Source organism: Numenius arquata, chromosome 5, assembly GCF_964106895.1.
Source record: "Numenius arquata chromosome 5, bNumArq3.hap1.1, whole genome shotgun sequence".
NCBI classification, from domain to species: Eukaryota; Metazoa; Chordata; class Aves; order Charadriiformes; family Scolopacidae; genus Numenius; species Numenius arquata.
In genome coordinates, this window is record NC_133580.1 from 45,356,820 (window position 1) to 45,424,269 (window position 67,450).

Sequence of the window (67,450 nt, forward strand, 5' to 3'; positions counted from 1 at the left end):
GGCACTGCCCCAGCCCACCGCCCCACCACGGCTCAGCGTCGCCTTGGCCGTCAACACGCTGCGGGTCAGCATCCACCCCGTGCTGCTGGAAGACGAGGGCGAGTACGTGTGCTTTGCCAGCAACGCCTACGGGAACAGCAGCACCATGGCGAACTTCACGGCAGGCAGTGAGTGCGGGGCTGGCGCTGCCTCCGGGGACAGGTCGGGTGCAGGCAGGGGATGGGGGTGGGATGGAGCTGTGAGAGCAGTGGGGGGAGTGATGGAAGCAGGGGGTTATGGTGAAGAGGTGAAGGCAAGCACTGCTGGAGGATGCTTGTGGGGAAAGGAGGGGAGAGAAGCTGGAGTAGGATGGACAGCACAGAAACAGAGAAGAAACAGAGGAAGATGCATGTTTATGGGAACGGAGGGCTATGCCAGAGGTGTTCCCAGAGAGCTGCATGAATCACCCCCACACATGGTGAAGGAACTGCAGCTCCTCTCGGAGGAGATGCAAAGGGCTGGCTTTGCCATATTAATCCATGACACCGTCCTGGCTGTGCTCGCAGAGTGGGCATCACCCTGGGCTGTCCTACAGCAGCCACAGGGGCAGCGAGGGGTTGGCAGGGAGGGGGATGTGGTATCTTCATCACTTCTTGTCTGGAATGATGGGAAAAGAGGCACAAGATAAAGTCCCGGATGGGACCAGCTCTCCCACCTAACGTCCCACTAGCCTCCTGCCCAGGCGACCCTCCATCCCCTCCTGTCCAACTTGCTCTCCCCAAACATCACCGCCTTCCTCTTCCACTGCAGCTGCCAGGGTCTGGGTCTCCCCCTCCCCAGACGTCCAGGAAGGCGACGCCGTCAACCTGACCTGTGCAGTTGAGAGCAGCAGCGGGGAAGTGCTGAGCTACGCCTGGTACAAGAACAAGGTCTGGTTCAGCAGCAGCTCAGCTCCAGCCCTCACCTTCCCCAGTGTCGCTGCCACCGATGCCGCCTCCTACCACTGCGCGGTGCAGACCCCGGCACGGACCCGCAGCTCTGCCCCCACCACCCTCAACGTCCTCTGTGAGTCCCTGCAGGCAGGGGGCTTCACGCTGTGGGGGGGAGGTCCCTGGCACCCCCCAGGGCAGGGACCTGGCCACGCTGTAGGGAGGTCCTTGGGGTGTCACTTGTACCTTGGCTGGTCCTCTTGACTGGGAACCTTCCTGGGGTCATTAATGGGGCCTGCCTTGGTTTTGGAGAGCTCAATAAAAATAAGCCTTTGTCCCAGGTGATACTTAAGCCAAGCTTTATACCCCAGTCCTGTGTCGGACCCCCACAAGCAGACCTGGCCAAACAGCCCCAGTTCATCTGCAGAAGACTTCAGTGAAGCTTCTCCAAGCGCCCCAAGTTTGTCCTTATGCTTTGCACCAAACTGAAACAGAAAAATCTTTGGCTTTCAGGAAAGATTGTGGGATTTTATTTTTTCTTTCCTGATTTGGAAAATGAAAACCAGACTTTGTTTAAAAAAAGACGCGCAAAAAAATGTAGTTGCAAGTCAGAATGTAAATTTTTTTTTTCCCTTTTTATTAGAAAAAGACGGCTTTAACTTATAAATCTGCTGTGAGAAGTGAGTGTTGAGGAGCACTCCTGGAAACTTCCTCCAGAGAGCCTTAGACCCCAGCAACCCCAGACCCCGTTGCTTCTCTCCCTCCTCCTGATCTGGGATGGGGAATGCTGGACAGATGCTGCTAAAAATATCTTGGCATTATGGGCATGAGCTATACCCCCAGTTGCCCTGCCTTTGCTCAAGCCTCGCTGTTGGGGTTTTCCACACACCGATGGGCAAAGGGTACTTTTTATTGAGGCTGGGGAGGGAGTGGAGCACCCAGCTGGGATGGGCCATGCGCTGTGCAGTGCTCCCACACCTGGTTGGCATGGCTGGAGCTGCAGGATAGAAATAAGCTCAGCAAATGACCCTGAGCCCTGTTTTGAGTGCCCACTTGGTTCAAGGGGATGGTGGATGCTGAGGAAAGAGGCAGCGCCTGCCCGAGCAGGTCCTGTGTTGCAGGCAGCGGAGCCTGGCAGCTGAGCATCACCGCCCCAGCTCACAGCACAGACGAGACCGTGAGAGCAGCCATCCCAACTTGAGCATCGCAGGCTGGGGGTGCTCTGACTCACCGAGATGCTGCTGGTCCTACAGTCTACCTCTTCCCTGCTCCCCTGCCTTTCCTTCCCACAGACCCCCCCAGGAACCTACAGATGAAGGCCTTCGTGGAGAGCGGAGAGGGGATGGCGGTCATCCTCCTCTGCACCGTGGAGAGCAACCCCCTGTCTGAGATCACCCTGCTCAAGGATGGGCAGCCAGTGGCCTCCAGCCCCACCACGGGAGGTGACCACCCCAGGCAGAGCAGCCGCATCTCCCCTGCTCCCAACACACTGAGGCTGGAGCTCCGGGAGGCCTCCGAGGAGAATGAGGGCGAGTATGAGTGCCGGGCACGCAGCCTCCTTGGCAGCACCCATGCGTTCCTGCCCCTCCATGTGCAGGGTGAGTCCAGCTTTGCTGTGGGATGGGGGCATGAGGGGCTTCTGACTGGGGACCCCCAGGCAGGTTGGTGTGGGCATCGAGGGGTATGGCCCAAAGAAGTGTTGCTGTCCGGAAGCAGAGTAACCAGGGGGGTCAGGAATGTTGTGGGGCTGGTGGAAGGGCAGGGAGCTGCTGCTGCCCGCTTGGGGGGGGGAGGGGGGGATGCCCACTCCACCCACGCCCCCCACTGAAGGGGGACGGGGGCTTTGAAGCCGGGAAAAGCTTTTCCCAGCCACAGCCGAGGAGGGCAAACCTTGTGCCAGTGAGGGCCAGCTCCGCTTCGCTCTCCCCAGCCGTCCGGGTGGTGGTGCGACCCTCTGCCGAGGTGCCCGAGGGGACCGACGTGACGCTGACCTGCCGGGACGCGGGTGCCCGCCCGGGCACCGTCTACACCTGGTACAAGAACGGTCGGTGGTTGGCGGAGGGGGTCGGCGCCTCCCTCCTCCTCCCCGCTGCCCGGCGCACGGATGCGGGAGCCTACGCCTGCCGGGCGGGGAGGGGGCTGCGCGGCCGCCGGGCCCCTCCCGCCGCCCTGCGGGTGCTCTGTGAGTGAGGGGTGGCTGCATTTTTTGGGGGGGCGGGAGGGAAGGGCGGGCATCGGGTCCTGCCGGCAAAGGGGTGCCCAGGGTACCCCGGGAGGGATGTCGCTGTCGCGGCGTCGCGGCTGGGAGGACGGTCTATGTCGCCACCTGGTGATATCCAGCGCCTGGCCCGGGGAGGGGGGCTGGTCCCAGGTGCTCCTTGACCTCACATCGCGCGCCCCTTTTCTCCCCCCAAGCCTACAGCCAGCAGCAAACCTGTCACCCCCCAAGCCCCACTGGCTGGTTCCCTGCCACCAGAGCTGTTTTGGGAGGCAGGCCGGGGGGGAAACGCTGTCCTTATCGTTGTAGATGCACCCCAGGAGCCTTCCTTCATCTCCCTGGTGGAGCCCCGGGGTGGACAGCAGGCGGTCCTACTCTGCATCGTTGACAGCTTCCCACCCTCCGATATAGCCCTGCACCGGGGTCCCGGCCACACGCCCCTGGCCTCCACATGGGGCCTGGCCGACCCACGCTTCACCATCCAGGTGGCCCCCAACTCCCTGCGGGTGGAGATGGGGGAGCTGGAGCTGCGGGACACAGGGCTCTACATCTGCTCGGCCAACAACAGCTACGGCACCGTGTCCTCGTCCCTGCGCCTGGACGTGGGAGGTGAGGGCAGCCCCGAGCCGTGGTCATGGTGAGACCCATGTCAGGGTCCCAGGTTCCTCTCCTGTGGGAGCGTGGGTTTCAGGAGACTTTCAGGGGGTTTGAGGATGGTGCCCTGTGCAAACCCAAGCCCTGGGCACCTCCTGACTCTTTGGCCCCCCTCCGCCTCCTCAGGGGTCACAATCATGGTTGAGCCCTCGCCAGAAGTCCCCGAAGGCACCACAGCCACCATGACCTGCTCAGCCATCCCTTGGGTGGGGGAAGAGGCCAACTACACCTGGTACAAGAACAGCCGGTGGTTGCAGGAGGGACCAGCCAGCTCCCTTGTCCTCACCCATGTCTCCAGTGCCGACACCGGCTCCTACCACTGCCGGGCGAGTGGGACAAGGGGCAGCACTGCCTCGGCCATGCTCAGCTTCAGTGTGCTCTGTGAGTGTCCCCCAGCCCCTCGTGGACAGGACACTGGGCAGGATGGGGTGCAGAGCCCCTGACATGTGGGGTGCATCCAGCTCAGCATCACATGTGTCCCATTCGCTTGGCCCTGCTGTGGCAAGGGGGCCTTCCTCCTCTTCTTCCTCCTCTCCCTGCCCTGCTCCTCTACCTTTGGACCTGGGAAAGATGTCAGGGTTTTGTCTAGCAGTGGCTGCACATACCCCTTGAAAGTCAGATGAGGAGCCAACATACTCCAGACTGGAGGGGGGCGTGTCTCCAGCTGGTGGGGGGAAGCAAAGAGCAGGAGAGGGTATGAAACCACCAGCCCCAGGCTGGATGGGCTGGAGCTGATCCAGACTGGAGGAGGGATGCGGTAGGCAGCCCTTGGTGAGGGTTTGGGCCAGCGTTGGGGGGGTCCCACGACATGGCCCTCCTCCAGCCCCATCTCTTCCATGCAGACTCCCCCCGGGATGTGTCCATCAGCACCTTCCTGGAGAACCGCAACGGGCGGGTGGGCATCGTGCTGTGCACAGCTGATAGCCACCCAGCTTCCACCATTGCCCTGTACCACCATGGCCGGCTCCTGGCCTCCAGCCTGGCCCCAGCCACCATGAAGGGGGTCCGTGCCTCCCTCTCCCACAACACCCTCCGGGTGGAGCTCGGGGCCTTGGGGCAGGAGGATTCCGGGGAGTACACCTGCGTGGCCAGCAACCCCCTGGGTAACGCCACGGCCGGCGCCTACTTTGACGTGCACAGTGAGTGGGGCTGTCCCCCCCTTGGGGTGCTGTGATGGGGGCAGGGGGGGCTCTGAGCGGAACGGGGAATTGTGCCAGAAAGATGATTTCAGAGCAGTGGGGATGACCAGCAGAAGTGGGTTGAATAAACCATGAGTCTTTAGGTGGACAGGAAAAGAGAGAGGGTTTTACTGCAAGAATTGGGTATTTGCTTTCAGGGAGATTTTTCTCCCAAAACATCCCAGGTTGGGTTTTATGAAAGGACTAGAAAAGCCCACAGAAACAGAAAATTGAGTTGAATGCTGCAGAGTGATCAAAAAGGTGAGAAGGAATTGGCTTGGGTTTGACAAATGTCAAAACACAATGCTGCTGCTTGTCATTGTGCTGGGTGACTGCCCCCGCACTGCCCATCCCTGGGTGCTGGCAGGGGACAGGACACCATCCAGCCTGGGGTGACACACAGAAACATGCCAGCTCGTCCTCCCCCTTGGTACAGGGGACAGTGACGTAGGCAGGGGCAGCCAGGAGCAGCGAGTGTCCCTGCCTGGTCCCAGTGGGGTCACATTATAGTGCCATGCCACCCTGTGACCCCCTGCAGTGTGTCCTGGACTCACTGACTGGCTGTCCCCAGCTCCGGGGTCCTGGCAGTGGTGCTGAGGGGTGTCCCCCGCCTGCAGCTGGCTGTCACAACCACCTCCCTAGGGTCCTTTTCACCTTTCACAGAGAATCCCAAGGCCTGGGAGGGTCCCATGTACACTGACCCCACACCAGGGCCATGCTGAGGCTGTGGCCACAGGGAAAAGGACCAGGGGGAGCCCACATCCCTGCAGGGCTCCCTGACCCAGCTCTGGTCTTGCCGAGCCGGCAGCCCTGGTGCCAGCAGGGATCTGCCCTGTCTCCCCTCTGCCCACAGCTCTCACCTACCTCCTGGCCTTCACTGTCCTGGCTGGGCTGCTGATGGCGGTGCTCTGCGTGGCTGCCCTAGCCCTTCTGGCTGTGAAGCTGTGGCCCAGGTAATGTCCTCAGCTGGGATGAAGAGAGGAGGGATAGGGACCCTGGGCTGAGCCGAACCCTATCGGGAAGCATGGGTGGCAACTCCCTATCCTCCCATCCAGGATGAGGAAGTTTTGGAACTGGTCTGGTGCTGAGGACACTTTTGAGCTGAGAAGCAAACAGGAGCAAGTGCAGGTAGGGACCTTGGTGAGGCCAGCTTTGAGGACACCCCCCCACCCCACCCCCCGAGCTCCTGGGGGATCCCCATGGTGGGGTCTGTGGGGTGCACTCTGCTCCAGAGCATTTCAGCAATGCCTCAGCATGGGGCTGGGAGATGTGGGTCCGGTCTCACACACGGCCAGGATCTGGCCCAGCCAGGCTGCTATGTGCTGCCACCACAGCTTTTGCTTGTTATTGCTGGAGCTGGGGAAAGGACAGGAAGGGCAGAGCCTCATGAAGACCAGAATTAGCCCTTGCAGGCTCATCCCAGAGGGGCTTCACTTTGTACATGAGTGCTGACCTCTTGGGATGATGCACTGGCTGCACCCCTGGCCTCATGGGCTCCACCATGGCCAGAGTTTCCCCAACTAGCCCCTAACCTTTTCCAGGTGGATGGAGCTTCTTAAGCCAATGGCTTCTTTGGCCCAGGAGCAACTGTAGCATGTGGTGCTGGAAGCGCACAGCCTCTTCCTGGCTGGATCCAGGCAGGCCACACCATCACTCCCCATCTCCAGGGTGGCAGAGCCATGGCTGAGCTGGCAGCCACCACCCTGGGAACAATCCAACCCTGTCTCCATCCCCTCACAGCTCCTCCTGCCCCTCTCCTGCCCTGCCATGCCCCTCATCGATTCCCACCGTGGATGTTGTTCTCACGCCGGGCATGGCCTGTGCTCACCACCGCACATGGTGCACCACATGTGCCAGGCACCAGCAAGCTGTGATGGCTCAGGGCTGCTCTACAGCAGTGAAATCCCAGAAAAAAATAATCTCCTGATGGCAGTGCAAGCCTGGGGGAAGCCTCTTCATTTCCACTGTCCTTCTGTCCCCCCATCAAAGCCACCGCCCCAGAGTGCTGCCCACTGGGGTGCTATGCAGCCCCTGTACCCTGTGCGCTATTCCTCTGTCTGGAAATAAAACCCAAAGCAACATGCAGCCAGTGTCTGTTGGGATGAGCTGGGAAGGATTTTATTGCCCTGGTTTGGGAAGTGTGGAGAGCTGGGAAGAACCAGGCAGCTGTGGGGCTGGGCAGGGCTGATTCACCCAGAGACTTGTGATGCCTTCCATGTTCTCTCCTCTGTGTTATGCCCCAAAGCGAGTCTGCAGCCAGTGCGGAGCAATGGCTTGCTCTGAGGATGGGGCTGTGGGGCAGATGAGAGATCAAGGATGTGATGCTCGGAGACAGCCCATGGTCATGGAGCCCCATTTTCCTGGCATCTGTCTTGTGAGCCTGTTCAACAGAGGGCAGAGGTGTCCCGTCAGTGCCTGGGAAGAGGTAGGGGACAAGGAGGAACCCTGTCCTTGTCAGCTCTGTGCTGCCAGAGGGGAGCTGGGGCTGGGGGCCACAGGAGGGCTTCACTTGCAGAAGTTGCAGCCCCCAGTGAGGAAGGTGGCTGCTGGGTCATGTCCCCTCCCGGCCCACTGCCATTAGATGTCACTCTGCGGCCACCTCGCCGCTGGATGCCGCCAGACAGGGATTCGGCTGGGGATGTGCAGCTGGCTGGTGCTTCGGAGGATGGAGCTGGAGCTTTCCGAGCGTGGCTTGGGGGCTCAGGGGTGATGCTCCATTCACGTGGGAGCTTAATCCCCCCTTATCCACCTGTTCTGCTGCTCCTGTTCATCCCTCTAAGCAGTGTGCTCCCATGGGCCGTGGGTGAGACAGCCACCCCCCACACCCGCCAGCCACCCCCCATCTCTCCAGTTCTCCACACTCAAATTTACTGAGCTACCAGCCATATTTCTAGCCAATCTCCCTCTCGCTCAGCTCTTAGGGTCGCACAGACCCTCATCCTCCTCAGGTGCATCCTCCTGGTGCTCCCAGTGCCACATCTCACCACTGGTGCAGCCTCTTCTCGGGCATGAGCGGGACCAGCCAGGCAGGACAGTCCCCTGGGTGCGGGGCTGGTGGAACAGCAGCACTCCAGAGAAGGAGTCTCACCAGCAGACATGCAATAACCCCCAGTGCCCAGAGTGAGACTAAGGGTCCACTTAGCTGGCAGGATGGCTGTGTGTGGAGAGGCTGTCTGTCCCCATCCCCATCCCTGTCCCCATCCCTATCCCTCCTGCAGTCCCCAGGGCAGGGCATCAGGACCAGGGCTGGTAACAGCCAGACATGGTAGAGCAGGGAGGGTGTCAGGGAACCCCCTCCAGCAGCCCACCCCTGTGTGTGCTCTCTGGGGTCTTTCAGGGAGGAAGGACAAGGCTGGGACATGGTGCCCCATGCGAGTGCAGGGCAGTGATACCTCCCCCTGCCCAGCACTGGGGCAAGCCCCACGGCTCCCTTCCCACCAGGGGCTCCCAGCCCCAGAAAAATGCCCACAAAGGAACACAAGACAGTGGAGGGGTTGGGAGAGGGGGGCTGAGCAGCCATGGGGACATCTTGGGACCTCTCTGCCACCCACAGCTCAGGGAAGGTGGGTTAGGGAGGAGACAGGGCCAAATCCTTCCCTGGGGAGCACAGTGACTGGACCAGGGGCCAAAGGACACAAGCTGCAGAAATCAAAAGGCTGATTCGATATTAGGAAAAATAACCCTTCACTGTGAGCATTGTTGATGTGAGAACTGGGGTCTGAAAAGTCTGTGCTACCTCCATCCCTGGGGTATCCGAAACCTGGCAGGATAAGGACCTGAGCAAGCTGATCTGAACGGTTTGCCCTTGGAGCAGAGGGTGGGAGCTGAGACCTCAGGAGATCCCCAGCCCTGTTACAACCTGGGACTCAGGACACAATGCTGCAGAACTCTCCTGCACTGCGAGAGGCTCAAGAGCCCATGTCCAGGTGGCCAAAACCTCCCCAGAGCTGGGCCTGTGGTGAGGGGCAATGCCAATGGTATGGGGAGCAGAACTCGGGGGGGAGCTTGGCCCTGGCACTGGGAAGGAATAACCCCAACAGAGCTGCTCCTGCTCAAAACACTGGGATGGGGAGCTGAGGGACTGGCACTGGCTGGGGACTCAGTCATGGCTGCGGGGGACGATACTGGGGACCCAGTCGGTGAGCAGGTTCCCTGGCTTTGGAACAGCCATTTGTAAGCATTTGGCACAAGCTTTCCAAAAACAATTCCTGCCAGCAGGTAACTGTTCCACCACAGGCATGTAACACCATTTTACACCAGCCAGGGGCCCATGCAGCCTATTTCCTGCACTGCGAGATGGACACACCAGTTGGCGGGGGTGGTTGTCCCATACATGTGACCCCCAGGTGCACTCCCCCAAGCACTCTGCAAGGCCCTAGGCTCTCAGAGAGAGGGGCTGGCTTTGCTCCCATGGCCTCAGCTTGTGTCTGTGCATGCTCTGGGGACAGGGATGGGATGGGATGGGATGGGATGGGATGGGATGGGATGGGATGGGATGGGTCCACAGGTGGCAGGAAGGGTGGCAGGAAGGGTGGCAGGCAGGAGGCATCCCCCTCCCCAGCCCATTGCAGCAGCTGCTGCCTCCTCACTAAGATCCCTCCAAGCATCTGGCGACAGTGAGGTTAAACCTCTGTCGTCTGCTAAACTGCAAGCCCAGACAGATGAGTTTGGATGGAGTCGGGGTGACCTGGGCAGGTCCATCCCTCCGGCTGGAAATCACCTTTTCAAGGTACCTCCATGGCAGAGCCCTACAACTCCACCGCCAATGAACCCGTGTCCTCCTCCACCACCTGCGCCCATGCTGCTCGCTGCCTCCTGACTGAGCCCCAAGGCTTTGCAAAGGGTCCCTGCGCACATCTATTCCCTCCCTCCCACATCTCCCCAGCCTGAAGTTAATTAATTCTTGCCCAGCCCCCTGAGGGTGGCTGAGCTGCTCCAGCTGGCCCCTCCTGCCCACCATGCCCAGTCACTTGCCGGGGGGGGCCAGGGCAGATGTTGCTGGCTAGCACACACACATTGGGCCCTGTGAGCTGCTGCTGGATGGCCGTGCCAGATGCCAGCTCTTCCTGGCAGTGCAACTGGTGCAGCCTGGTCCTGGGGGCACGGCAAAGAGGATGCAGGGAGGGTCCCACCAGTTTCAGGACCTACATCCAACCTGGAGCAAGGGCAGCACAGAGGCAGGATGGGGCAGGCACTGGGCAGCACCAAGAGAGAGCTGAGGGATTGCTCCTGTAATGCTAAACCTCTGCAAACCACCTGCCCTGATCAGCACAGAGGAGCTTGGAGACATGGGGAGCAGCAAGCAGCAGGGCTTGGGAGAGGACCGGGGTGTGTGCCCGCCTTAATCCAGCCCCATGGCTGCAGGAATGCCCCTGTGCTGCGGGCAGGGAGCCAGCGATTACCTCCGGGCCCTCTGAGCTCCTTCTCCTCCTTTCCTTCTGGAGCAACACACGTTAAGCCAAATCCTCCTGTCACATGGTTTAAAGGCAGAGCAAGGGAATAAGGGCAGGTCAGAAGGTGAACTGGAGGCCACGGATTTGCCATCGGGCAGAGGACCTTGCAGAAATGTGCTAGGCATTTCTCCTTGGATAAATTAGTGTGTGCTTTGATTTGCTGTTTGCAGTAATCCTGGGGAGGGCTGAAATGCACCCGGTGCTGGTGGCGAGGGTGATCCTGGGGCAAGCACGGGGCTGGGCTCGCTGCCCTCGCTTTGTGCTGGCAGAGCCGTCCACAGGCGTGAGCCTGGCCTCAGCGCGACTGCGATGCTGATGGCTCTTGCGATGATTATTGCTGGCCTGCTGGGCTCAGAGGCGGGGAAGGAGCCCACCCACTCCATGTGAACAGTGGTGTGATGTCCCTGTGTAGATGTGGCTCTCACCCATGCCCTGGACCCCGGTCCCTGCCAGCTCTGTGGCAGGATCGGCTCTGAACATGCCAGCCCAGTGGGTTGGTCTCAGTAGCATGGGATGAGGGGGTGTCACCACTGTGCCAGGACAAGAGGTGTGGGGCAACTCTTCACTGCTCAGCTTGTGATGCCTCTGCACTTCCCAGGATTTACCTCTAAACCCAAATCATTGGCAGCTAAACCCCCCCACTCTGAGCAGACATTCTCCCCAGCCCTCCCCAAGGGTGTCTGCCGTTAGGGCCACCTCTTCTCCATCCCAATTCTGATGCTTCTCACGTCCTTCCTCCTCAAGGTTTAGCACTCTCTGTAACATCTGTTAAGTCCATCCTGCTTCTTCCTTCCCATTATCATCGATTATCTGTAGGTCACTGCTACCAGTGGGGTGGGTGGCAGCAAGGCTTGGTGGCTGCGTTGGGAAAACACGCAGGGCCACCCCTGCCTGACGGTCATGTCTGGGCCCGAGTCAGCAGTGATGGACGCAAGCAGAGGTGGCTGGACACCCCCCCCTCCTCCTCCTGTCCCAGTGCCACACACACTGCCTGGTTCCCAGCACATGGCTGCACCTCATGGCTGCAGTCATGTTGGGGGACTGGGCTGGTACTGGTGGGGTGTAGGGCACAGGGCTCACTTGCTCCAGCCTCACTGAGCCCCACAGATGCTCTGCAAATCCCCTTAACCCACACCAAACACCCACGTGCTGTGGGAACAAGGAGGAAGGCTGGTGTCTGCCTTCCTGTGGCTGTAAGGGTCAGCCAGGTGATGCCCATCTCACCAGGGACCACCTTCCTTCTCTGCCCAGGGTCACATCACCCCATAAACCCATGGCAGTCTGGGAGTGTCTGTCCCACGGAGGCTGCCGGAGCACGCCCAGCCCCAGCACGGAGCCCTAGCACTGCCTGCATGCCATCAGCCCCCTGCTGCTCCTTCTGACAGCAGCGGATGTGTATCACGGTCCCTTGGGTTCCCCCTTGCCTGCTGGGATTGTCAGCTTAGCTGGGGCTGCTGTGGGAACCTGCACCCCCAGAAGCATGCCAGAGCTCCATGGAGGAGGTGTGACAAAGCCCCCAACTATGTTAATTTGATGCTCATTAACTGCAATTGCCTGCATGTGGGGATAATGGGTGCTTGGGGGATGAAACGTGGTTTGGACCCGATTCCCCCTTCCTGCAAAGCAGCTGGTCCAGGGGGGGAAACAGTGGCTGTGGAGCCCCAAGGCAAGTGTCCTGGGTGACCCACAGTGAGTGTCCTGGGGCAGTCTGGGGGGAGGGAGGTTTCCTGCAGAGCAGGAGCTGGGGAAACCGGAAAGGTCAAGATTATAAAAACATGCTAGCAGCTCCCCAGGGCTGTGATCACACCCTCCTCCACGCACCTGGCGCTCATGTTGTGCCAACAGCACTGACACCTTGTCACCTGCGTGTCCCTGCAGCCCTGCTTGCCCTCGCTGTGTGCCCGCTTTGGCCAGGCAGGCAAGATCCTGGGGCTGGGAGCAGCCGAAGGGCAGGGAATGATGTGCGGGGCTACACATGAATCAGAAACTACAGCCTGCAAATGCTGAGCAGCATCTCATGGTGCAGAATAACCTGTGACTGCACTTCGGAGAAGCTGAGCCCTGAGGTCTGTTCGTCCTCCTTCTCCTTGCCTCCCCTTTCAGGTGCCATCCCAGTGCCTGGCTGGCTCTTCACAGCTTGTGGTTCCATGTTCCTTGTTGGTCTGGGCTCTGCTGTGGGCATTTCCAGTGAAGACAGCGGTCTGTGGACACCTGTGTGCTTCCAGACTTCATGGTGGGGATGGCACCAGATGTGCTAGGGTGCCCAACAGCACCTAACAGGACCTAGCCAGAGCTGGGGGCAGAAGGGGCCTGCAGCTGTGCCACCTTCCCCACGGGTCCTGTGCATGCCTGGAGAGGGTAAACTGAGGCACTAATAACACAGCTTCTGCATGTGGTGGAGCTGGGGATGATAGGGGTGCTGGGGGACACAGCCAAGCCATCACACCCCTCTCCCCAAGCCATCATCTGGGGGTCTATCCTGCCCCGTGGGGACCTGGGGACCATGGGGACCGGTGACAGTGGGGAGGGAGACAGGGTGCTAGCAACTACTTCTTTCAGCTCTGTACTCTGCCCCATGTCCCTCTGAGCTCTTCACACACACACACACTGGCCCTGCCCTGATTTTTTAAAATTATTTAGAACTGGAACTGGAAGGATGCTTAGAGCTGAGGCTGGGCCAGCGCTGGGCTGTGGGGTGCTCCGGGGCCAGGCCTCTGCTGGGGCCACCATGCTGCCATGCCAAGAGCGGGACTCCCCCGAGCAGGGATGCCAAGAGCAGGGATCCTGGGGCAGAGATCCCAGGAGCAGGAATCCCTGAAGTGGAGACCCCAGCAGCCGGGATTACAGAGAAGGGGTGGAAGCGCGTATCCAAGATGCCAGGGCAGAGGATGCTGGGAGACAGGTTCTAGGAGTGGGGATGCCAGAAAAGGAGACCCCAGGAGCGGGGTCCCAGGAGTGAGGAAGGCTCTGGGGTCCCCGGACCCCGCCGCTCCCCGTGTCAACGTGGCCCCGCCGCCTTGGAATCGTTTGGAGTGAGGAGCCTCGGGGAACGAGGTGTTGCTTGGAGGTTCAGGGCGCTGGACGAGGACCCCCGGTGCTAGCTGGGTCGGTCACTGGTGTAGTGTCGGAGCAGCCGTGCCGGGGGGGGGGGGAAGTTCCTACGGTCCGCCCGGATTTCGTTTGATTTCATTTGATTTCGTTTAATTTCGTTTTATCCGAGAGGGCGCGGCGGGGCCGGGCGAGCCGGGACGAGGGGAGCTCATCCACCCGCCGGGGAGCGCGGCGGGGCGTGGGGAGGGGTGTCCCTCACCAGGGAAGAGGTGACCCCCGCCCGGGTAAGGGAGTCCCCCGCCCGCCCGCTCCTGAGGCCGCCGTGGGCTCCCCGGGACAGCCGGCTCCGCTAACGAAATCAGCGCCGCCCGGGGCTCGGGAGGGGCCACATCGGGACTGGGCAACCCCGGGAGGGCTCTGGGACGACGGGGTCCCCCCGGGACCCCCAGCGCTCCCCCCGTCATCCTCTGCACTCGGCGGGACCCTCGAAGCAGCCGCCGGAGCCCGGGTCGGGCGGAGCCGCCGAGGCCGCTCGGTCCCCGCCTGTCCCGGCGAGCAGCCCCGGGGCCCGGCCCGGGTCGGCGGAGGTGGCCCTGGGGGTGGCCGTGGGGCAGTCACCCACGCCTGGCCGTGGAAAAACGCACCGCAGCGCTGCAGAGGGGTGCACCCTCAGCTGCAGCCCCGCGGGGACCCTGCGGTCTGTGGACTCTGACAGGGGCACACCACCATCTGCTGGCGTTTACACCGTGTCCGTGCGCACCCACCCGTGTCCGTGCACGGCTACACTGTGTCCGTGCACACCCACCCGTGTCCGTGCACTGTTACACCGTGTCCGTGCAAAGCCGCCTGCGTCCGTGCACGGCTACACTGTGTCCGTGCACACCCACCCGTGTCCGTGCCAAGCCGCCTGTGTCCGTGCACGGCTACACTGTGTCCGTTCACACCCACCCGTGTCCGTGCATGATTGCGTTGCAGCCCTGCCCACGGCTGTGAAGGCCAGCACTGTACCTGTGTGCACATGCACCAGCAACAGGCACGGTGTATCCCCCTGCACACTCACACCGTGACATGTACGCGGCTACAACGAGCCCGTGCACTCCCACTCGTGTCTGTGTACCGTGACGGTGTGTCCACGCACACTCACCGTTGTCTCTGCACAGTTGCGACGTGTCCACGCACAGTCACCCGTGTCTGTGCGCGACTATATCGGATAATTGGATACGCCGTATCGGATGCAGCCACCCTGATTGCTTTAAAAACAAACAAACAAACAAACAAACAAAACCCAAGCCAACCACCCCACGGGAAGGGAGCGATGCACGGTTACACTTTGCCCACGGGCGGCTGCCCCGTGTCCATGTGTCCGTTCACAGCCACACTTGCAGCCCCCCGAGCCCGTGCAGTCCCCACGAGTCCCTGTAAAGCCGGGAACGTTCACGCCGTGTCCGTGGACGCTTAACACTCTCTGTGCACAATTACACCCTGTCCGTGCACATTTAGGGTGTGTCCGTGCACACTCACGTCGTGTCTGTGCACACTTACACTGTATCCACGCTCATTTGCAGTGTCCGTACATGTATCCGTGCACATTTCCCCCGTGTCCATGCACGTTTCCCGTGTCCATGCACGGTTCCTCCCTGTCCGTGCACGTTCACGCCGTGTCCGCACATTTACGCCACGTCCACGCATAGGTACCCCGTTTCCGTGCACATCTGCCCCGTGTCCATGCGTGTTTACCCCGTGTCCGTGCACGTTTAGTCGTGTCCGTGCACACGCCCACCATGGCCGTACACGCTTACCCCTGTCAGTGCGCGTTTACTCGTGTCCGTACACGCTTGCCCATGTCCATGCCCGTTCTCTCCCGTGTCCATCCACGTTTACCCGTGTCCTTGCACGGTTGCCCGCGCCCATACACGTTTACCCATGTCCGTGCACAGCTTCCTCGTGTCCATACGTGCTTACCCGTGCCCGTGCACAGTCCCTCCGTGTCCGTGCACGTTTACCCATGTCCGTGCACACCTCTCTCGTGTCCATTCACGTTTGCTCGTGTCCTTGCACGGTTTACCCATGTTCGTACACACTTACCCGTGTCCGTGCACGTTTACCCGTCTCCGTGCGTATCTCCCCCGTGTCCGTCCACGTTTTCCCGTTTCCATGAATATCTCCCCCGTGTCCATTCACGTTTACTCATGTCCTTGCACATTCCTCCCGTGTTTTTGCACGCTTACCTGTGTCCGTGTACTGTCCCCCCGTGTCCGTGCACATTTACCCCTATCTGTGCACATCTTCCGCGTGTCCATGCATGTTCACCTCGTGCCCGTGCACAGCCCACCCGTGTTTTCTCACTGCTCCCCCGTGCCCACGGACGCCTCGCAAGTTACCGTGCTCCGCCGCGCTGTCCCCTCCTGGGCCCGGCTCCCCGGCTGGCCCCGGCCGCGGCCTCGCCGCTCCGGCACCGGGGGACCCTCGGCGGTGCCCGCGGCGCCCTGCAGCCCCCAGCCGGGAGCGCCGGGATGGGCCCGGGGTTCTTCCCGGGAAAGACCGTTCGTTTGCGGGGAGGGGAAGGAAGAGGTTCCCCCGTCCCTGGGCGGCCCCGATGCCCCACGGGCCGGTAAAGCCGTGCTTGGCGTGAGCCCAGCGGGCCGGGGCTCCCCGGGGGCGGCGGGTTAGGCGTCCGGGTAAGCCCTGGCTCCGCTCCCGGTAGACATCCCCCGCCCGCAGCCCGGGACCGGGGCCCGCAGGCCGCCGGCGTGGGCCGTGAGCCCGGGGAAACGCGGGCATACCGAGCCCCGCCAAGCCGAGCCGAGCTGAACGGTGCCGAACCGGGCGGGCACCCGGCCGTCTCTGCCTTACCTTCATTTCCAGCGAGCCGGGGGTGCCGGTCCCGGGGAGCTCTGGGCAGCAGATCGGGCCCCTTCGCCAGGGTATAAAAGGGGAAAAATAAAGGAATATTTATGCTTTTTTCGCCCTTTCGCCGCCCCCGGAGGGGGGGGGGGCGCGCGGGGCGGTGGCTCGGGAGGGCCCCGGGGGGCTCGGCGGGGATGGCAGCGGGGGAGAGTGGGTGTCGGGAGCCAGCGAGGGGCCGCTGGAAACGGGGCTGCTCCGGGAGAGTGAGGTAACCCCGGACCGGGCTTCCCCGGGCTGGGTTCTGCTCCGTACGGCCCGAGGGAGAGACAAATAAATAGCAATAATGGTAATAATGGTAATAATAACAACAGCAATAACAACAACGGGAATAACGACGATAAAACAAAATCATCATCAATAATAATATAATAAGCAGCATTGATTTTTATTATTACTATGTATGGCGACAAGGCAGGTCGGGCCGAGGCTGCCGTGGCTCCGCTCCACCCTGCGCACCCGCGGAGGAGCGCGGATCCCCTCGCCTCCGCTTCTCGGGAGCGGCGGAGCGGCGGCGCCGGCTCGCACCCGGGTATTTCCCTTTCTCTGCTCCCCCGTAAGCTCAGAGCCATCCGGAGCAAATCTCTTACCCTTATTATTAACGATAGCGATAAGGAGAAAAATAGCAGTAAGAGAACAGGAGCCGGGGGGAGTGGGGGGGGCGGGGTGTGTGGGTACGCGGGGCGCGGCAGGGTCTAGGGGCTGACCGGGCTTCGGGGCCGCTTCTCGCCCGGTTGTACAGCGGCCCGAGCCGCCGCCCGGTGCCGGGGTTGGGCTGAGGGAGGATATTTCGTTACAGCAGCTCTCGGACTACGGCTGCCCTCCGCCTTTCCCACCGGAGACCGGTCCGGAGCCCTTCCCCACGCGTGGCCGCCGGGCATCGCCTCTGCAGGGCGGAGGGTGGGTTTGGGTCGTGATTATTTTTCTTGGTTTTCGTTATGAATCCTTTACCCATGTCACGACATGAACAACCCTTCAGCCGGGCCCGGCGGCAGGGGAGCGCGGAGTCCGGCCGCCAGACCCCGACCCGGCCTTGCTGCAGCTCCGGGAGCCGGGAGCGGGGAACCGGGAGCGGGGAACCGGTTGCCGCCGTCAACACCTACCCCGAACCGACGGCTCCATCCCGCCGCCGCGCCCCGCTCGCCTCTCCCCATCCCGCATAACCGAGGGTGCGGGCCGCGGGCACCGGCCCTCCGCCGAGCCGGCTCGGCCCTTGCTCCGCTCCCGCCGGGCCGCGTCCCTGCTCCCCGCTCTCCCCCTGCTCTGAGTTATTCGTTTACCTCATTTTCTTTGTTTTATTTTTTCTTTCATTTTATTTTATTTTTCTCTTTTTATTTTATTTTTGCCTTAATCGATATTTATTTGCTCCGCTCTGTTTCGCTTATTTAAGGGATGGGCGGAGGCTGCCACAGACACGGAGACTCGGGGCCCACCCCAGCCCAAGGGCAAATTTGGAGGCCTTGAACTCCCCGTCCCTGGTAAAACCCCGAGCCGGGCGCCTCCTGCCTCGGCTGGGATCTCCCTCCGGGGAACCGGGCCGGACCGAGACCCCCTCCGGACACTCCAGCTCCGGCCGAGCCCGCCGCAGTCCCGGGCGATGCTCGGCATTGGGTTGCGGGAGCAGTGGAGCCCGGGTGGGTGTCGGTGGGTTTGGAGCCCTGGTGTGTCCTTTGCCAGGTCCCGGTCGCTGAGGATTGAGTTCTTGGGGATGTTGGGTTCTCGGCAATTGGATTAACAGCTAATTTATTTATTTTTAATCCACCGTCATTACAACCGCTTCGATTTGAGGGGATTCAGGGCGAGACGAAGAGGGCTGCCGCTCACCCCCGCCCGCTCCCCCGAGGTGAAGCATCGCTGCCGCTGCCGCTTTTCCACCGGGTTTTGCCCCGTTTGCAGCGAGCGGCGGAACGGAGCCCCCCATGGGGGGACAGAGCTGCCCGGGACCCCCGGCCTAGGAGGCCGCCCGGTGGCCCGGCCGCCCCGGCTGGGCACGGGGAGCCGCTCGCCTCAGTGATGGTGCCGGTGTCGGAATCGGCCCGGTGCCCAGAGACGGCCCGGGGGGGCCGCGGTTGCTGGGAGCGGCTGTGCCGGAGCAGGGGGGGTTTCGGGGCTGTCCCGCTGCCCCTTCCTGGGGAGGCGGTGGGCTAACTCCGGCAGCAGCGGAGACCCTTGGACTAGCAGGCTGCGGGGACTGCGGGGCACCGTGGGGAAGAGGGGTCGGAGCCCCCCCGGCCCCCATCCGGCCCGGAGGAGCGCAGGCAGTCTGGGGCGGGGGGGCGGACGACGATGACAGACGGACGACATAGCCGGGCCGAGGCCGGGTTATCTCTTTATTCGTTTCCATCTCGGTTGGCCCTTTTCCTCCGCGGCGGGGGTCTCCGCGAGTGAGCCCCCCGAGAGGAGGGCACCCCCGCCACGGGAGCAGGAGCCGGAGCAGCCGCCCCCGGCCCTGCTGCCGCGCTGTCCGCTCTCCCGGGGCCGGGCAGCGGCTGCCGAGGGACTCTTTGTTTACCAATCGGTGTCACGGACCGGGAGAGCAGGAAATTGCGTCTGTGCCGGGCCGTTAATTTAAAATCGTTCCTTTCCTCCTACCGCCTCTTCCCGAGCCGCTCCCCGCCGCCCCGGGGGCTCTACTGCCCGCTCCCGGCTCCGGCTCCGGCGGCGGCCGGGGGATGCGCAAAGGAGCGCGGCGTAGCGGGGGAGGGCCGGGCCGGAGGTATAAGGGCTCAGTCTTCTTCCCCGGTACCACCCTCGCCCGCGTCCTCCGCATCTCCCTCCCCTCGGCATCCCCTTCCCCTCCGCCCCCTCCTTCCCTAAAATCACCCCCCCCCTTCCTCCCCATCTCCCGGTATTGATTTTCCCGCACGCGAATCCCAGCGCAGCGCGGAGAGCCCGGGCACCGGCGGCTCCCTCGCCCGCTCCCGCCGTCTCCCCGCCGCCTCCCCGCCGGGACCGGCGCTCCATGGAAGGGCAGCGGCGGCGGCCGGAGCGCCTGAAGTTTGCCCGGAGCGAGGTGCTGCGGGAAGTGGAGCTGGGGAGGACGAGGGCGGAGGGTGTGAGAAGGGAGGGATGCTCAGCCGCCTGTCAAAGTTTTTAACTCCTTTTTAACCCCATTTTACACTCTCGGGACGCCCCGACGGATCCTGTCGCCCCCCCACCCCCGTCACCACCCCCGGCCGGTGGAATGGGGAGGGGGTGCGCTTTAAATGCCAGCCCCCCGGGTGGGAGAGGGCCGGCTCCGCCGCGGAAAGGCGGGAGGGCGACGGCCCCCGGCGGTCTCCGGCCATGGGGGTGAGCTGGGGCGCGGTGCCCCCGGCTCTGCCAGGGCGCTGAGCCCCGGGGGGGGGGGGGGGGGGGGACTGGGGAGGGGCGGGGAGGGGAAGGGGTCTGGGGAAGGTGGGGGGGGCTCCCCTCCCCCCCCGCCTAGTCTTGCCTCCTCTCTCCCTCTCTCTGTCTCTGTCTCGCTCCCTCCTGATGTTTGATCCCGCCGCGGCGCCCGCAGGGATGAGCGATGGAGGGGCCGAGCCTGGCAGGAGCCCCGTGCTGCTGGCCGAGCCCGCAGCCACCGGGCGGGCCCGGGAGAAGGCGCCCACCCGGGCGGAGCTGGAGAGCGCTCTGCGCGGCGGAGGAGGCCGCGGCGGCTTCAAGGACATCCCGGGAACGTCGGCGATCAGCCCCGGCTCCTCCAAGCAGTGCGCCCCGGACAGCGAGAGCCCGTCGGGAGCAGGCGAAGCGGACTACTGCCGCCGCATCCTGGTGCGAGGTACGGGCAGGGTCCCCGGGCCCCGGCTCCCGCTCTTCGCTTCCCCCACCGGGGCACTTCCCGGCTGCGCTCGCCCCCGTCGGCCGGGTCCCCGCTTCTCTCCCCGGGGCCGGGTGGCAGCGGGATGGGGCTCGCTTTCCGCCCCCTCCTTCCCCGTCACTGCTTCCAGCGCATCCCCGGCCGCTCCCGGGCGCTGGCCGGCTGCGAACTCCGGCCTCACGGCCCCGCCGCCGCCGCGGCTTCCCCCGGCTCCTCTCCGTGCGGCAGGGACCGGGCCCGGTTCCCCAGCCCTCTCCGCCGTGCGGCTCCCGGGAGCGGGGCCGGGAGCGCAGCCGGGCTCGCCGTGCGTGCCCGCCTCCGTTTGCGGCCGAGGGGCCGGGCTCGGCCGGGTTCAGCGGGCCGAGCCGGGGTCCGGGGGAATAACCGCGGGGCCGTGGACCACCCGGGCCGGGTGATCATCGCCGGGGGGATGCGCAGGCAGCGGGAGAGGGGTGAAAGCATCAGCTTTGCTTTTAAAGCGTTGTCGCAGGAGAAAAGCGTCACGGAGCGGCGGCGAGTTAGGGGCTATTTTTTTTTTTCCCCCTCTTTATAATACCACTTGCTCGCCTGGGGATGGGGGGACGCGGCGGGTTCGGCCCAGGCTCGGGGCAACGGCGGGACCCGGAGCCGGCGCATCCCGCCCCGCCGCCCGCGCTCAGCCCACCGCCGGCCCGGGGCTCGCCGGGACCAGCCTGGGTTGTGGCGAACCCCGAAAGTTTGGGGCTCCTGGGCGGGGATGCGGCAGGCGGGCAGGTGCCGAGCGCTCCCCGGCTCCCGGGGCGGCAGCGCGGCTCCATCCCGGGGCCGCGCTAGGGATGGTCAGCGTCCCCCCGCTCCGCCGCCCCGCAAGCCGCAGCCCGGAGAAGCCCCGTGGCCGCTCGGTAGAGCAGGACCGAGGCTGCCCGGCCCCAAATCCAGCGCTCGGGCAGGGCGAAGAGGACCGGAGCCGCGGCCCCGGCTCGGCCGTGTCCTCCCTCCCTCCTCGCTGTCCCGGGAGCGGCGAGGCCTGCGCCGGGTCCCTGCTCGTTCGCCATGAGCGGGGCCTGGCACGGCACGGCACGGCTCGGCCCGGGCATCCCGGCCGGCGCGGAGGCCGTGGAGCGGTTGGCGGCCGGGTGGCAAACAGCTCCGCCGTCCGCCGAAGCCTCTTTCCCGGCTGTTGCGATAGGCGCCTGTCGCCGACAGCCCGGCTGTCGCAGCCCGAGCCCTCCCGGGCACCTCGGCAGGGGAGCGGGCAGCGCTCGGGTGCCGGTACCGGGGTCTCGTCTGAGGCGTCCCCGGGTCCTCGGTGCTCGCCCAGGCCGAGCCCGACCGACGCAGCCCCCTCCGAGGTCAGGCCGGGTCAGGCCTCTCCTAGGCCCGGCCTCGAGCCTACCGGGGCCGCCCCGACGGCTCCGGGGCTGGGAGCGGGGCGGGGGTCGGTCCCCAACCCTGGTGCGAGGTCCTCGCTTCTCCCGGTCCTGGGGACCCTCGCCCGGGAGCCACCGGTCTCACCATCTTGCTGCAGCCGCCATGGCGCGGACAAAATGGTGGCGGGGAGAAACGGCGCAAATAAACGGGAACGGAGCCGGAATAAAGCGGGGGGATTGCGGCCAGGAGACTCGATCTCCGGGACCACGGGCCCGCCGGCTCCCAGCCCTCCCCCGGCCAGGGACCCGTTCCCAGGGATGGAGTCGGTGCCAAGCACCGGCCGGCGCCAGGGAAGCACCTCCTGGTTGATTTTTGCAGAAGGTGGGGGTTTTAATTTTTTTTTTTTTTTAAGATATTTAAAAATATTTTTCATTTTTCCCCAGACGCGGGGTGAGCCGGCAGCGGGGGCCGCAGGGACCGCTCTCCCCCACCTCTCTGCCTGTCCCGGGGGAAGGAGCCGCATCTTCCCCCCGTCTTCCCGCTCCGGCACGGCCCCGCCGCAGCGCTGCCGGGCGCGGAGCGGCTGCCCCGGGGCTGCCTCCCGCTCCGGCCGATCCTCGTGGCCGTGGCTCGATCGCCGTGGCTTTGGTGCGGACGGGGCTCTCGGGGGAACCTCCCCCGTCGGCAGAAGCCGGTTTGGAAGCGGTGGGGTCCCCCGTGCCCTGGGATAGCCGGGAGCGGAGGGGGGTTCCCCGTCCCGGTGCTCTCCCGGGGCTCGGCCGGGCTCAGTCGGCTGACCGGTACGGCATGGTACCGGGGACTAGCCGTGCGGGACGGAGCCTCCAGCTACCGCGACAGGGTGGCTCTGCCCACGGAGGCGGCCCTGGCTTCCCGGCCGTTCCCGTCCCGTCGAGGTGATAAGGCTGGCGGGGGCCGTTGGACGCGGACACGGCCGGGGACTGCAGGCCAACAGCGGGCCGGTCCTCAGCGGGGATTAACGGGACAAAGAGTCGCCGGCGGCGGCCGGAGGAGCCGGGCAGCTCTGGGGCGGTCCCGCTGGAAGCATGGGGGCTGCAGCCCCAGGGGCAGATAGAAGGGGAGGGGGGGCAGATCCGGGGTGCTTACCCCCTCCACCCGGTCATCTCCCGGGGGCTGCCCCAGTGCTGTCCCCGGGGAGCGCAGGTGGGATGTGGTGAGCTCTAGGGGGACCCCAGTGCTGTTTGGCGTGCACCGAGAAGGGCTGTGGGCTCCTGTGCCCCCCAAGTGTGCCCCGAGTTGTGTGTGCCACCATGTCCCCACCAGCCCCAGGCATGGGGAAGGACAGGTGTACGTATTTAGGGCTGGCAGGGTGGGTGTGCGCCCCAGAAATGCCCTGGCAGCCATGTCGGTGCAGAAACCCCGTATACACGGGGGTGTGCGTGTGTCTCTGTGCAGGGGAGAAGTGTCCCTCATGCACACGCGAGTGCGTGATGTGTCCCTGGGCTTAATCTGTGTGTGCCTGACTGCTGTGTGTGTCGGTGTGCAGGATATGTCCTTCCTACGCCTGCTGTGCTGCGCTGCAGAGGGTGTGCGGGCTGTAAAATCACTGTTCACCAGCTTGGGGGTCGGTTCCCCAAAGCTAATGCCAGCTCATCTTCCCTCTGCTCCCCAGCCATGTCCGCCTATCCCACCTTGTAATATTTAGCTGCCAAGGCAGAGGAGAGCTTGATCCCCTTGGCACCAGACCTCTTTCGGCATGATTTCAGTCCCAAACCTTGTCCTGGATGTGCTGCCGTCAGGTGTAGCCTGGTCGCCAAGAGCAGAACCTGTCACCATGCCCCCGCTGGGGAGGCCAAAGGCTGCTGGAAAACCCTGGGCAGCCACAGCAGGACCTGGTGGGTGTTGGGGGTCTGGGATCCAGCGTCTGATGGGAGAAGGCTCTCTGGAGGGAGTTCATCTGGCAGGATGGTGTTGTGCCCTTCCTGGTATGGGGGGGATGGCTGTGAGCCCCCCAAAACCTGCACAGGCAGGCAGCGGGGAAGGTCTGCGGCATGCAATAGGGCTGTGACCTGCCTGTGCTGCAGGGGCGGCAAGAGGATGGAGTGAGGGGTTTTTCCTCTCCCCTGCCGAGCTGGCACCACAGGCTGTGCCCCCTTCCCTCTGGTGCTCCAGCCCGCTCCCCCCACCCCATGGCCCAGCTGCTGGGGGAAATAACAATAAATAATACCCATAATAATGCCGGCAGTGCCGTACGGAGCGGCGAGGGCAGAGGGGCAGATACTTGCAGCTGCGGCTGGAAAGCATGAGTCTCTCTGTTAGCTGCTCTTTGCTGGCAGCCCCGGCTGTTGTTGCGTTGGGGGACCGCGGCGTGGGCATGGGAGCGCGGACGTGGTCTGGGCATCATCCCTGCAAACGCTCTTCTTGCAAAATGGTTCCCGGGCTGGCGTCCAAATCCCACCAGATACCCCACCAGAGATAACCTCCAGTCCACCTACAACCCCTTTCCTTTCTGACAGCCTCTTGCCCACCCTGGATCAGAGCCCGTACTCTGAGGGGTCCCATAGAACCCTCTCCCACCCTGGCATTCCCAAGCCCTCTATTGCCCCGGTGCTTCCTGCGGTGCTGTTCTCCAGCGTGAAGTAGGCTGGCCATGCCGGCACAGTGCCTCTGCCATGTACCACAACGTGGTGCTGGGAAACTGTCTTCAGGGTCCCTCTCCCAAGTCTGTGCTTGCTCCCCGGCCCTGCTCCCCCCATGCCAGCTCCCAGCTGCTGCTCCCTATTTCCCCCCTTCCCATCCCAGCAATTTTATAATCCTTCCATGCCTGAGTCAGCCAGAAAGAGAGAAAGCAATTTACCTCCAACCAAAGCTGCTAGGAACCTTGGGTCCCTCCAGGCTTGGGGCTGCTTGCCCGGTGTGGCTTCTCTGGCTAGTTTTTAACCTGCAGGAAAGCCACTGGGCAGAAATGGGGAGCTCTGTGGCCGGGGGTCCCCCAAACTGGGCTCTCTGCTTGCGTTGCTGGTGCTTTAGGAAAGGCAGCGCAAGGGACAAGGAGCATGAGGGGTTTGGGGTCTAGCAGGAGCCCAGCGGGCAATTTCCAAGGCTATTTTTAATACCTGGTGCTGCATCTGGCACACAGAGCCCGTCGGTGTCTGGCAGGGGGGTGACTGGGCACATCCCATCCCATAGAGCTGGGGCAGGTGTCCTGGCACCTCGGGGCTTGGGACTCTGTGGATTTTTCTGGGAGAGCTCATCCTTTGTCAGTGGAAAGTAAAGCCGTGGTCCCTTTGGAGGGGCCACAAGCGGCATCTGAAGGCGTGGAAGAGGAGGTGTGGTGCTAACGTGGGAGCTAAACCCTCCAGCTTTTGTTTCCCCATGTCCAGCTGTGGGCAGCAATAGTCCCGGTCTCATAAAATCTGCTGCCGTGAGCGGCTCGGGATGTGCAGCACTTCCAAAACTTGTCCTTTAATAGAGAGTTGCTCCAAAGTAGGAGATGCTGCTTTTCAAGAAAATATTCCTTCAGTGAGAATAATTCTGGAAAGGGAATTGTAATAGAGATTTTTTTTTTCCCCACTATCTCCAAGGAAGGACAGAAATAAAATAAAAAATATTTTCAATCAAAAAATCTTTAATTTGAACTCTTTCTTAGTATAGCACTGTTTTCTGCTTTTGGCTTTCAGAAGCTGTTATTAGATGTGATTAAATGCTTTGGTTTTTGATTTCTATTTATCTCATGGAAAAAAAAAAAATCCTTATTTTTATGAAGACTTGTTACTGTTCCCTGGAGGTTTATAAACTTGCAACATTTGGGGCCAGAGGGGACAACCGAACTGTTTTAGCCGGAACAGGATGCCGCCTGTTTTAGCCACAGCTTGGAGGATTTCTTACAGTTATTCCTGCAGCGAGCCCAGACACTCAGACCAGCCCTGATGGTGCAGCCAATGTTTAATTCGGCTTTTCCTCCCCAGTAATGTCTATTTTCAACCAGTTCCCCCAGCCCCCTTCCTCCCCAGCCCAGCTTTTTTCCTCCCTGGCGACTTTTTCCTGACGGCCCTTCTCCCCGCTTCCCTCCCAGATGCCAAAGGGACGATCCGGGAGATCGTGCTCCCCAAGGGCCTGGACCTGGACCGGCCCAAGCGGACGCGGACGTCCTTCACGGCGGAGCAGCTCTACCGCCTGGAGCTGGAGTTCCAGCGCTGCCAGTACGTGGTGGGCAGGGAGAGGACGGAGCTAGCGCGGCAGCTCAACCTCTCCGAGACCCAGGTAAGGGTCGTGGTGGCTCCTCCGTGGAGGGGATAACCCTGTGGCGTGGCCACCCCCCTGGGGACAGGCGTGCCAGCCACCGGCGTGGTGAGGGTAGTGTGGGGAGGCAGGGGCAGGCAGAGCCGGCAGAAAGTAGGGCTGAGGTGGGTGAGCAGTGTCCTGGGGGGACGTCGGGGCTGAGCCGAGCCTGCGGTCCCAAACCCGGGCGGAGGGGCTTGGTTTTTACTGGTGTGGAGGGGCACTGGCTGGTGTTTTGGTCAGGAGCCGGGGCTGAGCGTGGCCGGGGGGAAGCGTGCGTGGTGCTGCGGGCAATGACTCTCCTCCACCCCTTTCTTTTGAGCTGAAGGTTTAGGGTTAGGGGGCCAAGGGGTAGCCCTGAGCGGGGTCTGCAGGGACCCCCCCAGCCACACTGCTCCCCCGTGGGCAGCATCCCCCAGTTCCTCCAGGAGGGTCTGGCAAAGTGGGGAAGAGAAAAGAGCAGGAGAGCGTCAGAGGGGACCTGAGGTCCTTTCGGCAGAACCCACAGCACAGGACGGGTGAGCGGGGTCGGGAATTGTCGTGGGTGCTGTTGGGATCGGGCGTTTGGCTGTGTATGAGCTGGATGGATCCTGCACGGATCCTGCACCCCGCCGCTGCCCCCCCTCTGCAGCCTCTGTGGCTTCAGTCTCCTGCTCCCAGCAGGGAGGGAATGGCATTGAGGACTGTCCCTGCCGACCCCGAGCTGCAGCGTGGCCTGGGCATCTCTTCTCCATCCCTCTCCAACCCCCTGCACGCACGTCCCCAGCTGGAGCTTTGCTGGCGGGGAGAGATTTTCCTGGTTCTCCTCTGCCGAAGTTTGCCAGGTGCGGAGAGAGCTGGGCTGAGCGGCGCAGGCTGGGCAAGCAGAGACGGGAGGGGCTGTGGAAGTTTTTCCATTGCTTGGAAGCTGGTGTTGATGTCTGCTAAGGAAAAAAGTGCATCTGATGGGGTTGTGGTGGTTTCGGCTTGAAAATTTATACGGAAATAGTAATAATAATAATAAAATTAATGAAGACAGACTGCAATGCAAAACAGCACAGCTGGGAACTACCGAAAACCCCGTCGGCCCAGTCTGCCCCTTCTCTGGCCAGTCAGGCACGTTTGGAGACAGCTACATGGTTTCATTGATTCAGATAGGAAATAATTTCTATTTTTCCAAACCTCTTGTGGAACAAACCTGTCTCAGCAGTCAGGCTCCTGGCTCCAAGCTCCTGCTGTGCGCCGAGGAGGTCTGATTTTGGGGAGACCCTGTTGCTCCGTGGTGCTTTGGCACTTGCTGTGCAGCCACTGCATGGTCCTGCAAGGGGGAGCAGAGCCTCAGCGCACCAACAAAAACAGTTGCTCTTGGTTCTTCTGGTGAGGGAGCAGGGCTTTTTTCGGTAAGGAGCAGGTTTCTGTCTATGGGATACATGCAAGAAGGTGCTGGTGGGTCCCTTTCCCGGGATCCGTTGAAGCCCCAGTCCCAGTATCACCTCCAAGGAGCTGGGAGGGACACGGGTGGGCTTGGCCGTGCCATGCTGGGAGAAGAGCTTCGGCTCCCCAGCAGGCGTGGGAAGGGACGGGCAGCTGGTGTGGCTGGCTGGAGCGTGGGGCAGAGGGCTGTGTAGCCCGGGGCCAGGAGGGCGCAGCCTCTCTGTAGGGACTAATGTCTGCTTATTTACTGCTTGCTTGGTGCCTCACTGCTGCCTTCATCACTCAGTGAGAAAATTCACACCCTGTAGGCCATGGCTGTCTCTTCTCCTCTTTTCTTTTCCTTCCTGCATCCTCTTTTCCCCATCTCTCTCCTTCATCTCTGTCTTTTTTAATCCCTTTCTATGCTTTTCACATCATTTCCTTCCCTGCAGCAAACACCCAGTTGTACCTTCCTGGCTCCCCTCTGCTGCCCATCCCTCCCCAGCCACCATCGTGCCTGGGGACAGCAGTGCCAGGCTCGGTGCCTGGTTTCCTCCTCTCATTAGCAGGGTGCATCCCTCCTTGGGATATCATTTCAGGCTCTCTGCACACTCAGGCATCATCCCCTGCACCAGTTCCCCAATATTCATGGCTGGCAGGTTTCCTCAGTCGTTGCAAGACCTGGGCAGCCACAGGATTTTACAAGACCGCTTAGATCTGGAGGGTATTGCACGGCTCCATGCAGTGTACTGGTCTGATCTGGATGTGACCTGGAGACTGGATAGTCACCACCAGCCACTCCTGTCCCATGGGACTCCTCTATGTCCATCAGCTCAGACAGAGACAAACCCAACCTTTGCAACAATCAGAGTATTTTTGGTACTTTTGGTGATTTTTCTCTCAGCGTTATCCAGGAACAGCTCCCAGGACTTAGGGCAGTTCATAGTATAATTGCTCCATCTAATATTTTGTTGGTGGATTCACAACCAGCAGCGTCTTGCGGCTCTTTCTTGGTTGACATTTGTGTTGTGCTGGTGGTTGGGACAGTGGGACAGATCCTTTTTGTCCCCTCATTGAACGATACCCTGGTTTCAGGATTAGGAAGCTTTCCCTGCCAGCTGCTCCCGGCTTTGCTCTCTTCAGAGACCCCAGGGTGCAGTGGGACCCCACCGTGTCCCACTGTGGGACGGAAGAGCAAAGCCGGGGCCGCAGAGGAAGGGGCCACCGAGGAGGGTTTTTGTGCCTGTGAATATTCAGAGGGGAGAAGAATGATTCATCTTGGCTCCTCTGCGAAGAGAGAGTGGTGCAAACAGCGTGATGAGATAGGAAGAGACACGATGTCATCACAGCTGGAGAGCTGCAGCCAAGCGTCCCCGTAAGTGGGTCCACTGATCAGGCTGCAGGCTGATCCTGCTGGAGAAAAAAACAGGCCTCTTTTAGGCTCTTATTTTACTTTCCTGGCATCTGATCCTGCTTTTTGGCAGACTTCGAGGCAGGAGGCTATCACTGCTCCTTGCAGGGAAGCCAGAATGGCACACCTCCATGCTGGGGAGTGGGAATCATCTTGCTTTCTTTTCTCTGGCCCTGCCCCAGGGGAGAGGGAAGGTCACTCAGAGGAGAAGGGAGGTCACCCAGCACGGAGAGGTCTTACCCAGGCTAATGCAGGGAGCAGCAGCACAGCCCCTCGCTGCTGGGGAAGGCTCAGAGCCTTGTGTGCTACCACCGGGGCTCCTTGGCCCAGAACAGCAGCAGCTGCAGAAGCTGGTATCCATCGGCAGTCACCATGGATGAGCCTGCCCTCCCCTCACTGCTCGCTGAGCCGCCCGCCAGCATCCCGCTGTGCCCCGGGTCACCTTGCTGTCCCTCCAGAGCCAGCCCCGCACCTTGTCCTTGTGCCTGTCTGTGGGGCTCAGCCAGGTCTGAAGCACTGAAGGGACACAGGGGGAATTTTGGAGCCACCCATGCTCAGGAGAGGATGAGGAGGGTGCTTCCATCTACGCCAGCTCTCTCCAGCCCAGGGAATTTGCCTCCTTCCTCCAGGAAGACATACACTGGTTCTGCCTCGCTGGGAGCTGCTCGGGCTCCAGCCCAATGCCATTTGTGCTTTTTCTAATTAACCCATGGACATAGTCAGTGTTAAGCGAGTTTAATTAGCCAGTAGAATATTTTCATTAACTTGTCAAGCAACAGCCTGGAGATGCGGATGTGCCAGCTGCTGCATCCCAGGTGAGCTCCCACCCCACATCCCAGGCACGGAGAGCTGCGGAGGGGCTGCTCAAGCCCACCCTGACAGCCCATCCAGAATCCATCCCCCGAGCTCCGAGCAGAGAGTAGCCCGTATCCATGCATTGGGCTTTCTCCAGGCAAAACATCCCACGGCATTAGGGGAAAAGTGCCCCTTCTTAGTGTCATTAAGGGATAGAAAATGCAAGGCAGAGAGGAAGCTGTGAGGCAGAAGGACCACGGGGGGATGGAGGAGGGAGGATAATTCCCACAAATCCCCCGCCAGGAGGGGAGGCAGGATGGGCTGGCCGAGGGGATTTGCCTGGGCCCGGAGGCTTTGCTTTCTGGGTCAGGAGTTCAATGCCAGGCTCAGGTTCAAGTGACCTGGTGTGTTTGCCCTCATTACAGTGGGGACAGAAGGGACACTCACATTGAACAAGGGCCCCTTTTGAGGGCTGGGCATCCAGGAGGTCAGGACAGGGCTGGTTCTATCATGTTCTCCACGCAGCAGCCAGCTCTGAGCCTTGTCCTTCTGCTGAGAGGTAGCTCACCCCTTCCCAAAGTCAGGAGCTTTGTGGGGCAGAGATGTCTTCAGTTGAGGAGGCTGTGCCCAGGAGCAGTGCTGGAAGCTTGTGGACAACCCATGCATCTCCTGGAAGATACTGGTGAGCTTTTGGGCTCCTTGGCTCCTATGCAGCATCTGAAGACCCTTTGTAGAGGGATGGTGGGGCACAGAGCGGAGAGAGGTCTTAGCATCACAATTCTTGCCTGCCTGGCTGCTGGAAAGTCCATGGGACTCCAGTGGATCCCCTGGCATTCCCTTTGCTGCGATGGGCTCCATCACAGTCAGTCTGGCAGACCTTCCTTGGACAAACTCCTGGGCCATCCTTGACAGAGGCTGGGCTTCTACTGCTCCCTCACTGCCAGTGGCCCGAACCCCACCGAGAATCCTGTGCAGCATGGGGAGGGTACTCACCGCACAGAGCTTTCAGGACCGTGATCCCCTGGACATGGAGCAAAACATATGTGGGAAAGCAGCTGAGCCAGAGAGGGGCGGGAAGGTCTATTTATAGCCTGGCAATTAAGATGGTGCCGTTAAAAATTAATTACACCTCAAGTCATTAACAACTATCAGTCCCTGCAGCGAGAGAACAATGAAACAATGGTTGGTGCCAGTACAAATTGTCCTCTCACAGGGAGACCACAGGGAGCTGTGGTCTGGAGGAGGTGAGAGTCATCCAGAGCTTGGCGATCGGAGCTGTGGGTTGGGGCTTCCTCAAGGGACAAGAGGCAGGTAGGACCACAACGCTGCTCTGCTTGCCGCAAAGTAGTGCGTTCCTCATCCTTGGAGTCTCTGCAGTCCTCAGAGTGCAGGGAAGCTGAATTTCTGAAGCTTTGTTGAAAATCCCTTTTCTAAACTGTGCAGAAAATACTGGTGTCATAGCCCAGTGTGCTCTTTTCTGAGGAGGCCTCCATCCCCCTGCCCGCCCATCCATCATGCTCTGCTGTGAATAGGAAAATAGTCTCTAACACCTTCTGTGGTTCATGTCACCTCCACCCAGCTGCTTTTGTAGCATTCGTTTCATGTCCTGGGTGCTTACACTGACACTTCTCCCGTGGGTAACTGCCCACCAGGGAATGCTTTCTCCCCTCTTGTTGGGGAAGCTACAGCCCCACATGCTGTGGGTCAGGATGCCCCATCCTAATGCAGCCTGGTTTGGGGGCTGCTGCTCCCACCCCCCCAGTGCTGTTCCCAGCTGATTGCTCCTGTCTGTCCCCCTGGGCCACTTCTGGTGCTGCTTTTTCTGCATGGCCTGAACTAACCAACCCAGTGGAAGGGTGCCCTGTCCTGCTGGAGCAGTTCTCTGCCAGACTGGGTTTGACCCACCTCCTTAAGGGACCTGGGATACTCCGGGGCTGGTTCAGGGGATGTGGGGGCAGTGGGATGGAGAGGCAGCTAGCTGGGGGAAAGCATCTTGTCCAACTGTGGTAGCCTGCAGCCGGCTCCTGCTGCTAAAACCTTGGGTACTGAGGCTGATCTTAAGTGAGTGCGTGGCAATGGGGGATGTCAGCCTGAATGATCCCATTTAGTGACTCCCAGGTCAGATCCAGATGCTGAAGGTAACTGGCTCCCACTGGCCTGGAAGGGAGGTGGGTCCTGGGTCCCATGGCATGTGGTGGCCACTGGAGTTGCCCAGGGTCCCCCTGGAAGAAGGCATCTCCGGTAGCTTCTGGGTCCACTTCCCACATGCCAGCCTGTGTCAGAGCATGCTTGTGGAGTAAACCTGCTCATGTGGAGAAGCTAATCCTGTCCCCTCCTTGCGGCGGGAGCACGTGGTGGGGTTTACCCTGCAGCCACGGGACCCTGGGCTGGTGGCAATAAATCTGTGTTATAAGCAGGTACCATGTAGTGGTAGGACCAGGCTGGCACAGCCCGGCCGCTGCCTCCGCCTGCCTGGCCCTGGCCCTGCCGGCCCCTTGGGTTCCTCAAAAATTCACCTTTTTGGTATTTTGTTTCCCAAAGCATGTCAGGGAGCTGGGGAAGCGGGTTTGGACAATGAGCACCAGCTTCTTGGTGGGGAGGAGAGAGGAAAGGAGCAGCTCTCCTCAGGGTGGGAACAAGGGGACCCTCCGGAAATCGGACTCTTCTACAGGACAGCTGCTCCTGTGCTGGATTAGGTAACCCAAAATATCTGGGTACCTCTACAGTTCCCCAAACTCAACTGGCACTAGGCAAAATGGCTAATGTAAGTAAATGTGAAATAATTAATTGAGATTTTTATCGTTAAGCATTTTCAATTGAAAATGCCTGCACAGTAAAAAAACAATTACAGAATTTGTGATAGAAATTTTCAGTTCTAAATGTTGTGAGCATGCTGGGTGTTTCCAGAGTGATGTCCAAGGCTTTCTCAGCATATTCCAAGTGGATATAATCTAAGAGAGTTTGCTTCCTAAAAATGATGGTTTCTGAAGGAAATTGGTTTTGGTGACAGTTTTGGAGCCGGCTCTGATGCTGAGGGCCCAAATCTCAGCCACTGCCCAGTGCCCCACAACCCACCTGCACCCTCCAGCCAGGTGCTCCCACCTCCCCGGCTATGTTCTGTTTTCCACTGGGAGGAAACCATACCGGTTTGTCTCGTATGTGGGATATGGGAGGAAACAACATGTCCACGTGGATTCTTTCTGCTGGATACTGGTGTCATTGGAGGGGACATGACCATGGGGATGGTCCTGATGTCCCACCTGGCTCCCCCGCATTCAAAGAGGCAAGGGGTTGTCTCTCCCCGATTTTGGTGTGTCGGAGGACACTCCCTCAGGGACACTTTGCTCTGGGGCGACCGGTCTGGATGGTGGAGGACACTTCACCCCTACCAGACCTGCCTGCAGAGCCCAGCACTGTCTCTCCCTGCTCCTTCATCTCATTTGCAAAGGGTGTGGAAACACCAGGGACATTCCCTTGCTGTGAAGCAGAAAATATCCTGAATTTTGAGCAAAAGCAGGCTGAGGAAATGCTTCTGCCTAGAGTTTTGGATTAGCAGTGTGGCAACCAGCTGCTCTGGGGACGGGCTCCTGGCCGAGGTCACAGCCAGGTCCATGGGGTCGGGGACAGTTCCTGTCTTGCTTGTCCTCAGCACACTGCCCGACTGCATGCTGGAGCTCGGTGCAGCTGAAAGCACGGCCCCAAGCACGTCTGTTCTGGGCTGTGGCAGAGGGTTTGGGGTGGATGGCACAGCCGGGGTGGCCCCAGGCACTGTTGGGGCACAGTGGGGCTGGAGGAGAAGCTGAGGGATGAGTCCATCCCTGCTCAGGTCGGGCTCCCCGTTCCCGCTGTGGTTGGGGAGAGGCAGATGGCTTGTGCAGCCGCTGTGCCGTTATGAAACCTCTGTCCGAGGCAGCTTTGGGCAGTGAGCCTGCTGGCTTATGCAACACAGGGAGCCTGAGCCCGTGCCGAGCCTTTGCCTGCCCCAGCCTCCATGGCTCCATGAGCCCATGGTCCCACTTGGGATGGAGGGAGGAGGAGGAAGGGTGGCCGGGGAGATGGTGGTGCGGCAGGCTGGGTCCCACCTGCCCCCATGCCGGAGCGGGCATCAGCTGATGGTGGCAGGGAGCTAATCCCGGTGAGGAAAATGGCTTCGGCTGGTAGCTATGAATAGTCCCAGATGGTTGGCATGCCGGAGGTGCGCACGGCACGGGATGTGTGTGTCAGGATCAGCCCCGCAGCAGGGAAGCCAAATAATAAACACCATTAAAAACCAATAACGTATCCCCCAGCCCTGCTCGTGTGGGTGCTGGGATCTGGGGCAATGCTCATGAATGTCCCGGGGGAGGATGAAGACCATCCCCTCTGGCTGCTGAGCACGGGGAAGCCGAGGGGCTCAGGCGTTTTGTGGGGCGGTGGGGGACGCTGGCATTTTGGGGGGCGGTGGGGGATGCTGGCGTGCGGGACCGTGTGCGCCGGCGCGAGGAGGGTTTAATGAGCAGGCGTGACGTGCCCGCTGCCTGGGACCGGGCTGAGCCGGGATGGGGATTTCGGGCTCCCACCAGCAAACGGTGATTGCTCAGGAGTGGCGTCCCACTGCTGCTCAGCCACGAGCTGGCAAAACGCATCAGTTAAGCTCCAGATGATATTAAAAATTAGCCGAAGAGAGGGGAGTGCACTGCCCGGTCCCTGACTGGCCACTGTGGCCGTATCCTGCTCCGGAGTGAGGAGGGGAGTGCTTTGGGCAGCGTGCTGGGATGGGTGACCAGAGCAGGGGCAGAGCGAGGCAGTTGCTGGTCTGAAACCCTCAGCAGATCCTGGGATCACCAAGCGCCATGGTGCAATGCGCTCCCACCTTGCACCTTTCCATCCCTGGAGTGTGTGGGGAGCTTGGCCTGCTGGCGGGGGGTCTCCATTGGGATTAACTGCTTGGAAATAATTTGTTTTGTAGCTCGGAGGTGTTAGGTAGAGGGCAGGGATCGGAGCAGCATCCCAGCTCCCAGCAGCTGCAGGGCAGGCTCAGCCACCAGAGAAGGGGCTGGTGGAGGCAAAGGCCATGCTCAGGCACTCCTTAAATTCTTGGCACTGGGCACCGGGGACGAAACCCCTTGGGTGCTCAGTGCTGGTGCCACCACACTGCTGATAGCCATGGAGAAGCCATAGTCACGGTAGGACTGCTCCTGATGCTGCCGGGACTGGGAGCAGAGCTGCCTGCTCTTGCTGTGCCATGGCACAGGTGCTGCATGCCACCGGCCACTCTGTGCCTGGAGCTGGGAGCCTGCCCAGAGCTGATGCCATGGGCTGTGGCCACTGCTCCAGCGGGTGGGGAGATGCCAGGTCTCCGCTGCCCATGTTTATTCCCTTCCCTGCAGCTCTGCGAGCGCTGCTGCCCTCACCCTGCCCCTGCCTGACCAGGGAACCGGGGTGGGGGGGGACTCGGCAAATCCCTCTCCAGCAGCTTGGGCAAATGCAGGGAGACGTGACCCCATGCAGGTGCTCCAATTTGGGGGGGGTCTGTGTGCACATGTGGGGATTCCGGTGCGTGCACACGTGGTGGGGCGTGTGTGACCACACACGTGTGTGCAGGAGGGTGCGTGGAGCAGGGTGTGCATGTGCAATGCAGTTGTGTGGCGTTTGCAATCGGGGAAAGGGTTTATAAACCATTCGGTGCAGGACGTGGCGTGGTGGTAGAGGTCTTTAGTGGAGGGAGAGGGTGGCTCAACCGTCTGCCTGTCCATCCTGCTGCTTGGCAGGCAGACAGATGGACAGACGGTGCCTTTGCAGAACACCCCCACAGCGGCACCCTGAGAAGTTCAGATGCTCAGTGACATTTTGAATCGGTTTCCCTTTGCGAGGGGAGCAGGTGACACCAAAGACACGGCTCTCCTGCTTTCCTCCCAGGTGGGGAGCGGCGATGGTGCTCCATGGCATGTGGGGAGGGATGGGGAGAGGCTGGGCTGCAGGGTGGGGGTTCCAGGGAGCTCCTGGAGCCAGTTCCTGGGGGCTGAATCATTCCTCAGGGAAGGGCAACCACATGCAGAGAAAATCCCAGCGGATGGAGAAGTCTGTGGGTATGTCTCTGTGACCCTCAGCAGCTCATGCACTCTCATAGCAGGCACTAGGGGTGTGTATGCATTTAAAAGAAAAGAAATATAAAATAATAAATAATATAAATAACATAACATTTTAAAAAACAAAATAAAAATAGAATAGAATAAAATAAAATCAAACAAAAAAAAACAGAACAAAAGAAACCAGAATGAAATTAAAATAAAATAAAATAAAATAAAATTTTCAAACCCCCAAAATATAAAATGAACCCCTAGCTGCCTGAGTAAGACAGACATAGGACCCAGAGGCAGCATGGCTCTCCAAGGGCTCCACTTCTCGCTTTCCAAGCTGGCCAGTGGCCCTGTGGACACTCTCACTGCAGTAAAAGCTGGTTGGAAGTGGAGGGAACTGCAATATTGCTTTCTCAGCGGTGATCAGCACTGTTTCTGCACTTTCCTTGCCCTTTTCGTTGAAGGGCTCACTCGGTGTTTGGGCAGCGATAGCTTTGGTGTGAGCAGGGGGGAGCATGCCAGGGGAAAGGTTTCTTAGGGAAGAAGGAAAAAAAGAAATAAATTCAGTCTTTACATCCCTGCTCTGAAGCTGCTGCACCACGCTGCCAGCTCCCCTGAGGCCCTTCTCCCAGCAGTTTGGGATTTCTTTGTTGTGATTTCTTTTTGCCTTACTCCCTGTAAATGGGAATGTGATGGGAGTCACGTAGCCTGTGATGGATGAACTTGCAACCTGAAGTCCTCGGGGTTTCGAGCCCTCTCCTGTGCTGCTAGGTGACAGCAGGACTCGCAAGGACAGGGGGACGGGGTGAGAGGCTCCGTGGTACCATGGGGAGGGCTACCAGCTGGTTTTCACACCACGCACTAGGAAGCATCTCCTGAAATGATCAGGCAGCAGATTTCAACCTTCCAAACTACTTTTTCACCCAATATGCAGTTGAGGCTTCATACTCTTGGTCATTGCTAGTTGGGCACCACGTCCAACCTCTCCACCAGCAAGAAAAGGATTGACCTTGTTCCAAGGAGAAGGTAGCTTCAGCTTCTGATGTGAAAAGATTGGGTGGAAAGAAAATCTTGCATAGGGGAGAGGAAAAGGGTATCTGGGACCTGCAGGTATGAGTCAGTCAGTGATGGTGGTGGTAGTTTATTGTGTGCTGAAGTCCTGAAGGCTTTGGGTGACTCTGCCAGTCTGCGACAGACTGGACAGACCTGTTAGAGCACTGGGGTTATTGCCTTCCCTTTCTGCTGGTTGTCACTGCAGTGCATGCTCTGGTAGCACCTACAGGTCCTAGGGGAGGTGGACATCCACTATGCTCAATACTCAGACGCCAAAGTGAAAACACTACTGTCCCTGAGCAGCACGTTTCCATGCAGGGTTGTGCAGAAAACAGAGGGGTCAGAGGTGCCGGCGTCCCATCTGGTTGGTGTCAGAGGTGGGAACTACATGCCTGTGTCCCAGCTGGGTACCTTCAGACCTTGTCTTGTATCTACAACATGACAGGCTTAGACCTGGATAAGTCTTCTAGGAAGGCACATGCTTTTTTACCCTCTGGTTAGAGTCTCTGCTCTGGAAGCCACGTCTCCTCTAGAACAACCATGTTGCTGTGTTTAGCATCAAGCCATCTCATGCTGGCCAAGCACTAGTGTTCTCAGTGCTCAAAACATTTGTACTTTTATCAGAAGGAGGAATGCATGATGACGTGACCACATCTGTCATGTGTGTCCCAAAACCTGGAAGTCAAGGTGGATGGTTGTGGTGAGAGAGCTAGAGCTCCCTTGTCCCTTCCTGGTGAGTGCACATGTGGCTGGTGGCTGTTCTGGTGGATAGACTGAGATCTCTGCCCTGATTTTTTTATGGAAACATCCATCCCAGGACAGAGCAGATTTTCCTGATTGATTTTCATGCTGCAGGACCTAGAGAAGTCTTATGCTTCCAAGCTCAAATGGACTCAAAAGGCAGAAGGACCTTTCTGGTCAGCTCGTAGGACTTTCTTCCTCACTCTAGTTGATCCAGAATATCTCTTCTAGGAAAACCTCCAGCTCTAACCAAACGGCTCAGTGTGACGGTGAGCACACTCCTGTCCCAGGAATGGTGCTCTACGGGCAGTTCTCCGCATTGTCCACCCATAATGTCTCTGCCGTTGGAGTCTGCCTTGCTTCAGGCCAGGGATCACGTCCTACCTCTGCCTACTCTGATAAGAAGTCCCCTGCTCTTACCAGTCTCTCTTCTGCTGCAGAGACTGAGCAAAGCAGAATTTCCAGATCATGACATCCTGACATCTCTCCAGCCTGTCACTTACCTTATGGAAAGGTAGACACTAGACCTGGTCACAGTAACTGATTGAATATCCAGCACCAGGACTCCTTCTCCAAACACTCGTATGCATTTATAAATCTGCAGATCGTGCTTATCCTCATACCATCAGCATCATGCTGTTTCTTGCATGCCATCTCTCCTCAGGCTTTCAGAGTCATCTCCTCTGTATGGCTTGCCTCCTCCCTGTCCTCTGAGAGCCACCTTCCTTTTCTGGTGAACGCATGACCTCTCATGTCCTGCTCTTTAGTCACATCCAAATGCCTGCTGTTGTCTATTTGTCTGCATCCAAGCTTGACCTCACTGGTCTGTCATGTGTGGTCCTGCATCCCACAGCCCCAGGCAGGGGTCTTGCAGCCACCAGGAGCCATGGGCTCTTCCTGGGATGACTCCGCAGCAGGGGCAGGTTTATCCCCTCCTCCCCTTGCCCTCCCCAGCTGTCCTGGCTGTCTCCCAGAGGGACACATCTGTGAATTCGCCTTTTTCTCCATTCCTATGGAAAGGGTGCCCGTGGTCTCACTTTCTTCTTCCCACCCCCAGTCTGGCAAGAGAGCTGGAAGTGGTTAGTTTCCTCACACAGCCCTTCAGTTATTACTGTAGCTCACCGTGTCGGTAACTGAGAAACAAAACATCACACACAGGGCTACGTTACCTCCTCCATGGATGCTGGAGATGTGGTGCCCACCAGGGACGTGCCAGCATGGTCCTCCCTACCCTTCCTCCAGGCCAGACTGGGAAGGGTGTCATTGCCATGCCACAAGCATGCACCAGTTCACCCAGTAACTTGGACGAGGAAGAAAGCTGCTTTTTTAGAGAAGGAAATGAAGACAATCTCATCAAAGCAGACTTTGGCAAAGCACTGGCTATGGTGGCTGATGGGGAGTGGTGAATGAAACTGGAGCAAAAGATGACTAGAGAACTTTCAGTGTGGAGGAGAAACTGTTATTGAGAGGACATGGTGGAGGATATTACTGAAAGACGAAGCATCAAGGCTGGAGGGAAATTACTCATGGATTTGTCAAGGACTGCATCTGGCTGAGCTTATTTACATCTCCAGTGATAGGAACTCAGGGCTTGATCATAATGGAGGATGAAAAGGACATGGATCTACTAATTAATGACAAGCTGTATATGAACTTTAGCCATGAAGGCAAATGTGATCCTGCTCATCTGATATGTCACCAGTGCGGATGGGGAAGAGCTCATGTCAGTCTATGAAGCATGAAGAAACCATATTTAGCATAGTACGTTCAGCTTGGGCCATGGTGTTCAAGGATGATGGGCACAGAGAGGAGCTGCAGAGGTGGGTTGAGGATGGGAGAAGCTCCTGCAAGAGGATCAGATGTAGAACGAAGGCAGGGAGGGCTACAGAAAATTTCTATCTGTACCTATAAATGGAGATGCAACCATCACCAATGGCACCAGCCAGCCCTAGTGAAAGAGGAGTGAGAGCAGAGGATATCCCGGCTGGGAAGGGGCTCGATGCTGGGATGATCTCCCAGCAGCAGCACTGGGAAGGAGGAACCCAATGGGTCCTCTTCGGCCGAGGACCATATTGCCACCCTTCCCCAGCTGAATCCCATGTTGGGATGTTTGAGACCAGTGTCATCTCAACCCTCCCTTTCTCCTTCGTGTCCTTTACAGTTTCCCCTCATGTGCCCGGTGGTGTGGAACTGGCTTTCAGCACCAGAAATTAATGCACATCAATATCTACTTCAATTTATATCAATCTATTTATTGGACTTGCCCATCTGTACTGTTATTAGTTGTTGGCATTCAGCATCATACCTAAACAGATGACTGCTGCCCCTCAAAGTTACTCCCCAGCTGACCAAGAGCTCCCAGGAGAGGCAGCAGCACAGACCCAACATGGAACAAAAGCCAAAACACCCGGGAAAAATGAACTCCCCACAGGAAGCCAGAGGTGGAGGGGGAATCGAACAGACCTCTGGAGACCCTGACAAGGGCCCTTTGCTTTTATGGAGCTGTGTTTGTTTTTCACAACCTGTAGAAGACAACCAGAATGTAAGAGCTGACCTTAGGGTACACCAGGATTGAGGAGCCTGTCTCTACTGGTGGTCAGTGGTGAAGGAGTAGAGAGAATAGTATGTGGGATGTAAAGTGGTCCAGTTCTTGCCATATCTTTGCAGCCACTGGCATCTTGGAGAGCTCTCACCATGAGGAGGTACCCAGATCATCATGTTAAATCTTGATGGATATGTTCTCCCGCAATTTTTCCAACTCCCTTCTTCAGCCACTTGCATTTTGGCTTCCAGGGCACCCTGCAGCAGGGACTAACACCATCTGTGCTGCCCAGAGAGGTTCTGCCTCCTACCTTGCTCAGGTTTCCAGCTGCTACCTGGTGACCACACCTGATGCCTCTTAGTCCTTGTGTTAGGAAAACCCCTGACTCCTCATGGTTGTTCCCCTTGGCTGCACCAGCTGTGGTGCTGCAGAGCGGGAGCATGCTGCACCTGCCTCATCCCTTGGGGCTTGGTCCTTCCTTCTGCAGGATGCCCTGGTGTCTCTGCTTGCCCTTCTCTAATGTGCAGTGGCAGGGCTGTGCCTCCGCTCAGGTAGCTTGCTCCAAAGTCAGTAAGAGCATTAACCGATGGACTGGCACCCTGCCCTGGCTCGTGCTGCTCAGCATGATGTCAGACTAGATATAAGGAAGAAATTTTTTATGACGGTGGTAAAACATGGGATTAGGTTGCCCGGAGAGGTGGCAGATGCCCCATCCCTGGAAACATTCGAGGTTAGGTTGGACAAGGCTGTGAGCAACCTGATCTAGTTGAAGATATCCCTGCTGATTGCAGGGGGCTTGGACAAGATGTCCTTTAAAGGTCCCTTCCAATCCAAACCATTCTATGATTCTGTGATTCTGTATCCTGTGGCCTCCCCCTGCCGTGTTAGGAACTGCGTTTCAGAGTGCTTTGCTTTCAGAGTGGTGCTGGGTGTGGGAAGGGTAGGTGCTGGTGTACCTTCCCTGCTGAGGAGACAAGGAACCCGCTGCCACCTCATGCTGTGCATCTGGCTGGGCTGGGAAAATGCAGCTTGAGGGCAGCTCCTACAGGCTTTATGCCCATCCTCAAGGACATAATCATGCTGAGGGCTTTTTTTTTGAGCTGTTGCTCTTCCAGAGTTGGCTGGCTGGGGGATGCTTTGAGCAGAGAATGCTGGGGCTGTGTGTTTCTGTATGGGCTTACACAGGACCTTTGTTAAAATGTCAGTAATGACATGGGGTTGCGGGGCTGCTCTGCGCTCCCTAGAATTTGGCAGCTTGAGGAGGTCCCCACCAGAAAAGCTGGTGAGCTGCTAATTCTGTGTCAGGTTGCCGTGCCCTGGGACATGGGACCACCGGAGAACACAGCCCTGCCCAAACCCATCCCACTGGCATGGAGGGACTGATGGGGACAGCAGGGAGGGGACGTCAGCCCTGGAGACCCGGCTGGGCTGTGACGTGGACCCAGCAGTCCTGGGGGCAATTAGGGATCCAGGGTTCCCTATGCAGGGCCAAGGCGTGCATGGGCAGGGAATGTCCACTATAGCTTCCATGTGGGACCCTGTGGGTAAGGGGGGTAGGATGTGGGCTGGCAGTGGCCTGTGGTCCCAGCAGGTTTTGGCTGCGGGGTATTAGCTCAGCCCTATGGTCCTGGTGTCTCCCATTGCTCGGGAGCAGCTCCTGCTGCTCCTCCCTGAGCATCCCCAGCCTCCGTCCGGCTTCACCCAGGCGTCAGCTCCACTATTATGTCCCCGGAAAGGGGCCAAGGGGCTGAGACCTCCTCCACCCCCACGCTCCATTAGCTCTGTACTGTGGGTCTATTGTGCCAGGGGACGCGCGAGGGCCGTGTCAGTGAGCGACTGACCTGCTCCAGTGAGTTTCCGATGACTCGGATGAGTTCAAGACCCTCTGGCCCTGGAGCAGATGGGGACGGAGTCTGTGCCGATGTGCTGGGGTTGACTCCTGGGGTCCTGGCCAGCGCCCGACTCATCCACTCCCGTCCGCCACGCTCTAATCTGAGTGTCTTCCCATCCATCTCCTTCCCTCACCTCCATCTCCATCCATCTGTCTCTCCCTCACGCCTCTCTCTGTCTCTTTCTCTGCCTCTCCTACCCCTCTGCTCTGTCAGGGAGGGACAGAAGTGGGGGGCTGCCCTCCCAGGGGAGAGGTTAGGGGATACAGGGGCAGCTGCATGGGGGCAAGAGCTGTGGGTTAGGGACCAGGGACCATGTCTCACCGGGCGAGTCAGGGGCAGGGGAGGTCCCACAGGGCCTCAGTCCGGGCTCGCTCCTTACTTTGGCCAGAGGCAGGTTGGGGTAGGGATGTCCCCATCTGGGTTCAGGCACAGAAGCAGGTCTGTGCCCAGAAACCCAGGGCCACCAGAAGCCATCCTGTTGCCTAACGTGTTCCCCAGCACTGTAGCAAGGCCAGGAACCCTCCACCCTGCCCTGTGTCTCAGCCCGGAAGGGTGGGGACACAAACTTGGGTTTGAAGACCGTCATAGAGGAGAACCCAGCATATCCCATAGCTCAGCTCCCCCGAGGAGAGCCAGCACAGGGCAGAGCTGGGCAGTGGCGGGGTGGCTCAGCCCTGGGCTCCTGGCTCCAGGCTCCTACCTTGGGGTCCCACCCTGGGCTTCTGTCCCCAGGCTCCCATCCCTGGGCTCCCACTCCCAGGCTCCTGTCCCGCTCCCTCCTGGCACCTGCAGGATTTTGACATTTCCCTGGAAGCGGCAGGCGGGAGCTACTTCTCCGCAGTCCCTGTGATGGGGGATGGATCTCGCTTGGGCATTTATTTTAATACATCTCTCTCTCTCGTATCTCTCACTCTCTCCTGGTTCTCACCTCTCTTTCCCTGGCTCCCCCGTGCTCTCTTTCCGTCCGTGCCTTTCTGTCCCCCTACCCTGTCCCCCCACTCCCTCCCCCCCAGGTCAAGGTCTGGTTCCAGAACCGACGCACCAAGCAGAAGAAGGACCAGAGCAGGGACTCTGAGAAACGCTCCACCGCCACCTCCGAGTCCTTTGCCACCTGCAACATCCTCCGGCTGCTGGAGCAAGGCCGGCTCCTCTCCGTCCCGGCCCCCCCCAGCCTCCTCTCTCCCACCTCCAACCCCATCGGCAGTCCTACGGGCAACGGATCCAGCTTGGCCACCCCAAGAACCACATCCCCCGGGCTCAGCAGTGGGAACAGCCCCCCAGGGCCAGGAGCCTTCAGCCTGCAGATCCCTTCTCTTGCCTCCTCCTCCTCCTCCTCCTCCTCGCCCAGGCTGCCAGCCGCCCCGCTGTGCTTTGGGGGGCCGCTCCTGGGCAGCCTGCATGACCTCCCGGGCACTTACGGACTGGGCACTTCTGCTTTTGAGCCTTACACGCGGCTGGAAAGGAAAGACAATTCTATACCCAGCAAGAAGCCAAGCCCTTAAATCAAAATGAGTGTCAAAAGGTCTCCCCCCTGCCCCCATCCCTGCGGCCCCCACGCACCCCGTGCCCCACACCGGGGTTTGATTTGGCAAGTGGGATGTGGAAGACGGTTTACCGCCCGTCCGGGTGTGTGTGTGAGTGTGCACACACGTGTGTGAGCGTGCACGCCTGGCCCCTGCCCCAGCTGCACCAATACAGCCGTGGATGACACCCTGCAACTCCTCGCCCCAGGGCTGACGCTGAACCTGCTCATGCCTGGGGGAGTCCCTGGGTGTCCCCTGTTGCCAGCACTGTCCCGTCCCTCGCTGACACCACTGGATCTGCCAGGGCCATGTCCCTGCTCCAGGTATCGCCTGTTCAGGGTTTGGAAGACGATGCTGTGGTCTTGCTGTGTGGGCTGGGAGAGAAGCAGCTCCAGGGGGAATGCTGGGGCGTTGCTGGACTCTCACCCCAGGGCCCATGGTATTGGGGTCACTGCCAAAGCCCCGGGGAGCAGGAGGGTACCCTGAAAGAGAAAGGACGGGGGTCTTTGCCTGGCCCTGGTGTCCCTGGGTAAGCGTTGGGACTCAGTTTCCCCACCTGCAAAGGGCTTTGTGTTTTGGCTGAGGTTGTCTTGGAGCATCCTCGTGGCTGTGGGATCCAGGTCCCCTCTGCCAGCAAGGAGCACTGCTCCCATGGGATGCTTGTCCTCTGAGGGACGGGGAGATGTTGGGGATCAATGGTGGTGGTGGCCTCTCCATTCCCCTGCACCAGTGATCCCTATGCTCAGGAGCAAGCGGCCACTCTGACTCGAGACATCCTCAGGCTCCTCCGTGCCTGCTTGTGCAGAGCCAAAACACTGTCCCAGACCATGTTTTGGTGCTGTCCCACCCCGGCATATGCCCAAGGATGCTGAAGGAGGCTCTGACCTCCTTGGGGATGCTGTGGTGAGCTGGGGCCAGGCCACCATCTTGCCCCCCAACAGAGGGGATGTGAACGTGTGGGCAGTTGTGATGCTGGGCTCTGCCCCTCTGGGTCAGGTCAAACCAGGGGGACTCTTTGCCATCAGTGGAAGCGTGAAGAACCCTCAGCCCTGTCCTGGGGTGCTGGGTACTTATCACTGGCACTGCAATGAGCCCCATCCCAAGCACTGGCCTAGCAGCAACCCTCCCTTTGCTCCCATCACCCAGCAGCACCAGGGGCCAGCTCTGAGAGGTGCTGAGCACCCACTGCCTGCAGAGGGAGAGTCCTGCCCTGACCCTCAGGCAGCCCCAGCTGCTCTTCCCACCTCGACACCCTGATCCCAGAGGGTGACGATGGCTTCTCGCAGGGTGGGATTTGGCCTCAGGTGTGCGGTGCCAGGGCTGTTCTCTGGCAGGGCAAGGTTTGGGGATGTTGTGGGGTGAACGAGCTTCAGAGGGTTGATAGCGGGCTTGGAGCCCCTGCTGGCGGCAAAAACAAGAGGGGCACTGCTTGAGGTGGCCCCTAAGGAAAGGGGGAGCATGGCCCCCCTGGCATCTGCTGAGAGGCATCTACACTGGGCAGTCTAGTCCTTCTGTGGTGTCAGCATTGCCTTGGCAGGGTACTCTGTGGTGGTATCACCTTGGCAGGATGCTCTGTGGTGGCATCACCTTAGCAGGGTACCCTGTGGTGGCATCATTTGGCAGGATGCTCTGGTGGCACAGCCCTAGCAGGACACCCTGCAGAGACATTGCTGTGTCAGGAGTGGGGTGATACCCTGAGCCCCCTACCAGTGCCCAGAACCTGCTCTGGGGCTCTTCCCCCTTCTCCCCTCCCCCCCCCCCCCCCCCAGCCTCAACCTGAGGGGCTCCTGCATCTTCCTGCTGCGGTTTAATGTATAATAACGATAATTACCACTGAGCAACTTCCCAGCCTGGTGTCAGATGAGCATCGCTGCATAGGCTGCAGACACCCACCCAGGATGCTGGTCTGAAGGGACTGGTCCCTAAGGGGGACACAGCTGCTAGCCCGCGTGTTCCCAGAGTTTTGCAGGGCAATATTTAAAATAAACAATTTTATGAAAAGGTTTCAGTGATTTTTATTTCTCCTTTAAATCAAGCATTTCTATGAAATAGTATTTATTGATCACCTCACATCTGGAGCACTTTATGGGAGCGAGCCCTTAGGTCTCACGCTGCTCTATTGAGCTCAGGAGGCATCAGCAGGTGGGGAAACTGTGGCAGGGTTTTCCTGGGGATGTAGAAAGCAGGGACAGAGTTTGGTTCATGGTGATGAGCTCCCCTCTCCCGGCCCAGCTCAGACCACAGCTTGCTGCCAACACCTCCGTACCTAAACGTATTTGCTGGATCCTCCTGGTGCCCCGGGGTGCTCAAACCCTGACACGCCAATGAGGTGTTTGACTGAGGTTTTGGATTTTTGACAGGACAATGACCTTCTCCTTTCCCCTCGTCACTTAATTTATATTTATATTGCCGTTCTTTATCCTTCCCTGGTCTGCAAACGTGGTATTTAAAGACAGTGAGCTGAGGCAGGCAGAGCAGGCAGCAGGGAAGCTGTGCCCACCTGGCTGTGATAAGACAGGGGGATCCTGCCTGCAAACCTCCCCCGGGACTGGTGTTGCTTTGGTTTTCCCTCTTTTCCCTGGGAGTGGCTGAACTGCGGGAATTTTCTGAGGCTGTCGGACCCTGGTTCCTCCCACGCTGGGCTCACTGGGAGGAACCTTGGTCTGGTTTGATGGAGAAGTGGCCCCCTTGCACCTTCACAGGTGAAGGAGATTTTGGGACATTTCTGAGAAAGCAAGGTCCAATTGTATTTTCAAAAGAGCCCCCAAAGCCTGGGAGTTTCGGGGGGTCCCTAGTGTGTTTGCCTAGCTCTGGGCACCCCCATGGGTCTCCTACATCCTCTTCCCACTGCTCAGCAGCCAGAGGGAGAGGTGGAAAGCGAGGCAGGGAGGCCACGGGCTGCCCTGCAATGAAACGGCAAGTACTTTCCATAAATTTAAACCCAAATGCTGCTTTCACAAAGACCCCAAATCTGACCCAAAGCTGCTGCTTCTCCAAAGTCTCTTCTCCCAAACCAAATGTCCCCAGTGAAGCTGTCCCGGGGGGATTTAGGAAGGTCCTGCAGGGAAGCCAGCTTGCCCCAGCCCGTCCCGCTCTGCTCGCCTCCAGCAGCTCCTCCAGACTTGTACAATTCGGAAAAAAAAGGTTAAAAAAAAGTACTGGATGTAAATCTTTAACGAATAATGTGGTTTCTTATGGTTTCTAATAGTTAATAAAATTATGTCCTGCCTCCTGCCTGCCTCCTCCTTCTCCATTGCCTTCAGGAGCCACGGCTGAGTCGCTTCTCAACCATGGCTTTCCCGGTACCAGCAACCTTTAGTGGGTAGCTTTGCAGAGAGGTATTTTGAAGCCCATCATTGCCTGCTCTTCCTGACCTCCATGCACCGTCAGAGCTCCCTCCGTGCAAGTACACTGGGAGACACCTCCACTACACACTCCCACGCCCTCCCCCATACGACATTCCCCCCCACTTCCCCAGCAGACACAGGGCTGCCCTGTGCACAGGCCCCCATCCCAGATCCTGGTCTAGTGGGAGATGACCCTGCCGTGGCAGGGGGATTGGAGCTAGATGATCTTTAAGGTCCCTTCCAACCTAAACCATTCCATGATTCTATGCTGTACAACCACCCATCACACCCCACACGAGCCTCCCCTGCCCCGGGCCTGATTCCAGACCTGCTCTGCTGCTCCACCAGCACCCTGAGCCTCCAGCAGGTGTGTGGGGGGTGCAGACCCCTTAGCCCTACCCCTACCCATACCCATACCACCACCCTTACACCCTTTCCCCTGCCCCTAATCCTGCCCCAAACTCCACCTTTACCCACACCTTGTCCTCGCCCTAATCCCACCCCACCCCATCGCTATCCCTATCCCCATCCCTATCCCCATCCCTACCATTACCTTTAGGCTTAGCCTTCCCTTTATTCCCCCCCGCTTGTACCCCCCGCCCCGGCTCTGCCGCCCCGCCGCCCGGGTGCGGGGCTGGGGGGGGGCGGTCCCGCCGCTCCCTCACGGTGTTTACAGCCAACACGGGGCTGCGGCTGCCGCCGGGGTGGCTCCGACGGGCCGGGACCGGCTCGGGCCGGTGCGGGGGGGTACAAAGCCCCGGGCGCTGCCGCCCGTCCCCGCGCCCTGCCCGGCTCCAGCCCCGGCTCCAGCCCCGGCCATGGCCGCCACGAAGGTGCAGGCAGCGGCGGCGGCTGCGTCCCTGCCTGCCGCCCGGGAGCACGCCCTGGCCGTCACCCGTGACTACAGCAGCAACCCCAGGCTGAGTGAGTGCGGGGGGGAACACGGTGGGGGCACGGCACCCCTCTGCCTCCGAGCCGGGGGGGGGGTGTGGTGTGGTACCACGATGGGTACCCCGGGGTGGGTGGGTGGGTGACACTGGGGCAGGCAGGGGTGGCAGCAACAGGTGGGTGATACTGAGGCAGGCAGGGGTGGGTGGGTGGCAGTAGGCAGGGATACAGGCTCCGGTGGCCCCATCCATCCCTCTGTGCCCCCTGCTTGCAGGCAGGGGTTCTGCCTTCGCTGCTGAGATGCTTGGGGAGAGCACAGGGGCTGTGTGGGTCTCTTGGGAGGGTGGTGGGACTGTCGTGGGGCTGTGGGTCTGTCACCGCTCCTAGGGTCTGCAGCTGCAGGGGCTGGGGAAGGTGTCATGGCCTCCCCTGAAGGCTGTGGGGTGCACACTGGGCTGCAGCCGGTCCCGCAGCAGTGCTGGGGTGCACCAGGTGCCCCTCCAGGTGATGGAGTCTGTACTGACCCACCACAGGAGGTGTAAATCGGGTCAACAGCCCCATCGTCCCTTGAGATGTGGGAGGGGAGGGACCACCCGCCCTCATCGCTGCTCCAAGTCCTCTCTGTGTGTTCACCTTCCCAGTGTGACCCTCTCCCCGGCCCCGAAACGCTGCAGTGCTCCTGTGCGCAGGTGTGGGCCCTGCGGAGGTGTCCCTGGGGTCAGCCATGTGGGTCAGCTGGGGCCACGGCCTGGGTGGGGGCAGGAATGGGGACGGGGATGAGGGACTTGCTGGGGAGGTGTTTGCCAAAAGTTTCCCATGGCCTCTCCCAGTACACTTATGTGCTGGAGCCTGTGAGGCTGGCTGTGTCCGTCAGGGGGATGTCTGTGTGTCCGTACTGCCAGGACTCCATGCTGCGCCATGCAGGTCTCCCCTTGCGCTGCCCCCGTGGGTGCCGGCAGGACTGTCCTTCCCTGCGCACCCTGCTCGCAGCAGCCCATGGGACCTGCAGGCAGCACCAGGCTGCTGGCTCGACAGTGTAACCCTCAGCCCCGCTCCAGCCTGGGCAGCACCCCCATCCCAGCCTGACCTCGGGGAGCCTGGCATCATGCCAGCCCCACATTTGGGCTGTGACCCCCCTGGCCCCGAGCACAGCAGGCTCAGAGGCGTCAAGGACATTTGCTGCGACCTTTCTGCCTTCACTCCCGGGTCAGGACGGCTTTGCTGTCACCTCCTTCCTCCCGATCCGGGTGGCTCCGGGCTGGCATGGTCCCGGCTGCACCCTCCCGGCACGGCTGAGTGCAGCTGGCTCTGCCCGGCCACCCACCCCGTGTTTGCTGTCAACATGGAGCAGGGAGCAGCCACCCATGGGTGACTTCTCCCCGGCTCATGCTGGGGGAGAGCCAGCCCTTGGCCTGAGGAGGGGCACTGGGTGGGCAGGGAGGGGACTGCAGGGAGCCAAGGCTAGTTTCTGTTATATTAGAGGCAGGTCCTACCTTCCCCGTGGGCTCCCTGGCCTGATCCTGCAGGCACAAGCTCTTGCTGCTGTGGCCACTTCTTCGTGCACCCATGGGAGAGGGTCTGCTGAGCTGCGAGAGCAGCTGCCCCCGTTGTCTGCACGGAGGGTACCAGCCTGGAGCCCCAATGAACCTCTCTGTGCCAACTGGGAGGGGACAGGGCAGGGACCGAGGGCTGGCACTGCGGGCCCCAACTGACACCCATGGGGTTGTGCCTTGTCCTCCCTGGGCACAGCGTGTGGCTGAGCTCCCATGGGTTCTCCTTGGGCTTTCCCCTCCCTGGAGCTCTCAGCTGGACCCATCTTGACCTGGCCATCCTGGCAAGTGGCTCCTGCACTCTTCATATTTTTTCAAGGCAAAGATGCCAGTTTCCAAATTTCTTTGTGCCTGCCATGACCACAGCAAAGTATTTTTATTTTTGAGGAAGCCGTGTTTTGCCCTTCCATTGCTTGGCCCCAGGAGCTGTACAGGCAGTGCCTGCTTTGCCAGGCTGGCTCTGCAAAGCCAAACCCCCAGCAGCCACATCCAGGCTGGGACAAAGTCCTGTCCTGGGTGTCCTGTCACCACCGTCTGTTGGAGGGAGGTGGGAAAGATCTGTGTGTGAGGAGCATAGGACCTTAACAAGCTGATGCTCTGTGTGCCGGGGAGAGCTGGAGGAGGAGGAGAGGTGGGTCCCAGAACATGAAGAAGCCCTTGGGACTGTCCCAAAAATGTGCTGCATGGTGAAGGTGAGGGTGTGAGCCAGGAGGAGGGACCCTGGCAATGTTGGCGAGCTGGAGGGTGTACCTGGAGGTGACATCTGGGGGGGTCTGGGGGAGTATAGGGAGACCTCCCCCCCGTCATGAGGGAAGAGACAGTGGGGCTGAGGGCAGCTGACCTGGATGGTGCCACACCACGTGGGTGCAGCGTGGCAGGTCTGGGTGGGATGCATGTCTGCACACTCTGGGTATTGCCCGGGATGCCAGGCTGAGCTGAGCACTGCCCCTGCTCCAGGGAGGTCTCTGCTGTGTGCCACCGCGTTGGCTTCCCACGCCATAGTGATGCCACAGCTTCTCCCCAGCCCCACAGCTGCGTTCCCAGCTGCACTGGGTGCCTGGGGTCCCGGCAGTGTGGGGTCCCAGCGTGGCTCTGGGCACAGGAATAGCTACGTGATCCCCAGCCTGGCACCTGGAGCTGGGGGGGGGTCTGAGCAGGGCTGTGGGCAGGCAGGGTTGGCTGGCAAGAGCAGGCAGAGCGCTGCCTGCACTGCTCTGCTGGGGCTGGCTCTCCTGAGAGGCAGGAGAGGTATTAGCAGCTGCTTCCTAGTGCTGCAAATCCATTAGCACAAGCGAGTGGAAGAAGCACTTATCACCTCCTGGCCTTTGACTTGACCCATCTTTATGAAAAACAACCCAGCGAACAATGCCGCTGCCCGCACGTGGGCTCGGGGCCGCTGCCCGCCCGCACGTGGGTTCGCCGGCTGCTTGTGCAGAGTGGGGTGCCCCACGCCCTGCCCCACAGCCCGGCACGGCCCCGCGGTGCGGTTTAAACGCAGCAAGCACAGCCAGGGGCTGGGCCGCAAGGGGATGGGTGGATGGATGGATGGATGGAGCAGGAGATTGCTGTCAGCAAGCCCGGTGGCACAATGGTTGTGTCATATGATTGCAGCCTGGGAAGGGGAGTTTGATGGGACATGTCTCAGCTTCTCCTCTGCTGCGTCCCCACCAGCCCGTTAGCCGTGATGCTCATCTCCTGCTGGGTCTCTGCATTGGGTCTGGGCATGGTGCCAGCACTGGGTTGGGGACCGTGCCTTCGGGAGCTGTGGCCAATGAGATTTGGGATGTGGCACTGCCCGCTGGGGACACAGGAAGCAGGAGGAGAAGAACCAGGGAGATGCCCAAGCCCTGGGCCACCCGACACATCTCTCCTTAGGGGCTGCTGCTGGGCAGGAGCTGTGTGCTGAGCCTCACAGGACTGTGTCGGGCTGTGCCCCTCAGCCCAGGTCCCCCCAGCCTCCGGGGAGCAGCAAGGGGCTCAGCACCGAGTCACCAGACAGAGGAGCACTTAGTTGTCTGGGCTCTTTGGTTTGTCTTCCCTTAATATTCCCGTCCTTGCCCAGCAACTTGGTTTCAGTTTCAGACCTGAGATCGCTCACTGGGGGTGCCAACCTGAGTCACAGCTCGGCAGAGCCTCAGTGGAGGAGTCCAAATTTAGCTCCATGAGAGCCTTGTGAAGGGTTCCCTGGAGCCCCGTTGGCTGCGGCAGAGCCTGGGGCTGCACGGTGGGGAGGGAGAGGATGGTGGCATGGGGGGCGTTGTGCAGGAGACAGCCCCACAGGCAGGTGGAGGAGCCCATGGAAGGTGTCAGCCCCTTCTGCCCATTTTCTAAATGAAACTGGATTTTTTTCATGTATATAAACACAGGGGCTGCCTGTCCCTCCGCAGAGGGAGGTTGCTGCTGATGGAGACCTTGCTGCTCCTGTGGCCCTTTTCCCATCTCATACCTAACTGGCTCCGCTGGCACCTCTCCCCCTCCCCAGCACTGCTGTGGTGGCATCCTAGTGCAGAAGCAGAGCTGGACTGACATCCTAGGTGTGACTATAGGGGATGGTGGCCACCATGGGTTCACAGGGTTGGTGAAGGGGCTGGCGGGTTCCTGGGGGCTTCAGCCACTGCATGCCCACGTCCTGCTGCTGGCCCAGACTGGGCAAGCTGGTTGTGCCTGTTCCCCATGCTCCAGCCCCTGGTTGCAGGAGCCATCCATCCTCCCACCCCAGCAGCAGCATCCCCTTCACCCCACGCTCCATCCCATCAGAGTGGGATCCTCTGCCCCATGGCACGACAGGATCCCCCAACCCTGCAGTCCCATTCTCCATCACTTCTCCTTTCTTCCTGGGGCCATCTTCTCCCCTCAGCCTCTCGAAAGCCCTCAGCCCAGCTGGTGCCTGCATTGCCTGCCGGGGCCGGGGTCCGGCAGCCCTGCTCCTTGCCGCCCGCCCCCGCCCTGGTCCTGTTTTGTCTGATAGAAAATGCAACAGCAAGCCCAGCATTTTTTTTTTCTTTTTTTTTTTTTTTTTTTTTTTTTTCCTTGGGTTGGCTTGTTTGGTTCACGCTCGGCTGGTCCTGCCATTCTTTGCCTTTCCTCACATGACGTGCAGGTGTGTATGGGAACCCTCGGCCGCCGGGCCCTAATTAGTGGCATAGAGTGCGACCCCCCGCCGGGCTTTTCACCGGCTCCGCCGGCCTGGGACAGGCCGGTGGGTTTGACAGCGCAGCACAAAGTGACACATGGCACAATGGGCAGGTTGCGGAGGGGGAAAGCGGTCACTTAGGGACTGTCGGAAAAGTCCCAGGATGGCCCTGGGCTGCCGCACTCGTCACCCGGTGCAGGATGAGGCTTCCAGGCGATGCGGGCTCTTGGGGGATGCTCAGCAAGGTGGATCCTACCATTCCTGGAGGATGGGTCACCACCACGGCTCCTGTGCTGGGGGTGGGCAGGGCTGAGTGGGATTTTGAGCTCAAAGTTGTCATCAGGTTTGGATTCATGCCCCACCCTGGGAGATGGGCTGCGGCACCTCAAGCATCAGCCTGTCCCAGCATTTTGGTTAAAAATTAGGCATACATGTGATGGTGAGCAGCATCTAGGGGGGATGCGGGACGCATCCAGCCCGATCTGGAGCAGCCCGTGGCCACCCTGCACCTTGTGCTCAGCACACCCAGACCCCTGTGCCTCACAGGATGTCCACCGCCCATCGCTGTGGCGTGCCAAGCATGGGGCAGCGCAGTGGGACCCCCACTCCGTGTCTACTGGGTATGAGCTGGGAGATGCTGGAGACCTGTCCTGGTGCCCCAGGGTGACTCAGGACCGGCTCCGGACCTCCTGAGATGCCTTTTTGTCCCTATCCTTGCTCTGGGCTGGAGGGCAGAGGGTTTGGGGGATTTGGGGGCTATTTATGAGTCCCATTTCCTGTCTTTGCTCCCACTCAGTTCCCCTTCAGCCCGCTCCATCCTGTGCTTCAGCCTGAAGATGGGAGGGGGTGCTGGAGGCTCTGATGGCTGCATGCAGACCCCAGGTCTGTAATTTGGGGTAGAAGATGTGCAAAGCCCATCGGCCAAGGTGACCATTGCTGGGCAGGCAACAAATTTGTTCAAAATCAACCTCCATCACTTCTGTGGAGAAGGTAATACCCTCAGTGGGTTTTTGCCAGCCTCCACACCGTGGCTGGGGCTGGAGGAGGATGAGGCTGGGGCTGCATCCATCCCCTCACCGTGGCAGATGGCAGGTCCTGGGGACCACCGTCCCTTCCGGAGGCCGGGAGCGAGCCCCCGGTGCACTTTGGAGCAGAGCCCTAAGGCATGTGTTGGGCTGGTGGAGCCGGCAGCGATGCCCGGGCTGGGGCAGGGGGCTGGGGAGGGCAGGGCGGGTGAGTGGTGGGAGCAATTAGCGGCGGGTGTAGTTGGGTCGGGTCCTCTTTGTCACCGGGGGCCCTTTCCCCCCCCTCTGGCCGCCGTGGTGGTTAGTAGTGCGTGAGTGTCAGGGCTAACGGAGATTGCATCTGACAGGAGCTGTGAATTTGGGGCTGGGGGTGTGGAAAGGCCAGGTTGAAAGACTTTTCTTTTCTCTTGGCCCCTCTCCCTCTGCCTCCCGTGCCCCCCTCGGCTCCCTGGCCGTGCCCCTCGCAGCCTCCCGGCCCAGCCAGCCACCGCAGCCCACCCACCCCGCCGCTCCTCCCCCCAGCTTGTTCATAACAGCTCAACGTCTTAATTATCTGAATTAGTGCTTTCCGGTAGCAGGGGCTCCCCCTCCTCCGCCCCATCCCTCCGCATCGCTCTCCTCCTCCTCCTCCTTCTTGGTCCCTCCATCCCTGAGGCCATTTGGTGGGCTGTCACTTGCCATTACAGTCGTGATTTCCTTCTCTGTCGTGATAGAGCCCTGTGCACCGCAGAGTTGTGTGTGGGTGAGGGGGCTGGAGCGATGCAACAAGTGCCAGGCAGGGCAACGCTGGCACCGGCTCCGGCTTTGCCACATGGCCGGGGCTGGCCAGGTTTGGGGCAGGCAGGGGCTGGGGGATGAAGCCCTGGGGCTGCCCTGTTTGTGAAGCTGGGAGCTGCAGGCTCCTTTGTAGAAAATGAGAAATTTTTGCAAAAAAATCCCTTGCACGAGATTATTTTTTTCATAGTATTGACTGGGGTGTCATTTTGCTTCAGCACAGAAAGGCAAGGGGAGCCCGAAGGGAGTCCCTGAGGACGGCTGGTGAGGCGAAGCCCGTGTGAGTTTTGTAAGGTGAAGAACAGGGAATTTTGTGGAGCAACATTTTTTCATCACCTTCCTAATCATTTCTCCATGACCAGCGCTGGCTGGCTGGCTGTCCATCCTCTGGAGGCCTAGTCTCCAAAAAGCCTTTTCTTGCTGGATAAAGTGGCCAGGCTGCCAGGGCTGTGGACCCTCCGTACCTGGAGATCTTCAACTGTCCCCCTGGATGGGGCACTTGGAGTGGCTCCAGGTAACCCTGCTTGAGAAGAGCTTGAACCATGAGACTCCAGAGGTCCCTGCCCACCTCCACCATGCTGTGACTCTGAGAACAAGCCCAGATCATCATCACTGGAGTTGGAGGTGATTGCAGGGCTGTGTGGCCAGGCCCAGACCCTTAGGTTACGTTTCTCCCTCTTTCCTGGAGATGCTGATGGTGTTGCCACCAGCCCACACCCATACCCAAAACAAAGTCATGGTGAGGAAAGAAGGGGATCTGGTGACAGCAGAGGGCAGCTCCTTTGCAAACAGATCGGTGTGGTCAGAGAGGAGCATGTGGGAAAGCCAGCTCTGAGACCCTGTGCTGCCAGGGACCCCCATGAGTCTGAGCTGGGGAGCCTTCCCTGCCTCAGTTGCCCCATGAGGAAATGAGAGGAATAATGCTTCCCCCCCGAGTGATGGAGGGAAGGCCAATATATGTATATATATGTGTTATTTAAAGATGGATGGATGGATGGGGGGGCAGAGAGCTTGGTTGATGATCCAGTGTCTCAGCCATAGGGTACCAATCGGTGTTATCAGAGGGTCCAGTATCCTTGGTAGGAGAAGCCAACTGAGTCTGTTGGGAAGGAAGCCAGGAGGGTCCCAAGGGGGCTGGCAAGCATCAGGTCTGGACCAGAGACCACCGTGCTCGAGGCAGAGGGACGAGCCCTGTGGTCCTGTCCCACGTGGGTGGTTCCCCAACAGCTGGGGCTGTGGAGGAGACACGGGGAGAGAAGAAAAGAGCCCAACAAAACCTCCCAGGGGAAGGGAAGCAGGCGAGGCAGCGGCAGTGGATATTTGTGAAGGAGTTGGAAGGGGAAATAAAAGGCAGAATGATCACTTTGGGAATAAAGGAGACAAAAGACGTGGAGGTTGGCGGCGGAGAGCCGGCTCCCAGCATGCCAGCCCCCCAGGCTGCTGAATGGGCGACCAGCAGGAACTGGGCGTAATTGGGTAATGGGGAGAAGGCTAATTGCAAAAATGGCAGGAATTACCGGTACGGCCACCATCTGTGCTGGGGCATGGGCCAGGCAAGGGAAGAGGGATGCTGGGGCCCAGTTGTGCTGCCAGGGATGGGTGCTCTCTGACATGGGATGTGGCCAGCGAGGGGCAAACGGGACCCGACCCCCAGAAATGAAGCTCCTGGAGCTGGTCTGGCTGGGCTGCCGAGCATGTGTGTGGGGATGGCTCCTGCACCCAGGGAGCGGCTCTGGTGCTGGCATCACCAGAAGGGCAGCCGGGATGCTGTGGCGTGGGGACCTGTGTGACCCGCATCCCACTGCCACGACGTGGACCACCCATCCCCGCAGCTGACAAGAGGGAGGCTGGCGAGCTTGCCAGCTGGCCTGGCCTCTCCAATCCTATTAGGATCATGAGTAAATCAGAGAACCCGGTGTGAGAAGAGAGGGCAGAGGGATGAAAGGGCCCGGTGGGGTCAGCAAAGCCAGGCTCTGCCATGGCAGACGTTACGGCGTTTGACACATTGGTAAAATGATCAAGGAGCGGCTTAGAGGCGGATCAGTTCTCCAGCACCTGCATTCGCCTGGGAAGCTGCTTCAACCCTCGCTCTCCCTGGCCTCAGGGACTCCTACATGGGTTCATCCCCAGTTGTCACCCTTGTGCTTAACGTCCCAGGTGCCTCCCTGCCCCACGGTTATCCCTGGGGTCTTTGTAGTCACTTTGGAGAAGTTACATCCCCAGCACCCTCATTTCCTTGCCCGAATGCAGCACTCTGCGAGTCCCTGGCGCCCTGAGGTTTCATCCTGAAGCACAGGGTCCCAGGCCAGCACCCCATGGCAGCCAGGCAGTGCCACCCTGCAGGCAGGACCAGGCTGGGTGCTCAGACCTCACCTTGGCAGTGGTGGCCCCAAAAGCTCATCCTCCTGCTCAGCAGCATCCAGCTGGGGTTGTCTGTCCTGGGGTCTCCCCTGGGGGCTCCCGTGCTGTCATGGTACAGGGGCAGCTCTGCTGATGTGCTGCTGGCTGGAGGCAAGAGAAGGCAGAAAGGCAGTGGGAGACAGCAGTGCTGTGCCCATCACATGGCGCCTGGGCTGCTGTCTCTGCCTGTGGCCATGGTTTTTGGAGGATGAGCTGTCTGTCCCTGGGCTGTGGGTAGGGCGTGCAGGCTGCTCTGTAACAGCAGGGCTGGGATGGTGGACGATCTGCTGGAGTGAGTGGGGCAGAGGCTGCCATGGAGGTGGGGTGGACGGGGAAGAGCCTGGTGAGATAGTGATGCCTTGCTGGAAAGGGAGCCGGGACCTGCATGAGCTACTGGAGTGGCCAGCAGGTCACCAGGCTGTGATGCCACCTTTCTGGGGCAGCTGTGCCAGCGGGATGGAGCTGCCCAAGGCTGTGGAGCTCTCTTGGTGCTGCTTGGATGGGGTTTGAGCCAGGGGAGCTGGGGGATGGAGGGACATTGCTTATCCTGGGTCTGAAAACTGCCTGTTGTGGTGGCAAGGTTGGTTGTGGCATCCCTGCTCAGTGTGTGGGGGCACCTCAGGAAGGCAAAGCATCCTCTAAGCTGGTCCAGCTGCTGCGCTGTCACTGGGTATGATGACAGGAAGCCATCATGGAGCAGAGCCATGCCATGGGCAGAAGTGATGACATGGACCTAATCCTGCCTTAACTGCACTGCAGGCAGTGTTTGGTGAGGGACGGCAGCGGTGGGGTGTGAACCAGTGTCCCTCGTGGTCTGTGTGGGGAGCCACCAGGGTCTCCCCAGGCGAGGGTTGGGGGGTCCCACAAGTGGGAGATGGTGGGGGGTGATGGCCTGTTTTTGAGTGGAAACTGCCCCCCCCCCCATCTGCGCTGTCCATGGCCTCGAGCTCCTCTCTGTCTGGGCAGGATGTGCCTCTTGTGACTTATTAATATATTTTTTTCCACAGAAAGGTTTTTTATTGTTGAGCTTTTTCTTTAAGCAAAATCTTAGTGTAATGAAAAACTGTGCTTGGAAAGGGAAAATATTGACTTTTGCAGAAAGTCTTTCAGTTTGTTGGCCAGGGCAGGCTGCCACTGCTGCCACACTCCTGGCTTTAAATGTCCTTCCTTTCTGCACATTTATTTCTATTTAAATGTTTTATTTGAACTGAAATGAAATTAATTTAGTAAAAGCGACATTTCCTGCGGGACGGATGTTCCGGGTCTCCAGTTAAGCAGCTGCCAGTCCCTTGGTCCCTAGCTAGGATAAGGAATGGGATAGATGGGATAGCAGGAATGGATGGTGCTGGGGTGAGATGGATCCTGCCAGGCCGAGGCTGCACCCCCCCCAGTGCCCGTGGTTTGGGGGTGGCAATGCTGGGAGCAGGGTGGGAGCATCTCCAACTCCAGGGGCTGATGGTGTGTCCTTCCCCCCTAGCCTACAAGACCGTGTGTGGTGTCAACGGGCCACTGGTGGTGCTGGACAATGTGAAGGTAGGAACCCATCTACCGGTGGGTGATGAGGGAACCCCTCAGTGGTGACACTTTGGGCTATGTGGGGACCACCGTGCTGTCCCTGCCTGGGCTTGACTGCCAGCCCCCCTCCCAGGCAGAGAGGGTGCAACTGGGGAGGGTGTCTCTCATTCCCTGTTCCCTGTCCTCTGTCCCATGGGCTGTCCCCTCCTCTCTGGGGTCTGTCAGCCAGCTCCGAGCTCCCTCCTCTGGACACGGCTGGCAGCAGAACCTGTGTGCCAGCCTGCACACGCATGTGTGCATGCAAGTGTGCGTGCTTGCGTGTGCACAGGCATGGGGACGCCTGTGAGCAGATGGGTGGCTGTGTGTGTGCTCCACCTGGGTGCCCTGCACTCATCCCATGTACCCCTGCATCCAGCTACCTGCTGTCCCCTGTGTCCCTGCCAGAGCTCCAGTTCCTGTCCCATATCCCCTGCCAAAGCTCTGGCTCCTGTCCCCTGTGCCCCTGCCCACACTCGGCTCCATCTAGGAGCCTGGTCTGAGCGAGACTATGTCCTGAACCCCAGCTCAAGCAATCCCCCCCAGCACTGGGTGGCACCCTGGTGGCACACTGCCTGTCCCTGCTCCTGGAGCTGGGGCTGGGTTCACTTGGGAGGGCGCCGGGCATCCCAGCCAGCTGGGACCCTCCGAGGGGCTTTGTTGGCCGGTGGCTCATTTCTATGGCCCCTTTCATGCCAAGCCTGGCAGGATGGAAATGAATAAGCTCAATTAAAGAGCCAGGCCATGGCGGGTATTTCCTTTGCTTTGTTGTCCTTTATGCAAAGGTCTTTACAGAAGAATTAAAGTCCAAAGTTCACAGCACCGGAGCCAGCCCCGGTGGCTGGGAGCAAGTAGGAAGAGATGGAAGAGAGCACAGAGTGTGCTGGGCAGGCAGGGCTGGGCAGGCATGCTCGTGGAGTGAACCCCCTTGGATGTTGTCCCCAGAGCAGGACCTGTCCCTCAGCCAAGAGGCTGCAGAAAAGTCCCCTCCATCCGCCTCGGGGGTCTAGCCTGGGTGGGGGGCCAGGGAGGTCAGTCAGTGTCCCTGGGGGGGCTGCAGCCTTTGTACCCCATGAGTGCTGGGTCCTGCTTGCCTCTCTGTCCACTCTGGCTTGCCTTGGCTGATGCGATACGGTGTCAGTGTGATCCCCAACTTAACCTTTCACAGCTCAGGGGGGGAATTACAGGGGATCCAGCAGCTCCCTGGGGTCTCAAACTGCACAGGCAGCCTGGACTGCTCTGTCCCACAGTGGACTGGCAATGCGGCGGGTCCCTGAGGATGCCACCAATGGATGCCACCAGCTCCAGGGGGTCTATCCAGGGCTGTGGATGTGGTTTGGCAGGCTCTCAGAGGCACTGCTTTATGCAGGTGATGGGTCTGTCTGCTTCTGGTAGGGAAAGGGATTTGAATTTATTTATCAGGCTCTGGGGAGCCTGGGGTGTCTGAGAGCACCCTTTGGGAACAGGGGCCACGCTGCAGTGTTGGGGAAACTGAGGCACAGAGCAGTGCCACAGCCTGGAGCACGCTCCGGGATGGGGCAGGGGCAGGCAGCACCTTCCCTCCGGCATCTCCTCCTGCCTGGGCTGGCAGTTCTGCCTGCACCTGCCTGGCATGGTGGTTGCTGCCTGTCAGCATCGGCTGCTGAATGTACGACCCCGCTGGGTTTAAGTGGCTGCAGGGAGCATGAACCCCCCGACCACAGGAGGGGAAAATGAGGCAGCATTGGCGGACAGGCCTGTGCAGGCAGGGATGGCAGGCAGGGGCTGCAAGGGGCGGTCTGGGGGGAGACAGAGGAGCCCCCCGACCCCTCTCACCCTGACCCTGTCCCTACAGTTTGCCCAGTACGCTGAGATCGTGAACTTCATGCTGCCCAATGGCACCAGCCGCAGCGGGCAGGTCTTGGAGGTGATGGGCTCCAAAGCAATCGTCCAGGTGAGCCCAGCCCGGCGGGGGTGTGGTGGGACAGGGGGATGCACAGGCATTGCATGGACTGGGGCTCTGTCCCGGGGTTCTGTCCCCCTCCAGTGGTGGCTGCCGCAGCCGGCAGGGCACTGCTGGGCTCGCATCCCAGCTCTCCCGATGTGGCAGGCTGCAGGACCGGTGTCCTGGGACAGGCAGTGTCCCGCAGCATGGCTCCTTCATGACCCATGGCCCTTCTGCTGGAGCACGGGGAGCTGCACCCAGGCTGGCAGGGTGGCACTGGCAGGGATGGAGCTGGTTCCTGTGGCAACCCTTGTGCCAGCAGTTCAGGGCAGGAGTGTCTGGGTGCCAAATTCCAAGTGATGACATCTGCACAACTTCATCAGAATGCAGGGGCCAGACATGGGCATGACCCCTGTGCTGGGTCTCTTCCTTCTGTGTCTGTCCTCCCCTCACCCGGGCTACCCTCCCAGATCTTCCCGCTGTGCCCCTGCTGGGGAGACCCTCCTCGGGACCCCCCATCCCTCATCCCCGCACCCGCCCCGTTGGCCTCCCTGGGCTGCTTCCCCCTCCATCCCAGCAGGAAAACTTAGGACCCTCCTGCCATCACCCCACAGCCACCAGCCCTCTGCGGGGCCGGGACTGGGGCAGCCAGTGGGTTCCTGGGGAGCCTGGAGCAGGCAGGCTGCCCCCCCAAACTGGGGCAGCCAAACAGTGGGGTTTCACCATGAGCACTGGGGCTTTTTGCATCTGTCCTGCCCAATTAGCCTGGATCCCCCCCTAATCAGCCATCCCAGGGCTCGGGGTGGCTTCACAGCCGACCTGGCCAGGGTTCAGGCTGGCCAGCTGCCAAACTTCGCTCCTCTAATACTGCCCGGACCTCTGCAGCGCCCTTTTAATCCTATTAGGGAGTCAGCCTTGGGAGGGAAAAAAAGGGGGGAAAAAAAAAGTGTTTTTTTTTTTTAAAAAAGAAGCTTTTTGCAGAAGCAGCTTTGTCGGGGACTGACCTGCACACACCTGCATGCACCCGGGTGCTGTGGCCATCGCCTGCCCTCGTGCCTGCCGGCATCCCCGCCAGCTGGGGTGCCCCCGGCTTTTCCCAAGCTGGCCCTTCTCCCAGGGGCCACACGGCTCTAATTAAAGCAGCGATCTGGAGGTTAATTAATACAAATGGTGTCAAATATTATACCGATCAAAATGCCTTTGGTTTCCTTGCCCTGCCCGAGGCCCTTCTGCAGTGCTCATTGCATTAACGAGAGCATCATCCCCCCTCTCCTGTTCCCTCCCCCCCTCTTACCCCGAGCTGAAGCCCCTCAGAAGGGAGTTTTCTTAACCCCAGGATTTCTCTCCCTCTTTTATCACCTTGCCCTGACGGGTTTTTCGGGTGAACGCGGATCACGTCACCTCCCCGTGGAGAGCCCGGCTGCCCCCAAGCCCCCCAGCCCTCTGTGCCCACTAATCCCCACTAATTGCCACCCACCTGCCTCTTGCCCCGGGGTCTCCGCAGGTGTTTGAAGGAACATCTGGGATTGACGCCAAGAAGACCTCCTGCGAGTTTACTGGGGACATCCTCCGGACCCCGGTTTCTGAGGACATGCTGGGTAAGCCCAGCCCACTGCTGAGCCCTGACACATCTCAGTGCATGGATGGTGGGGAAACCCAGATGCAGGCAGCCGGGCGGGACAGGCAGTTTGAGGGTATTGGGGTCTCAGGGTTTAGCTCTGCTGCTGCTGAGGGGCTGAGCACATCCCTGGGCATGCTCTCCAATCCTGGGAGAGTCACATCCAGTGCAGAGAGGTGGTGACAGCCACCCTCATATAGGGCTAAAACACCCTCCTGGGCTCACTCTGCCCAGTTATACCAGGAGAAAAGCTTGGGCCGGACTGGAAGGAGGTTTCCTGGGTGAGGACAGGCAAAGTTCAGCCCATGGTCGTGCCATTAGCACTCACATTACCTTGACCTTAGGAGAGCTGGGGGCTGCCCAGCATCTTCCCTGTCCATGCTCTGAGGTGTGGCCAGGTGTGAGGACACATGGGGGGACCGGCCACCCCATGGGGACACCCACCCAGGCAGAGCTGGGTGCTGGCAGATCCCCATGGCCCCGAGCAGCCTCCCCCAAGGCTGTTTGAGCTCAGTCCAAGGCCCTTGGCCCCTCTGCCTCAGCTGTGTTACAGGCTCCTGGGGGTCCTACAGCCCCCAAAGCAGCCTCAAGGGCTCGCAGGGGTCACAGCCGGTGATGGTGGTCTCTCAGGGTCCCGGTGGAGGGACCGCGGCTGAAGCACAGTATTGCTCCCTGGTCGGGGGCCGAGTGTCTCCTGCAATCTCCTTCCCGTCTCTGCCGGCAGCACGAAACCCGGGCAGAGCCCTGCCTGCAAAGGGCAGCGGTAAAGGGCAGCCTGTCTGGGAGGGGGCAGGTGTCGAGAACGGTATGGCAGCGCGCGGTGATGGCCGGACAGGTCCTGGCTCCCCGGCAGCAGGGCGGGAGCCCCCCGCTCCTTTCCCAGGCAGGGTCCCCCTGTCCCCATGCAGGGTCTGGGCATGAGTCCCCCGGGGAGGAGACAGGGGCTGGGCGGGGATGTGCAGAGTCTGTCCAGGGCTGGCACTGCTGCCCCCCTTCAAGCCTCCCTGCCCTGGCTCGAGGGTGGTTCCCCTTCTTGCCCCCGTAAACCGGGCTGGGGTCCCCTGGGTGCTCGGCTGCATCATCCCCTCCCTCCCCTCTGCCGCTCTTTGTGCCACGGCACTGAATTAAGCTGCTGTGCGCCGGCGAGACGTGGGTGCCCAGCGAGCGCCAAGGTTACTGACCTTTCATGCTCCGTGCTCCCGCACCCCGGCCCTGCCATCAGCTTGATCCGCTCTGACAACAGCGATGCTTCCCTGGCCCCGTCGGGGACCAGAAGAAAGTCCCACAGGGGCGGCAGTGGCACACGGGGGTGTCGGGGGCGGGGGGGATGGACACAGCGTGGCCGGCACACCGGCTTCACCGCTATCGATCTGGCGGCTCAGAGATGGTCGATGAGACTGAGCATGAACGGTGACGCAGCAGGAGCATCGTACCCCCCTGCTCCCCAGAGCCAGTATGGGGGTGTGTGTGTCTCGGTGTCACCCCACCTGCACAGGATCCGGGGATCCCAAGGGGGAGGTGATGGCTGGTGGCTTGGATGGCATGGGGGAGTCTCTGGGGCTCCGGCTCTGTGTGGTGGTGTCACCGAGCCCTTGGGTGACACGCTCCCTGCCTGCCCCATGCAGTGACATGGGAACACCTCGTCTTCCAGCACAGAGGACTGTGGGACGCAGCCCCGAGGCTGGGGGTGCCTACAGCCACTCTGGGTGAAAAATCCTCTGCTCCTCACCTGCAGACACCCAGCGCTGTTACCCACATCCTGTCTGGGGAACCTGAGGCAGCTGGGCTGTCCTATGGCATCCATGGGTGCTCTCCATTTCCCAGATTTCCCCATGGTTGGGGGGTGTGCTGTGGAGGAAGCCATTGCCCAAGAGGCAGGATAGCCCCTGAGTGCCCCCACATGCCGTGGGGAGCTCGCAGGGAAGCTCCAGCTGGAGTGCAGACCTTTGGTCTCGGAAACACTGCTGCCTGTCCCTGTGCTGCCTGCACCAGTACAGGGGACTGGGAGCAGGATGGAGACCCTACCCCACAGCTGCAGGACAGGTGGCTGCCTGCCCACAGGGCTCTGCACAAGGCTGGGTTGCCCTCCCCGGCTGGTGCCTTCAGCAGGGGACCAGCAGCTCTTTCCTTGCAGGTCGGGTCTTCAATGGCTCTGCCAAACCCATCGACAGCGGTCCCCCGGTGATGGCCGAGGACTTCTTGGACATTAACGGTGACAGCTCTGGGCATGGCGTTGCTTTCTAGGCTCCTTTTACCAGTTGTGGGCAATGCAGGAGGGTCTTGGGGGTGGGATAAAGCTGTGCCCTGGTGGCCAGAGAAGCCCCACGGTGCCACCAGCACCCCAGCTCCCCAGGGGGGTTGATCCGTCTCCATTGGGGTGCCCTGGGTGGATGTACGGGTGCAGGGGTGATGCCTGGTGAGCCCATCCCACCTCAGGGCTGGTGCTGGGTGACTGCACTGCTCCAAGAGTGTGCTTCTTCCTTAGCTTCAGAAGTTCTTGACTGTTTTGGCACCAGCTGAGGTGACTCATTTTGGGGTGCCCTGCGGGAGCCTTATTCCCTCTCCTGCTCCAGGCCAGCCCATCAACCCCCATGGCCGCATCTATCCTGAGGAGATGATCCAGACTGGGATCTCGCCCATCGACGTGATGAACAGCATTGCCCGGGGCCAGAAGATCCCCATCTTCTCTGCTGCTGGCCTCCCCCACAACGAGGTGGGTTCCTGTGGGGTGCTGAGCCCCTGTCACAGCCCCACCAGCAGGTGGAGGAGAAGGAAGATGGTGGAGGAGGCAGCGTGGAGGGATTTGGGAGGGCTGGAGCCTGTCTCCTGTGTCTTTCCTCCTCTCCCCGCTGTGCTCTGCTCACTGTGAAAGGCCAGACCCACTTTTTGGGGTGTGTGTTGTGTTCCCTGACACACAGGGTGATGAGTTAGTGCATACAGGAGAGGAGAAGCCCATGTTGTCTCGTGCCTCAGTTTCCCAATCTTCACAGCAAGGCGGTAAAGCAAACTGTTACGCCAAGAGCTGTGCTGGGCAGGGAGAGGTGATCTGGGCTGATGTGGGGTGCCTGAGCCCATGGGGCAGGGGGGGCTGAGACCACCCTATGGCCCCACACGCGTGGGCAGAGTAGGAGGCACTGGAAATACCAGCCTGATCCACGGGCACACCTGCACGGTGGATGGGCAGTGCTGTCCCGGCCCCGTCCCGGCACAGGCAGTGATGCAGTGGGATGGAAAACCCACCCTGACAGATCGGGAGCGACAGAGGAGGGTGACCACGGTCAACTCAGGGCCAAGCATGACGGACACTGTGCCACGGAGAGGAGTCATGGATGGCTGGTGTGGGGGGAAGCCCTTGCTCCTCCCCGACTCACAGAGCTGGGTACTCACCTGCAGGTGGGTGGGCATTTGAGGGTGCTGGTGCTTGTCCTGGAATGCTCTCTCCTCTGCTGGTTCCTATTTGTCCCATCTCCATCTGTGCCACCCGCTGCCCCTCACTGCCACAGGAGCCATATCCTTGTCCCAGGAGAGCTGTGGCCCCTGACGGGGGGGAGTTGACCATGGGTGCTGTCCCCATGCTGCCCGCTTGTCCCTGTCCCACTGCAGATAGCTGCGCAGATCTGCCGACAGGCCGGCCTGGTGAAGAAGTCCAAGGATGTGATGGACTACCATGAGGACAACTTCGCCATTGTCTTTGCTGCCATGGGGGTGAGTTGGTCCCAGGACAGGACAGCCCAGCTGACCTCAGCAAAGCCTGTTGGTGGGGAGCCCAAATTGCACAAAACATGTGGACAACTTTGCTGCTACCTCCCTGCACCACCTCGTCCCCCGCCTGCCTCACTTTCCCCATGCATGAAGCCACCCCACTCCTGCTGACCAGCCTTTCCTCCCATGTGGGCAGGTGAACATGGAGACAGCTCGCTTCTTCAAGTCAGACTTTGAAGAGAATGGCTCCATGGAGAATGTGTGCCTCTTCCTCAACCTGGCCAACGACCCCACGTGAGTGACCCCCATGGCTCTGGCACGCAGCTCTCCTCCTTTCTCCTTTCTCCTCCCTCCCTGCTGACGACCTGATCCATCCTGGATTGATCAAGGTGCAGGAGCTGGTGCTGGGTGCAGCTGTGGGTCATTAGGGTCCTGCCATGCATTCAACACCAGAGGCTGTGGATCCCTCTGCTCCCCAGGGGCCAGCCCCACTCCTAGGTGCTGCGAGCCCTGTCCTGAGCAGCAGAGGTGGGCTGCAGGAGTGGGATGGGGGAGGGGGGGGGCATACTGCACAGCGCTGAGTCCCTCAGGCTCCTCCGTGTGCCTTCCTGGCATGCCTAAACCTGCCCTCATGCTGGGATGGGGGAGCAGCCTCCAGTGTGGTCCAGTAAGGGGCACCCTGGGGTTGCAGGGGGGTGCACTGAGCACGCTCTGATCTGCGGGGCTGGGGGACCCCCCTTTGGCAGGGTAGGGGGACCCCCTTTGGTGGGGATGGTGCAGCTGTGGTGGGCTCTGGCCAGCGTGCAGCCCAGTGGGCAGCAAACAGGCACGGGAGCTGGCACTGAACCCAGTCAGCTTTTGAGTCCCCATCCCTTCCCGCAGTGGCTGGGAGCCGATGCCCTGGGTGGGCAGTGGCTGCCACCCTCCTCCTCCCTGTGCAGCACCCTGTCCCAGCCCGGGGACCCCAAGAGCTGGGGTCCCTCCCCAGGGGTCCCTGATCACCTCTGCCACCAGCCTGGCATGCTGCAGGGAGGCCATGCAGCTAAGCACCAGGCGGGTGTCTGTGGGGCTCCATGGACGCTCTGGTGGGGGGGTAGTGTGGGATCTGGGGGTGCCCACCCTGTCCCTTTGCAGGATCGAGCGGATCATAACCCCTCGCCTGGCCCTGACCACCGCCGAGTTCCTGGGCTACCAGTGCGAGAAGCACGTGCTAGTGATCCTGACGGACATGAGCTCCTATGCCGAGGCCCTGCGGGAGGTCAGTGCATGTCCCCCAGGATCCACCCCAGTCCCCTATGTCCTCCCCAGGTGGCAGGGGATAAAGACTGACCTGTTGGGGTGCATGGGGTGCCCAGGATGCCTGGAATGTCCGGTGTGCTTGGGGTACTTGGGATGCCTGAGGCGCTGAGGGTGCCCAGGGTGCTGGGAGGTGCTTGGGATGTGCAGGATACTTGGGGTACTTGCAATGCCTGGGATGCTTAGGGTGCCTGGAGTACTTGGGGTGCGTGAGCCCCCTCCAGCACTAACAGCAGCCCCCACTCTGTCCTGCAGGTGTCAGCAGCCAGGGAGGAGGTGCCTGGCCGCCGCGGCTTCCCTGGCTACATGTACACCGATCTGGCCACCATCTACGAGCGGGCTGGGCGCGTAGAGGGCAGGAATGGCTCCATCACGCAGATCCCTATCCTGACCATGCCCAATGATGGTCAGTAGTCCCAGGGGACATGGGGGTCCCCATGGGGTGTGCTGTGCTACCACTGTGCCCGCACTGTGAAGCCACAGGGCTGGGAAATACCAAATTGCTTTATTTTAACAAGTTTTGGGGGAGTTTGTGGGATCTGTTGGGGCAGTGAAGCTTGCTGGGATGCTTTAGAGTTATTTGCCCCCCCATCTGGGGCAGAGTGCTGGGTTTCAGCCAAAGGATGTGGTTGGGGGGGATTCAGACTTGGGGGGCATGGGGCAGGGGTGCAGGAGCGGGTGTGGTGGTGCACACACCGGCAAGTCTAAAATGGGCAGTTCTCTGCCTGGTGATGAGGAGGGGACTGGCTTTTGTTCACAACCGAAGGCTGGTGCAGCTTCCCCAGGGCCGTGCTGATCCTGTCACCTCATGGCATGGGGCATTGTCATGTCCCATGCCCAGCTGAGTAGCCAGACCTGCTTTTGGGGCTCACACCACCCTACCTTCCCCAGACATCACCCACCCCATCCCTGACCTGACGGGCTTCATCACTGAGGGGCAGATCTACGTCGACCGGCAGCTCCACAACAGGCAGGTTCGTTCCCATGCCCCTTCCCGGCTCCATGCTCTGGCAGAGTGGGGATGGATCCAGCCCCTCCATGTCCACTGGCATCACA

At 60.2% G+C, this 67,450-nt stretch overlaps 3 protein-coding genes across 3 annotated transcripts in view; all 3 read left to right on the top strand.

Moving 5' to 3' along the window:
• Positions 1–6,517, top strand: part of SIGLEC1 (sialic acid binding Ig like lectin 1) — a 17,302-nt gene extending 10,785 nt beyond the window's left edge. The window contains exons 12-21 of the mRNA XM_074147592.1: positions 1–167; positions 790–1,044; positions 2,201–2,506; positions 2,839–3,090; positions 3,436–3,735; positions 3,907–4,161; positions 4,623–4,919; positions 5,812–5,911; positions 6,014–6,086; positions 6,500–6,517. The exon at positions 1–167 is cut by the window's left edge and continues 136 nt beyond it. Of these exons, the coding sequence (XP_074003693.1) occupies positions 1–167; positions 790–1,044; positions 2,201–2,506; positions 2,839–3,090; positions 3,436–3,735; positions 3,907–4,161; positions 4,623–4,919; positions 5,812–5,911; positions 6,014–6,086; positions 6,500–6,517 (2,023 nt within the window). The remainder of the gene's footprint in view (positions 168–789; positions 1,045–2,200; positions 2,507–2,838; positions 3,091–3,435; positions 3,736–3,906; positions 4,162–4,622; positions 4,920–5,811; positions 5,912–6,013; positions 6,087–6,499) is intronic.
• A 13,055-nt stretch (positions 6,518–19,572) lies between these two features.
• VAX2 (ventral anterior homeobox 2) lies at positions 19,573–43,165 on the top strand. Its single transcript, XM_074148149.1, has 4 exons — positions 19,573–19,657; positions 19,869–20,129; positions 25,573–25,760; positions 42,677–43,165. The coding sequence occupies exons 1-4, from the start codon at positions 19,573–19,575 to the stop codon at positions 43,163–43,165; spliced, it is 1,023 nt and encodes a 340-aa protein (XP_074004250.1).
• Positions 43,166–47,351: 4,186 nt separating this feature from the next.
• The window catches only part of ATP6V1B1 (ATPase H+ transporting V1 subunit B1), a 21,357-nt gene continuing 1,258 nt past the window's right edge, over positions 47,352–67,450 (top strand). Inside the window, exons 1-11 of the mRNA XM_074147354.1 lie at positions 47,352–47,457; positions 57,781–57,836; positions 59,689–59,787; positions 61,283–61,376; positions 63,531–63,608; positions 63,970–64,109; positions 65,000–65,101; positions 65,295–65,392; positions 66,233–66,356; positions 66,650–66,800; positions 67,286–67,368. Coding sequence (XP_074003455.1) covers positions 47,352–47,457; positions 57,781–57,836; positions 59,689–59,787; positions 61,283–61,376; positions 63,531–63,608; positions 63,970–64,109; positions 65,000–65,101; positions 65,295–65,392; positions 66,233–66,356; positions 66,650–66,800; positions 67,286–67,368 — 1,131 coding nt within the window. The remainder of the gene's footprint in view (positions 47,458–57,780; positions 57,837–59,688; positions 59,788–61,282; positions 61,377–63,530; positions 63,609–63,969; positions 64,110–64,999; positions 65,102–65,294; positions 65,393–66,232; positions 66,357–66,649; positions 66,801–67,285; positions 67,369–67,450) is intronic.

Coding starts and splice junctions, on each gene's coding strand:
- VAX2 (XM_074148149.1), top strand. CDS start 19,573: ATGCCAGCCCCCCGGGTGGGAGAGGGCCGGCTCCGCCGCGGAAAGGCG. Junction 19,658..19,868: donor GGCGGTCTCCGGCCATGGGG/GTGAGCTGGGGC, acceptor CGGCGCCCGCAG/GGATGAGCGATGGAGGGGCC. Junction 20,130..25,572: donor CCGCCGCATCCTGGTGCGAG/GTACGGGCAGGG, acceptor CTTCCCTCCCAG/ATGCCAAAGGGACGATCCGG.